The sequence below is a fragment of the Gossypium hirsutum genome, chromosome D11 (assembly GCF_007990345.1).
Source record: "Gossypium hirsutum isolate 1008001.06 chromosome D11, Gossypium_hirsutum_v2.1, whole genome shotgun sequence".
Lineage (NCBI taxonomy): Eukaryota > Viridiplantae > Streptophyta > Magnoliopsida > Malvales > Malvaceae > Gossypium > Gossypium hirsutum.
The window spans coordinates 15,144,880-15,196,261 of record NC_053447.1 but is presented as its reverse complement, the minus strand read 5'-3'; the positions used below and the strand labels follow the sequence as shown (position 1 = coordinate 15,196,261).

The 51,382-nt window shown below is 32.1% G+C and overlaps 3 protein-coding genes and 1 long non-coding RNA gene across 5 annotated transcripts; 2 read left to right on the top strand and 2 right to left on the bottom strand.

Moving 5' to 3' along the window:
• The first annotated feature begins 22,060 nt into the window (after positions 1-22,060).
• Positions 22,061-22,977, top strand: LOC121223788 (uncharacterized). The gene is made up of 2 exons (XM_041106236.1): positions 22,061-22,753; positions 22,839-22,977. Exons 1-2 carry the CDS (start codon positions 22,262-22,264, stop codon positions 22,899-22,901), a joined length of 555 nt encoding a protein of 184 aa, XP_040962170.1. The 5' UTR covers positions 22,061-22,261; the 3' UTR covers positions 22,902-22,977.
• A 3,592-nt stretch (positions 22,978-26,569) lies between these two features.
• On the top strand, positions 26,570-29,565 carry LOC107912514 (uncharacterized). Its single transcript, XR_001688194.2, has 2 exons — positions 26,570-26,868; positions 27,337-29,565. It is a non-coding gene; the product is annotated as an uncharacterized lncRNA (long non-coding RNA).
• Positions 29,566-34,200: 4,635 nt separating this feature from the next.
• On the bottom strand, positions 34,201-35,484 carry LOC107912515 (transcription factor IBH1). The gene has a single exon (XM_016840723.2). The coding sequence runs from the start codon at positions 35,000-35,002 to the stop codon at positions 34,466-34,468; it is 537 nt and encodes a 178-aa protein (XP_016696212.1). The 5' UTR covers positions 35,003-35,484; the 3' UTR covers positions 34,201-34,465.
• Positions 35,485-43,790: 8,306 nt separating this feature from the next.
• Positions 43,791-50,716, bottom strand: LOC107912516 (fimbrin-2). 2 transcript variants are annotated; one of them, XM_016840725.2, is made up of 15 exons: positions 50,420-50,711; positions 50,144-50,314; positions 49,493-49,734; positions 49,234-49,405; positions 48,696-48,734; positions 48,521-48,589; positions 48,180-48,296; positions 47,576-47,787; positions 46,651-46,806; positions 46,075-46,274; positions 45,784-45,941; positions 45,309-45,405; positions 44,824-44,915; positions 44,359-44,544; positions 43,791-43,956 (listed from the first exon to the last, which is right to left on the bottom strand). In XM_016840725.2, exons 1-14 carry the CDS (start codon positions 50,504-50,506, stop codon positions 44,374-44,376), a joined length of 1,983 nt encoding a protein of 660 aa, XP_016696214.1. In that variant the 5' UTR covers positions 50,507-50,711; the 3' UTR covers positions 43,791-43,956; positions 44,359-44,373. The 2 variants fall into 2 exon arrangements, with proteins under 2 accessions (XP_016696214.1, XP_016696213.1); XM_016840724.2 differs by lacking the exon at positions 43,791-43,956 and having other exon boundaries at positions 44,028-44,544; positions 50,420-50,716.
• Positions 50,717-51,382: the final 666 nt, after the last annotated feature.

The window sequence follows — 51,382 nt, the reverse complement described above, 5'->3', positions numbered from 1 at the left end:
GCCCGGCCCGGGAAAAAAATAATAAGCCCGAGCTTGGCCTGGCCCGATTTTTAATAAACACAAAAAAATATTTTAAAAATAAAAAATAAAAATATTTTAAAAGAATTTTAAAAATAAAAAATAAAAATATTTTAAAAGAATTTTAAAATTAAAAAATAAAAATAAAAAAATATATTTATTATATTCAGGCCAGGCCGGGCCGGGCTCGGGCCAAAAAAGTTGAGCCCGAACCCGGCCCATTTTTAAAACGGGCCTCGTTTTTTTGCCCAAGCCCATATTTCGGGCCTATATTTTTACCCGAACCCTCCCATATTTCGAACGGGCCGTCGGGCCGGGCTAGGCCGCCCTGCCCATGGACAGGTCTACCATTGAGCTTCATTTTTGTCAATCTCTACTATACTATTATATTATGCCCAACAATAATAACAAAATTCATGATTCTTAGAAAGTATATTTTGTTTCATTAAGTCCTCCTAATGGTATTTAAAAAAGGGTAAATACATTTTTATTAAGAAAAAAAGGGTAAATACAAAATATCATTTCTTATATTGATTTTCTTAAAATGAAAAAAGAAGAAGCTCTTTGTAGATCTTGGATTAGTGATCACATAATGTTCAACTTAACGATGTTTCTAGTGTTATTGAAATAAGATTGAATTAGACAAATCAAGAATTGATCAATATAACGGTCCAAACAAAGGAATTGAATTGATTAACCCATAAATTATTTGAAATTGATAAAAACAAAAAATCGGAACAAAAATCGTCAGTTGAACAAGTTGAATCGGTTTAATAAATTTTTTTATTTTTATAATTTTTTAACTATTTATTTAATTATTGTTGATATGACAGTTGAATCGATTGAACTAGTTGATCGGGAACTGGTGGTTTGACCTATTCAACCACCAATTTGATTATTAAAACAATGAATATGACACTCCAGATTGTACCACATCATTACCTAGAAAGTTATATATTTTTTTTAAACTTTCAAGTGATGATATGGCATGATCTCAATGTGTCACATCATCAAAATTTTACATTTTTCAAGTTCAGGGACCAAAACGGACCTAGTTGTCAAGTTCAAGTGTTAAATTGAACAATATATATATCTCTATATATATATTAAAACAAACCTAGTTGCCAAAATATATTATCCAATTAATACATGTAAGTTACAGTCACATTGCAATTACAAAAAATATATTCAAAAAAAATGAAATTAGAATCAATCATTATAAAACACAATTAAATTGATAATCAGGGGCTAAGGGTGAGTTTGGATGGGCAATTGGGTGCGGTGCGGTGTGTTTAGCTTACTTTTTGTCTCACGCTACAGTATCGCTACAGTATCGCTACAGTATCTAATCTTACCGCCACCACTACTTTTACACTAACCGCAAGTAAACGCACCGCCCATCCAAACTCACCCTAAAATAAATCTATACAATAACTAAATATGTAAAGTGTAGGATCTTAAAATTTTTAAAGTCTTAACCTTGCCATTAAGGGTAGTCCTCATTGATAATTATTTAAAAAAAAAAAGAGCTGTTATTAATGATATCTTTTTTTTTTTGTTTTTGTCTTCTCTTTTTACATGTTTGTTTACATTCTAATTCAATTATATATTAACTTTGAATTGATTTTTTCCTTTTATCTTTTTAGTTTAATATTTTAATCAATTTCTTTTCTATTAGAATATTCTAAATAATAGTAAATAATTTGATGAGTATATCTCAAGATTAATATATACCTGAATTAAATAATTAATTTTAATTGAAGTTAAATATATTTTTTTTGTAAAAATAAAATATATTTAATTTTATAACACTAAATAAATTTTTAGGGCTGAGTCAACTTTTTCGTGATCAAAATAAAAAAAATTATTTGTTTAAAGTTGGGTTTGACTAGTCAAATTCAAAAGATTTTTCTATATAAAGTTTAAATTTTATAAAATTATCTTATATTAATAAGTTAAATTTAGATAATTTTTCAGTGATAAAAAATTTTAACCCATTCATTTAAATTGAAAATAATGTATCTAAAATTTCCTACCTTTAATTATTATTTTGAAAGAAAATATTAATATAAAATGTGATGTCAGAGTTACTTATATAGGATGTCAAAAGCTGGCAGTGATGTAGTTTAAGAGTGTTGAGAGAGGTTTGGGAAGAGTATCAATAGTGGAGCAAGAAGCTTTGAGTCTTTTTAATAATAGATGAAGAGTGAATTTGGATAAACGATGCGTTTATCTGCGGTAAGTGTAAAAATAGAGGTGACGGTAATATTATATATTGTAATGACACTATAACATGAGACAAAAAAATAAGCTAAATGCACCGCACCGTACTTCACCGTCCATCTAAACCCACCCAAAATCTATCCATTGGACTTTGGTGTGATCTTCTCCATACAAGTGTCTTGTTGTATAAGGTTGATAGTCCTTTCTTGATCCAAGTTGACCTACCTAGACACTTCATCAATGTGATTATATATACCAAAAAGTTAATTATATATTTTTATATCATAATGTTAATTTTAGTATTTTAACACTTATATATATTTAATTTTATTCATATTTTTTTAAAGTTAAATTCGACTCTCAACTTTTAATAAAGAATCAAATTTGGTCGTCAACATTTTAAAAAAGAGTCCAAATGATATTTTTTTAATAAAAAATACGGACTAAAATGTTAAATTTTAAATGTGGCAGCTTGCATGATAATCTATTTGTACTTCATGCTAATTTTAATAAAGTTTTTATATTTTTGAATTTTGATTTACTTTTATTTAATTTTTAAATTATTTGTTGGTGTAACATATAAGATAAATAATATCATGTTAACATGAAGTGTACATGGAGTACAACGTGGGCTGTCAAGCCTACTTTATTAAAAAACTAATGTTTAATTTGATATTTCTATTAAAGAAAATCAATTTGACTTTTTTTGAAAAGTTAATAGTTAAATTTAACTTAAAATAAAATCAAATTAATAGAAAATATAAACATTGAGGGCTAAATTTATATTATACTTATTTTTATAAACCATTTAGGTTTTAAAATATATGTCGTTGATCAGATTCACATTTCAAGGTTTTATATTTATGAAAAAGAAAACGTTTAATATTAAAAAAATAACCAAAAAATAAGACATTATAACTATCGTTCAAAAAATATTAAATTCTTGTAATATAAAATTAAAAAATTGAAATCTAATTAATGACAGTTTTATATAGTTTACCGGATGTCAACAACACTGCTTTCGGGATTTGCTTAAGGTAAGGCGTTGAGGTTGATGATTCTCTCTTGAATTATATATATATCGGAATATTTTTATTTTTAAATAATTTTATCACATGTTCTGATTATATCTATTTTGTTTTTTTAGATAATATCTGTAAAACTCTTTCTTTAACTCATAAATAGGAGCACAATATGCTTCAATCAGAGGCGGGGGCTAAAAATAGAAAATTGCTATTTAAGCTTTTTAATTTTTTTAAAATTTTAAATTAATAAAAGTAAAATTACACTTTGCCCTCTTAAAATTATAAAGATTTGATTTAATCCTTTAAAAATTATAAATACATAGGCTATAAGAAATTAAAATTTTATTCGCCCCTAAAAAATTGTTCTGGCTTCGCCCCTGGCTTCAGCATACTTAAACTCACATATTCCTGCATTGACAAATACTCATGCTAATAGAACTAAAACCCAATTCAAAAAGATTTCTAAAATTTGAAAAATGTGTATTATTGAATAAAAAAATACGTGTATTATAAAATAAAACCTTAGCCATTACTCGATCACTTCTATTATACAAACCGTTTAATACTCCGGGAGACGAGGGGAAATAGGACAATATTTTTAGCAAAGCAAAGTGCATGTGGTATGTTTCGATTCTTGAAGCATATATATCAACTTTGATTTAGACCAGATATCAATAACACATGCGGTAATTAAAATTACCCATTAAATGTGGATAAATTACAACTATTTATAGTGAATGATCTGTCTTAATTCGAATGTTCACTAAAAAAAGAGAGGGTTTGGACAAAATACAAGACTCGAAAAATAAGTTTAGATAAGGTTTAATCTCATTTTCTATATAGGTTGAGCACTGAGCAAAATTTTTTGCCTAAGTCCGACCCAGTTTGAATATATTATGTTATAAAAATATTATATTAATTATAAATGTTAAATAATAATTATATATATTTATAATTATATTAAATCACTAATGCAGTAACAATTAAATCAATTACCCAAAACTTAAAAAAACACTTACCCAACTGAATAACTCAACCCCGAATATAAAATTTTAAAAATTAGGGTCTGTTTGATTGACGGAAAACATTTTCCATTTGGAAAATGAACTCCAAAACAAGGGAAAATGGGTTACAATTTAAGGAAAATGTCTTACCCTTTCAATTTCCGTAAGACATTTTCCGTGCTTTCCTCTCTATCGCCTCTTTCATTCCTTCCTTCATTTCCGGTAGAAAATTGCTTCTATTTATCGATTTTCCAGTAACTTGTTTTTTTAATTATTTAATACTTGTTTTTTTAACACAATTACAGATAATTTATTTGATATTAGTTTTTTTCAATTTATAACGATTAATATTGTAGCTTAATAATTGAGTATTATTATAAATAAATCATTGCAATATATGTAAAAATAATTTAAAATATAAAAATTTATTAATATATATTAATATATGTAAAAATAACTTTTCCGGAAAATATTTTTAGGAAATCTGCCAAACAGCAAAAAATATTTTCTAGTAAATTATTTTACAGAAAAGTAAAACATTTTCTAGAAATCATTTTATGGAAAATATTTTACTGGCAATCAAACAGACCCTTATATTTAACACAATAAAATATTTATTATATTTATTTGTGTTTTTAATATAATTATTTTTAATGTATTCTTAATGTGTTAGAAAACTTTTATTTTACTCTCTTTTTTAGTACATTTAGAGTATTATATTTAAATAATAATAAGTAACTTAAAAAAATCAAATATGGGTAGGTCAGGCTCGAGTTTACCACTCTTAAATTGGGACAGGCTTGGGCAAAAATGTAAGCCCATTTTTCGAGCTTGACTGGGCCGGAGCTTGAAAATTTGGTCCAGGTACCTTGCATGGGGTCGGCTCGGCCCATTAGCACATCTATTGTAACAACCCGTTTTTTAATGGTATCGAAAACAATGATTTCAAAATCTCAATTCCGATGTTTGAGTCTGTAAATATTATTATTTAATATCCATGAAGTTAGTTTTGTTGGGTTTTTTACCCAAATAGTATAGAAAAAAAATACTGAAATACGATGTCAGAAAAAAAATTTACCAAAATAGGTTACTTTTTCATTGGAGCCTATTAGATAGGCGCCAATGAATAAAATAATAATAATTTTTTTTAATAAAATATAATTTTATACTTTTACGGGTTAGTATATAACCCGTATAATACATAGTATTGGCGCCTATCTGGGAGGCGCCAATGGTGGTGCCTACCTGGGAGGCGCCAATGGTGGTGCCATTCTGAGAGGCGCCAATGCTGTTATTTTTCCCTATAAATACCCCCAACACAGACATAAATTTTACTCCAGAAACGAAAGAAATAAGAAGGAAGGAAGCAGAAGAAAAGAAGGAAGGAAAAGAAGAAAAAAATTAGGTATTTTGGTTTTTCTTTTTAAATAGAATGTAGAGTATTGTTAGTAATTTTATTATTTGAAAGTTATTTTGTCATGTTATTAATTTTGTTAGCTTTTGAATGAAAAATTTTGCATTAAAATTATTATGTAATTTGTTTACATTTTGAAACTGTTTAAAGAAATTTGAAATTCTTTTTTACAGATCTAGTATTGAAAATGGAGAATCAGTTTTTTGTATGTGTTTATTTCGATGGAGAAATTTTGACAACAACTGTGGGATGTATATTTGAATGTCGCAAACAAGTAGCAATGAGATTTGATAGAAATATCTCGTTTGATGATATGAAGGAAAAAATTAGTGAAAAAATTTATAGACGTTGTGGAGAAGGATATCAAAAGTTTTCTACAAGTTTCCAGTTTCAACAGATCCAATAAAATTTACCGAAATGGAACTTGTAAACGATGAAGACGTGGAGACAATGGTCGCTCTTTATTGTGGGACTGCGAGTAACAAAAATGCACCGATTCAGTTATTTGCTGAGTTAGCCAGTGTAGAGGCAACTGAAGATCCCACTCCATTAGGTGAAGAAGATGGAGTTGAAGCGCCGTGTATGGTGGTTCCGGTATCGTATGTTGATAGTCAATCACCTATACATGGGATAAATTTGATATTAATGCTGCAGCCGAGACTGATGTGGTTGGTGATGATCTATACTATAGTAGTGATCCTGTTGATTACGAAGTGGATAGTGAGAGTGATCCTGACGCAGACGAGGTCCCGGATGATATTGACGACGAAGGCGTGAATGAGGATAGAAACGTTAATGCGTATTCAGTCGGAAACCAGATTCGTCGTATTGTGATACACAATAATCTTGGGGCACACATGTCTCGGATAGACCCCGATGCAACACAGGCAGTTGAGTTTTCGGAGTACCCTGAAATACCATATGCTTACCGAATGGGCGTATATTCTGATCCAGATGAGTTACGCGTGGGCTAGAGATTTGAAAGTAAGGAAGAATGCATGTTTGCGATTAAGCGGTATAACATGAATATATTAGTAGATTACAAAGTCATCGAGTCTAAACCAACATTATATATTGGAGAGTGTTGGAGGTCGGCAAAAGGCTGCAATTGGCGCATACGAGCTGCATTTATGCAGAAGTCGCAGATGTGGGAGATACGAAAATTTGTTGGGCCCCACACATGCACTTCAACACGTATGACAGATGATCATCGAAAACTTGACTCCAAAACTATCTGTACATGCATCATGCCAATGGTGAAAGACATGCCGACCATTAAAGTTTCAGTACTGATTGCTGAAACACAAGCACGATTCCAGTATCGAGTATTATACCGGAAGGCATGGATAGCTAAAAGATTTTGTTAATTGTAAAATTCGTAAAAATTATTAATCGCTAAAGATTTTTAATTGCTGAAGGATTTATATAGGAATTAAACTAATTTTTAAATGGAAAATAGACAATTTTAATCATATAGTCGACAGTTAAGTGTGATGTTTTTTATAAAGAATATTATAATTATAATTAAACTATGATATGTGTGAAATATTACTAACAAAAGTGAAAAGAAAGAAACAGTTTTTTTTTCATATTTCTTTCTTCCACTGAAACCACAACTAAAAAAATTCAGAAGTTATTTTTAGGGTGAGTTTGGATGGGTGATTGGGTGCGGTGCGGTGCGTTTAGCTTACTTTTTGTCTCAAGCTACAGTATCTAATCTCACTGCTACCACTGTTTTTACACTAACCGCAGGTAAACGCACCGCCCATCCAAACTCACCCTTAAATCCTTCAACCTTTCCGCCTTTGCATGGTAAGTTTAATTTAGTACGATTTTTTTATTATAATTTTTACGTTTTTGAAATTGTGGAAATTTGATTTAGTTAATTTATTTATTATTTTTTAAAACTGTTAAAATTTTCACAAATTACCATAGTTGAATAAAGAAAATTGCAATGAAAGGGTATTTTTGAGTTCTTTCTCTTCCCAAAAACTTATTAGATATTTTTCTTTGGGTTTAATTAAACACTAATAGACGAATTATATATATATATTTATATTGAAAGTGTTAAAATACTAACAATAGCTTGAATTAGTGATTTATGAAAAGAGAAATAGCAAAGATTAAATTAACACTTTCAATATAAATACCTCAAAGCATGTCATCTAAAGTTACAGTCAGAAGACTATTTTACTAAGCTACCAATGACTAATTGATAACTTAACAAATTAACAATCTACTAACAATTAACCAACTATTTAACAACTAACTAACAACCTTTAACTCTCTGTACTCCCCCTTAAGGTGGAGGGTGGTCAATATCTTTCACCCCAACTTGGAATCTCTTCATGTTGTACATTCCAAGTGCTTTTCTCATAACATCTGCATGTTGCTCTTTAATAGATACATGCCTCGTTTGAACCAAACTGTCTTGTATGTTTTATCCTCTCATGGTAAATCAGATTAACAACAATTTGTAACGTAGCTTAACTGTCACAATATAACATTGCTGGTTTGATATTGTTAGCACAAATTTCTATCATTAACCCTAACAACCACACTAACTCAGCAATTGCGGATGCTATGCTCATGTATTCTGCTTTTGCCGATGATCTTGATTCTTGATATTGTAGTTTGTTTCTTTGATTTCCAAGAAATGAGTGACTTGCCTAGCTTGATGCACAAACAATTAACTGACTTTCTTGACATTGGACATGCCTAGTTTGAATCACAATAAGCAATCAGTTGTTAATGTTTGCTGCAGCAAAGAAAATGCTTCTTCCAGATCCTTTTCGATATATCTCACAACTCGAATTGCTGCTTCATAATGAGATCTTTTTGGTCTTTGCATAATTTGACTAAGATGCTGAACAACATAACATATGTTTGGTCTTGTATTACTTAAATATAACAACCTTCCCATGAGTATTTGATAGAATGTTATTTCCTCAATGAACTCATCATCACTTTATTGAAACACAAACTTATCATACTCTACTGAAGATAGCTTCAAAATTTGCTCCAAAAGAGTACAAGCTGGTTTGGCTCATACTAACCCAACATCAGCAATAAGCTTTAAAGCATATTTGCGTTGATTCAACACGATTCCACCTCTTGACCCCGCTACTTCTATCCCCCGGAAGAATTTAAGCTCCCCAAGGTCTTGTTGAAAAAAATTCAGTTTAAAAACGGTTTTCTATCACAGCAAAAAAATTTAAAATTTGAAAAATGAGTCGTTTTGTGATATTTATAGCAATAAAATTTTCCCAAAAAGTACTTGTGCTTTGTGCGAGACGGATTATTGATGTTCCCTACTTTCAACCGAATGGTTTTCTTCACTATTCTCATACCATGAATCATTTTGAGTGTGAGCTCAAACAATTACGAATCAAACACAAAACTATAAATAATTTTCTTACTTTCAGTAAGAAAGTAAAACACTCTCTAAATAGAAACTGGTAGAATTGTTATTCGTAAAAAATAGAATTTATACTTAGAAATAAATTCTGACTATTTTCAGGCAGAATAATAATATTGTAAGTTTATGTGGAAATAGCTCTACCAATGTCATCTATTTATAAAGAGAGAGAAGAATCCTAGTTGAATTAGTAGAATACAAATAATACTTATCTGATAGAAAAACTAGTCCTTTAGTTCTACTAGGATAGAGGGGCGGCAAACCCTAGCTAAATAAACTAGGGTTGTCGCCCATCATAATTATTTTGAGGGGTTTTGGGCCTCTTCTGTATTGAGTCCAAGTTGGTTAATAAAATTCTTTATGAATTACATTAATACATTTTTTTATATTTCCTCACGTGATTTTTGCATGCAAAGCAAAATAAAAGCAAATATTTGCTCACTGGTTGTCTGATGTTTAACTAATACTAAGCGATATTATGTGATTGGGTCGTAATACAAAAAGACATTTTATATTAGTAGACGAACCTAAATATGTCCTTAGTCTAATTGAAAATAAGCAAACCAATCAAAAGACTAATATGTCGTCTGTCAAGTCCAATTGGGGAAATGCTTTGTCTTGGGCATCAAAATGAATGACTCCCTGAAGATAGAGACATAGATGTGGCTGACTAGACTGGCAGTATATCAGATTGAACCCTAGTTGAAATAGATCTAGAATTTGTTTATGAATTTATTCACTTGTGACGTTCATGGTGTGTCGTACCTTAATCTTGAGTGAATAATGGACTATGTATGTGTGACTCGTATACTTTGATGTAAGTAAAAGCCTCAATTCAAATAGATAAGGAACCAAAAGTTAGTGCGTTTGGTATACGACTTCTGCAGTATGTAGCATCATTCACAATAGTTGAATTCATAACCCAAGAAATAAGTAGTCATTTGTCTTTGTGACGAATGACTTAATTATTATATGATAGTAATTGTTTTTCCATGAAGGAAATGTAATGGTTACCATGAGTTAAAATAGGATCATATTAGGAGAACAGATTTATCCTAAAGAGATTAAGGATATTCTACGAGGGTAACACATTTATGACAAAGTCATTAGACAAGTACTAATCGAGTTGATTTTGTAATAGTATCTCATTAGAGAGAGCTCAATCATGATACTATAGTGGAATGACTTTTGTGGCTAAATGATTTTATAATTAATAGGTGAAAAACTAGAAGTTAATTATAAATAGTTTAAAACCTAATCACATATGTCTAATTGGTCCCTCCGCTAGCTCGTTGAAATTGAAAATGAACTGCATGTTGAATAAAATCAACATAAATTGATAGAAATAGTAAAGTCGGAGAAATGGGAAACATTTGAAAATGAATGTGATTTTCTCACTAAATGGAAATGACCTAAAAAAATTAATTTATGGTTTTTTAAATTATTAATTAATTAATTGAAGTTCGAAAATGAAATTAAATTTATTGGTCATTGTGAATCCATTGAATATAGAAATATTAAATATATTTTTCTTATAGATTCTTTTACAGTAAAGTTGTAATGATTTTAACGAAATTAGAATTGGGTTGAAAAAATTTTTTTAATTGGAAAATTAATTAATTAAAATTAATTTATGATGTTTATTTTGGAAAATAAAAAAACAATTATTGGGTTGAATTGAATTATAAAATATTAGATTAAAAGTCAGGAAGCACTTATAAGTAAACTCAATATAGGAGAAGCCCGAATCTCCATCATAACACATATAAGGGGAAGCACACCCTATTAGCCCCTCTCTCTCCTAGTTCAACTATGAAGTTGTTTTTTTTATTAAATACACTTTTATTAATTCAAAAACGGTTTCATTTCTTCTCCATATAAATAGATAGCACCTGTAAGGCTAAAAATAAAATAAGTTATACACAACTTTGAGATGTTGTTGTTCTGTCCGAAAATAGTGAGAATTTACTTTCTAAGTATAAATTATATTTTTCGGAATAACAATTCTATTGTTTCTATTAAAGAGGAAAATTTACTTTCCCTCTGAAAGTAAAGTAAATAATTTATGATTCTATATTTGATTCGAATTTGTTCAAGCCCACATTCGAAGCAATTCGTGGTATGAGAATAGCGAAGAAGATCGTTCAGTTGAAAGTTAAGAATAATAATGATCCGTTTAGCCAAAAACACAGATACAATTTCGAAAAAGACTTATTATTATAAATATCATAAATTAACTTGATTTTCAAAATTTTAATTTTTCTCCATGAAAAAAAAAATCATTTTCGAATCAAATATTTTTCAACACCATTGCCTTGAAGCCTATTTTAAGTCGTAAAGAGACTTGAGCAATCGACACACCCTATGCTCCCGTGATTGCAAAAACCTTTAGGAAGTTCCATATAGACCTCCTCGTGTAAATCACCTTGAAGAAAGGCGTTATAGACATCACTATGAATTAAAGGCTAGTCAAACACTGAAACAAGAGAAGCTATTGCCCAAATAGTAACATGCTTGACAGTACCATAAAAAAATCAACCATTCATTTAGTTTTTATTTTTAAAAAAATATTTTTTTATTTTCAGAAAAAAAGTTCAGCTTTTTTTTAAATATATAAAAAATAAAACCCTCGTTTCATCTCAAACTATATCCTTCAACCCAATAGTGGGTTCTAGGATTAATTTTTAGGAGGTCTAGTAAAATTTTCAAAAATTTTAGGAGTTAATGGGAATTTTTTTAAAAAATTGAGGTCTAATTAAATTTTTAAAATTTTTTTGTGAGATTAATGAAAATTTTCAAATATTTTAAGTAAGTTTAATTATTTTTTTAAATTAAAAGGTATAATTAGAAATTTCAAAAATTTTGTTGGGTCACCCGATTTTAAAAAGTTATAAAAATGATCACCCGACTTATCGATTTATTTTTTCAATCCAAAACAGTTAAATATTAACAATTTATTGAGTTTGTAGTTAACTTAATGACAAGTATTTTTTTAACCATTTATTTTTCCACATAATTTTTATGTTATTTTAAAATTAAAAAAATTAAATCCAAAACTTAAAACTATACCATTTATGGTTATTTAAAACCTCATACAACTTCATTATTTGGGTATCTTTAGCATTTTTATTTCTCATGAATCTTTTGTTGGGTAGCTAGGATTCTCTGCAACAACAGCCAGGGGCTTCTGTAGGGAAGGAGCACCATTTCCAGTGGCCAATTCCTTCGATAATGCTTGTAATGGCTCTTTTCCTAGAGAGGTGTGCTACTACTGATATCTAATACCAAATTCATGTCAGACACTAGTTCTTCTTTTGAAGGTGTCAAGTTCTCTGAATCCAGAAAGAGTGGTTCTTCCTCTAGTACTTTTTGATAATCAGTTGCTTCCCAGTCTTCGCAAACAACAATCATATTCTCAGTTTCTAAGGATTTAAATATCCAATCATGGCCTGGTTGCCGTAAAATTTCTCGGTGGTTGGTTTCAGAATGAATCTAAACTAGACAGAGATTCTAACATATATATCTTGAGCAAGTACCAAAAAAAGAGATCATCAATTGTCAATAAAGCCTTGAACAAGAAAATTTCACATTCTTCATAAGTTGTTGCTTACTAGCTCTACTGCCCAAACATGTCCTTCTTGTTAACATCAATGGAAGACAATTAATAATGGTTGCCATTAACATTAATGGGAGACAATCAATAATGACAACCACCAACTTTGGAAAAGTGGCAAGGGATAATTTTTTTTTGGTCCTTGAGATAATGGGCTATTTATTGTTTGGTCCTTGAACCTCAACTATAAATAGGCCTTCTCATTTCTCATTTCAATTCATCCCAACCAATCTTTCTCTCTTAGTTTTCTTTTTCTCCCATTTGAGAATTCTTAAGGAATTCTATTTGTTTGTAATACTTTGAAGATAGTAAAGTTATCATCTGGTGTTAGTGCCCGAGGACGTAGGTATAATTTACCGAACCTCGTTAAAACTCTTGTGTTCTTTCTTGTCCTATTTTTCTTTCAATATTTGAGGGTATAATAGTAGTATTTAATTGTGCTATTAAATTACTATAGAAGGGATATTCTGTCTAAGGAAAGACTTGGTATTTAAGAGATCCATGTGATCCACCTCTCTTCCCTGGGAATTGAACTTTGTGTGATTTTTTAGTACAATAATTTACACGCTTCTTACCCTATTGGAACAACAAATGGTATCAGAGCCGAAGGTTAATCGTAGTATGCTCTGTGGTTGCAGTTTAAACTGATCTTCCACATCAGAAAAGATTTCCTTAGGTATATTAAAAAATTATGGAGAAAACGGTCGGTGTAGGAGCTTCAACATCGTCCATGTGGACAAGACCGACAATTGCAAATGCAAGATTGGCCGTGGAGATCTTTGATGGCACGGGCCATTTTGGTATGTGGCAAAGTGAGGTTCTAGATGCCCTTTTTCAGCAGGGTCTAGACATTGCCATTGATGAAGAGAAACCAGATGATGTACAGGAGAAAGATTGGAAGGCGATCAATCAGTTGGCATGTGGCACAATTCGATCATGCCTTTCTCGAGAGCAGAGGTATGCTTTTTCAAAGGAGACTTCTGCAAATAAGTTGTGGGTGGCACTTGAAGAAAATTTTTTGAAGAAAAACAGTCAAAATAAGCTCCACTTGAAGAAAAGACTGTTTCGCTTCACATACGTCCCAAGTACCACAATGAATGATCACATCACCAAATTTAATCAGTTAGTCACTGATTTGCTGAATATGGATGAGACATTCAAAGATGAAGATTTGGTTTTGATGTTGTTGGGGTCACTTCCTGAGGAGTTTGAGTTCCTAGAAACTACTCTACTTCATGGCAGGAGTGATATATCTCTGAGCGAAGTCTGTGCGGCCTTATACAGTTATGAACAGAGAAAGAAGGACAAACAGAAAAATTCAATCAGAGATACAGAAGCTTTAGTAGTCCGAGGTCGTTCATACACTCGGAAGAAAACTTAAAAGGGGAGATCAAAGTCAAAGTCCAGACTCGGGAAAGATGAATGTGCTTTTTGTCATGAGAAATGCCACTGGAAGAAAAATTGTCCAAAGCTGAAGAATAAGCGAAAAGCTGCTGTAGATGCTTGTGTTGCTAAGCATGATACTAGTGACTCTGAACTATCACTGGTTGCATCATCATCGTCGTTCCATTCAGATGAGTGGATATTAGATTCGGGTTGTACCTATCATATGTCCCCTAACCGGGAGTGGTTCTCTGATTTAGTAGAACTAAATGGAGGAGTTGTTTATATGGGCAATTACAATGCCTGTAAAACTGTTGGGATAGGTTCAATCCAATTAAAGAATAAAGATGGATCAACCAGAGTTCTGACTGATGTTCGGTACGTGCCCAGTTTGAAGAAAAATTTCATCTCATTGGGAGCCTTGGAATCCAATGGTTCAGTTGTTACTATGAGAGATGGGGTTTTGAAAGTGACATCTGGCGCACTTGTGATATTGAAGGGCATCAGGAAAAATAACTTGTATTACTACCAAGGTAGTACAGTTATTGGAGCAGTCGCTGCAGCTTCCGGCAACAAAGAATTGGACGCAATACAGTTGTGGCATATGAAGTTGGGACATGCCAGCGAAAAATCCTTGCAAATTTTGGCAAAGCAAGGATTGTTGAAAGGTGCAAAGGCTTGCAAATTAAAATTTTGCGAGCATTGTGTTCTGGGAAAGCAAAAGAGAGTGAAGTTCGGTACTGCTATCCATAATACAAAAGGTATTTTGGAATATGTTCACTCAGATGTGTGGGGGCCTTCCAAGACACCTTCATTGGGAGGAAAACACTACTTTGTTACTTTTGTTGATGACTTTTCCAGAAGAGTTTGGGTGTATACCATGAGAACTAAGGATGAAGTGCTTAGAGTTTTTCTTAAATGGAAAACTATGATCGAAAACTAGACTGGCAAGAAAATCAAGCGGCTTAGGACGGACAATGGAGGGGAATATAAAAGTGATCCGTTCTTCGATGTGTGCCAAGAGTATGGTATTGTTCGACACTTCACAGTTAGGGATACACCACAGCAGAATGGATTGGCAGAGCGTATGAATCGATCATTGCTGGAGAAAGTTCGATGTATGTTGTCCAATGCTGGGTTGGGCAAGCAATTTTGGGCTGAGGCTGTGACATACGCTGGCCATCTTGTTAATCGTTTGCCATCATCTGCATTAGAAAGAAAAACTCCTATGGAGGTATGGTCTGGAAAACCGGCTACAGATTATGATTCCTTACATGTGTTTGGAACCACTGCATATTACCATGTGAAGGAGTCAAAGTTAGATCCGAGGGCAAAGAAAGCTCTCTTTATGGGAATCACTTCTGGAGTGAAAGGATTTCGTCTTTGGTGCTTAAGCACAAAGAAAATGATCTGTAGCAGAGATGTTACCTTTGATGAATCTGCCACATTGAAAAAGGTAGCAGATAAAGATATTCAGACGAGCAATACTCCACAGCAGGTGGAGTGTACTCCAAAACAGGTGTAGTTTGGGCAGATGAGGATTTGCCCAGTTAATAAGTCTAATTCTCCAGCCACAATGGAGGAATTAGAGGTTGAAGAGGTTCTGACCCAAGAACCACTAAGTACACCAGAACCAGTTGCAGTTGCAAGGCCACGAAGAGAAATTCGTAAACCTGCTCGATTTACTGATATGGTGGCCTACGCCCTTCCCGTTGTTGATGATATTCCTATCACTTATCAAGAAGCAATGCAAAGCTTAGAAAGTGATAAATGGAAAAGCGCCATGGATGAAGAAATGCAGTCTCTCCGGAAGAACAATACTTGGGAGTTGGCGCAATTACCGAAAGGTAAAAGGGCAATCGGATACAAGTGGGTATTCGCAAAGAAAGATGGATATCCTAGCAAGAAGGATATTCGCTACAAGGCAAGATTGGTAGCTAAAGGCTACGCTCAAAAGGAGGGAATTGACTACAATGATGTATTTTCCCCTGTTGTGAAGCATTCCTCCATTAGAATTTTGTTGGCCTTGGTAGCACAGTTAAATTTGGAGCTAGCTCAACTTGATGTTAAGACGGCTTTCTTGCATGGTGAGTTAGAAGAGGAGATCTATATGACTCAGCCAGAAGGATACACAGATGCTGGTGGTAGAAATTGGGTTTGTAAGCTTAACAAATCGCTATATGGATTGAAGCAATCCCCGAGGCAGTGGTACAAGCGATTTGATAGCTTTATGAGAAGGCAAAAGTACACAAGAAGCAAATATGACAATTGTGTATATTTGCAGAAGCTGCATGACGGATCTTTCATTTATCTACTCTTGTATGTTGATGATATGTTAATCGCTTCGAAGAGCCAAAATGAGATAGATAAGCTGAAGGCTCAGTTGAATCAAGAGTTCGAGATGAAAGATCTAGGTGAGGCCAAGAAGATTCTCGGCATGGAGATAAGTAGAGATAGACCTAGAGGCAAGCTCTGTTTAAATCAGAAGCAATATCTGAAAAAGGTATTACAATGTTTTGGTGTAAATGAAAACACAAAACATGTAAGTACCCCACTTGCTTCTCATTTGAAACTTAGTGCTCAATTATCTCCGAAGACTGAAGATGAAAGAGAATATATGGCGAAAGTCCCATATGCTAATGCAGTTGGGAGTTTGATGTATGCGATGGTGTGTACGAGGCCTGACATTTCACAAGCTGTTGGAGTTGTGAGCAGGTATATGCATGATCCTGGAAAAGGACATTGGCAAGCTGTGAAATGGATTCTACGGTATCTTCGAAAAACCGTAGATGTTGGTTTAATTTTTGAACAGGATGAAGCACTTGGTCAGTTTGTAGTTGGATATGTTGATTCCGACTTTGCTGGTGATTTAGATAAACGTCGTTCAACTACGGGGTATTTGTTTACTCTTGCAAAAGCCCCAGTGAGTTGGAAGTCTACCTTATAGTCTACAGTAGCTGTGTCTACTACAGAGGCAGAATATATGGCAGTTACAGAAGCTGTTAAGGAGGCTATTTGGCTTAATGGATTGTTGAAAGACTTAGGAGTATTTCAAAGTCACATAAGTTTATATTGTGACAGTCAGAGCGCTATTCATTTAGCGAAAAATCAAGTCTATCATTCAAGAACCAAGCATATCGACGTAAGATATCACTTTGTGCGGGAAGTCTTTGAAAAAGGAAAAATTCTACTTCAGAAGATTCCGACAGCAGATAATCCCGCAGATATGATGACCAAGGTGGTAACAACAATCAAGTTTAATCATTGTTTGAACTTGATTAACATCCTGAGAATTTGAGCACCTTCAGGTGTATGGCGCTCGAGAGCGCATTTGTAGGCACTACAAAAGATAGCTTTATCGAATTTGGGGAGTTGAAGGAAGTGTGTGAAGATGTGATTATCCTAATCAAATCTTCAAGGTGGAGATTGTTAACATTAATGGAAGACAATTAATAATGGTTGCCATTAACATTAATGGGAGACAATCAATAATGACAACCACCAACTTTGGAAAAGTGGCAAGGGATAATTTTTTTTTTGGTCCTTGAGATAATGGGCTATTTATTGTTTGGTCCTTGAACCTCAACTATAAATAGGCCTTCTCATTTCTCATTTCAATTCATCCCAACCAATCTTTCTCTCTTAGTTTTCTTTTTCTCCCATTTGAGAATTCTTAAGGAATTCTATTTGTTTGTAATACTTTGAAGATAGTAAAGTCATCATCTGGTGTTAGTGCCCGAGGACGTAGGTATAATTTACCGAACCTCGTTAAAACTCTTGTGTTCTTTCTTGTCCTATTTTTCTTTCAATATTTGAGGGTATAATAGTAGTATTTAATTGTGCTATTAAATTACTATAGAAGGGATATTCTGTCTAAGGAAAGACTTGGTATTTAAGAGATCCATGTGATCCACCTCTCTTCCCTGGGAATTGAACTTTGTGTGATTTTTTAGTACAATAATTTACACGCTTCCGACCCTATTGGAACAACACTTCTGACCAAGACAACGGGATAGAACTCTCAGGGTCCCATGAGCCTAACATAGCATGATCCCCTACTATGAAAAATTGCTCCTCAAATGAGCACTCTTTCTTCAACTAAAATTTGACATTAGTAGTCTTTCATGGACCTGTTCATCAAAGTGTTGAAATAAGATTTAGAATTTAAAGAACTCAATAATAGACAAATAGTTAAAGGGCCACAAGATCTTACTTTCTTCTTTAGGTTGAGTTTCTACTCTCTCCAACTCCCCCTACATGAAGAAAATTTACCAAATGAATCTCAACTTTAATACGAGTAAATCTTTTCCTTGAATTGGAAAGGAATTGTAAACGGAACATCTTTTGTTCCAAAGTCCATTCAAGTTCAAAAGACTCAAATTGTAAAAGATGGATAAAAGCTGACATAACACGCCTGTGAGTCAAGTGACAATGAAGAAGATGAAAATGAAGATGTATAAGATTTTTAGGGTTTTAAAGAACCATAAATAGTTTAGTTTTAAGTTTTAGGTTTTTTTAAAAAATTATAAAATGACATGGAAATTATGTGGAAAAAAATAAATGGTTAAACATACATGTCATTAAGTTAATTTTCAACGGTTTTGGACAGGAAAAAAATAAAATTATAAATCAAGTGACCAATTTGTAACTCTTAAAAGTTAACTGACCCAAAAAAAAGACTAATAATTAGGTGACCGTTTATATAATTTACCCTTTTATTTTTTATTAACATATTGTCATTTTTGGAAGTGTAATTTTAAAATGTTCAACAACATACATTTTAAAGTATTTTCCACTAAAAACCCGAAAATCACCTCCTCTGCCTAAGCCTTCTTAAACCAAAAAGGAAATCGTAACTCTGAGGCTGATCCCTATAGAAAATTAGAAAAACCTACAACAAAAGACGAGGGGTTTCCCAATTGTGTATATATTTATTTTTGGCAGAACTCATTATTTAACTTTCCCTTCAGTAGAATAATGAGGTTTTTTTTTAATACACGAATAATGAGATTGTTGTATAGGACAAAGAGAAATTCTGGAGAAATTCTCCATATTTAGTATCTTCAAATGGAGAATAAGATCATGTAAGTTTCATTTTCTATAATCTATCAACAATGAAGAAACACAAACATTTCTAGACTTCCCACCATTGTCTTAACTAGTCTCACAAGGGATATAAACAAATTTATTTGTATCATTAATCAAGGGAATAAAAATCTATACTCTTCTGTTTAACATCAATTTGATAGGTGGAATATTAAAATCTAAAAATGTCCATGAACCAGAATTTCATAAGCAAAATATGGCAAACTGCGCAAAACATTTAAACAACGTTGAATAATTCAGAATCTTAACTACAGTACAATTTATTAGCGGAAACCCCATATTATCAAAATAAGAGATTCCACGATATTAAGCTGAGAATTAAACATAAAACTCATATTTATAACATATGTTTTTCTCCTGAAAATTGTGGGATCTAAACGCAGGTAATACTTGTTTGGTAATTTAAATGTGTGTATGTGTGGACATGTGAGCTTGAGATCTTGTTGTATGAAACAAAAATATACAATTTTCATCTAAGCTTTAACCAAGCTATATATATATATATAACTCCCTCAAAAGTTTAAACAAAAAAGAAAAAAAACAAAAACTCGATTGATTAAATAAGTACATGAATCAAAATATTGCGACTCAAAATCTCATGAAAAGTTCTCACTTTTCAATGAATTTAATCAATTGGAAGATAATTCAAAAATTATTTTTCACTCATATAATATGTTACTCTCAAAGTAAAAATGAAATTATTAATTTTTATTTTAATTTAGAGGATTAATTTTTATGTATTTTTTAGAGAAACACTATTCACTGTAAGCATTTGAAAGCTCTTATTGTCAATATAAATTATAAATAAAAATGAACATTTTAAAATTTATCGATTAAAATATTATAAAATATTTCCCATAGCATCCTCATGAAGAGCAGAAATCAAGGCATTAGGTGGAAGCGAGCAGACATGCATTCCTAGAGGTAAACCAGCAGCATACAAATATTTGTTCCAAGGCTCATCCGTATATATTGCTCTGTTTTCTTCTCTTCTAATAAAAAAAGTATTTAATGCGCATATTTGTTAATAAAAAAATTATGAAAATATTAAAATACAACAACATTATATTTTAATTAATAACGTTAATGTCGATTGAGACTTAACTCGATTGGCATCAGCATTGTTATCAATATAAGAGGACATAGATTCGAGTGCATTAAAACACATTATCTTTCTATTTATAGATTGAGAGGGATTATGACTAATTTTAAGCATTATGTCAAAATGAGTTTTTTTTTAATTCGAAATAACTCAGGATTTAATCCCATAGAGATGATAAATTTTTCGCTTGTAAATTCAATGCAATGACTTGCATTTCAATGACATCAAATCGAATCAATATCATGAATAACAATATTTAGGCTATCAAATCGATTCACCGTCAAGAATTGAATAGTATAATATAGGAGATCTTTTATCCACACCGAATACAAAAAGTAATGCTTGGTCCAATCAAAAGAATTCATTTACTTTATATATATATTCTTTTCCACCATTTCTTTTCGATAATTTACCGCCTTCTTTGTACAATATTCTAATCATGTATCATCTGATTGCTTTTCCACTTTCATCATTTATAAATAGTTTTCAAATAAACCTCAACAAAAAAAGAGAAAGGAAAAAAAAAAGAAAGATAAAAAATATCGTTAGGAATGAAGTTATGTCATTTGTATCCCCTTTGATAGAAAACGAAGAGATCAATCAATGTATTTTAAAAATTTTATCCGTCGAGACTGACGGGCTCGAATCCACAGCTTTCTGCCTTGACAGGGCGGTGATTTTAATTAATATAAAATAGTTATATCAGTGAAGGCAAAAAGCAAAAAAAGCAATGGATTACCGAATTTGACAGCTGCTGCTACAGTTATGGGCCCAAATCTGGTTGAAAATGAAGATTACATTTACAGCTCAAATAATATCAGGTTAGTCCAAAATGCTGAAATTCCATTAGCTTTATTCCACTATCCCCTCTCATCCACAAAACGCTGGTGCCCATCATTTAGTTTGAAAAAGAAAAAACATTTATCCTCATAATTTCAAAATGGATAAATTTAGGAATCACATCTAAAATTTAGGCATTGCATCTCAATTTTAAAGGGTTAATTTCACCAAACATCTTCATATTATGCTTCAATTTTTAAAATTGATCTCTAAACTGTAAAATTTTCTAATTAAGTCCTAAAATATCAATATTATATTAATTAAATCCTTTAATCAACATGACCCCCCAATTTAAGCGTTTAAATGAAACATCTGTAGACGATTTGGATTGGATCCAAAGAATGTTAGGAAAATTTAAAAAGATTATATTTTTTAAGGTAAAGTACAACTTTAGTCACTCAATTTTTGCGTAAATTTTCATTTTAGTCACCAACAAAAAAGAGTTAAGAAAAATATGATACCTCGTCACAGAAAATCATTTTTGCTAATGACCAATTTGTAAATTTAAAAAAATTGTAACTTTTGATAACTAATTGATGGAAATGAAAATTTTAAACACAATTAAGTGACCAACAATATAGTTTAGGCAACAAACTCAAACTATTCATACAATAGGCGCATATGTTTCTATAATTTAATATACGCATCCGACATTTGATGCCCAACTAGGCTGGTGGAAGGGCATTATTGATAATTTGAATCAATAGGCTACAAGTTGGAGTTGGACATGATTGATACTTTTAGAACTCAATTAGAAGATTTTGAAATTTAAGAATTGATTTAGAAATTAAACCGTAGTTTGAGGATTTTTCTTAATGAACCCCAATTTTAAATAAAAAACAATCGAATAATATATTTGGGGGACCCATTTCGCGACCAATAATTTATCGTTCTCCTAATCCTGTATGTACTAGAGCTGGCAACATTGTCTTCTTCCGCTTCTTCTCTCTTCTCCTCTCTTTCTCCCAATCAATTGTTCCTTAAACCCTAACCCTCAGTTTCCCCTTCTTTCTCTTTGTAATATACCCTTGAAAAGCATTGCTCAATCTCCATGTGCTGACACAAAATTCCTCCAAGAAAGGACAACAGGAAGAAAAAAAAAGAGAGAAAAAATTATGCTTCCTTTAGTCCCTTCCATATTTCTTCATTTTATTTTCATCTTCTTCGTGGATGTCCACGGCAGCAAGAACGATTCCATTTACGAGATACTAAAGCTTCATGGGCTTCCCACGGGGCTGCTTCCCAAGGGGATAACCCGATTTGAATACGACGATACGGGCCGGTTCGAGGTTCACTTGGATCAGGCCTGTAATGCCAAGTTTGAAAGCGAGTTTCATTATGACATTAACGTGTCGGGGACTTTGAGTTACGGGAAGATCATGGAATTGTCAGGGATTTTGGCTCAAGATTTGTTCCTTTGGTTCCCGGTTAAAGGGATTTGGGTCGATGTCCCCAGCTCGGGTCTTATTTATTTTGACATCCTTTTCGTTTATAAGCAGTATCCGTTATCGTTCTTTGAAACGCCGAAGGATTGTCTGGCGATTAGTAATTCTGAGTCCGGTGATTCGATTCGAGATGGCAAGTTATTAGCTGAAGCAATCTCCAAGGTTCAATTTGCGTACTTCCTTTACTTTTAATTGCTTAATTATTTCTGAAATATAAGCTAACAATGTTTGTTATGCAATTTTTTAGAGTCAATCTGCGATACTTGGATATGAACCCGGTGAAGAAAATTTTGGGAGGAACGAGATGTAGAAAGGTGGACAAAACAAGTTGTGCATGTTGCGGAAGCGACGATAATATTAATAACAATATTATCAGAAATATTTAGATAATTATTATGCCAACAATTATACTAAGAAAATTCCCAGTTAAATTGGAGGGGTCATAATGGTCCCGCTTAAAACCCAACAACTAGACAGAACTCACTTAGATATTTATAGCAATAATAACTAAATAAATATAACCAACATAAAGCTATTAAATAAAAGCAAACAAATAAGAAATAAAATACCAGAGTTTTAACGAGGTTCGGCCAATTTAGCTTACGTCCTCGGACACTACCAAATTAATATTTCCTCTAGAAATATTACAAAAGAGAAGATTTTGGGATGATACAACCAAAGGGGGAGGGGTTCTATATATAACAAACCAAACCCCCTCCATTTCTATCTTTTCCTAATGTGGGATATTGCCAATATTCAACAAATCTCCACCTTGGCGATATTCCACATCTTCGAACATCTTCTCATAACACAAACTTCAATAGTGTCTTCAAATTTTGCAACCAATCACCTTCTTCCCTTTTGGTAGTTGTGCCAGCTTCCACATCTTGTTTTTCTCTAGAGATTGCATCTCCTCTTCCATTGCACCTAACCATCTATAATTCTCTAAACTCTGAATGGCTTCGGTGTAAGTGGATGGAATATTATCAACAACTGGAAGTGCATAAGCTACCATGTCAGTGAAACGAGCAGGTTTCTGAATTTCTCGTCTCTGCCTTCTGACTGCAATTGGCTCTGATTGCTGTTGAGGTTCTTGGGTAGAAACCTCTTCCTCATCTGACTCTGCATCTGCCAATGAAGAATCACTAGTGGTACCTTTTGCTGGAATTACCACACTCTGCTCAAACTCCACCTGCTGCGGAGTACACTCCACCTGCTGCGAAGTACTACTCACTCCTTCTGGATTTACCTTATTCACCATGGCAGATTCATGAAAGGTAACATCCCTACTGATTATCGTCTTCTTTGCCTCTAGACACCACAAACGATATCCCTTAACACCAGCATTGAAGCCCATGAATAGAGCCTTCTTTGCTCTTGGATCTAACTTTGATTCTTTCACATGATAATATGCAATAGAACCAAAAATGCGCAAGGTGTCATAATCAGTAGCAGGTTTTCCATACCATTTCTCCAAAGGAGTCTTGCCATTTATAGCAGATGATGGCAAATGATTGATGAGATGTTGAGCGTACGTCACAGCCTCAGTCCAAAACTTTCTATCTAATCTAGCATTAGATAACATACATCGAACTTTCTCCACAAGCGTTCGATTCATACGCTCTGCCACCCCATTGTGTTGCGGTGTTCCACCTACGGTGAAGTGCCTTACTATGCCACAATCTTGGCATATCTTCAGGAAAGGATCGCTTTTATATTCTCCACCGTTGTCTGATCGGAGAACCTTAATCTTCCTTCCTGTCTGATTTTCAACTTTAGTTTTCCACTTAAGGAAAACTTCAAGCACCTCATCTTTGTTCTTCATAGGAAACACCCAAACTCGTCTGGAAAAATCATCAATAAAGGTGACAAAATAACGTCTTCCTCCAAGTGATGGAGTCTTGGACGGTCCCCATACATCAGAATGCACATAATCCAGAATACCTTTAGTATTGTGAATCCCAGTGCCAAATTTCACCCTTCGTTGTTTTCCCAGAACACAATGCTCGCAAAATTCAAGTTTGCAAGTCTTTGTACCTTTCAATAATCCTTGCTTGGCTAGAGTTTGCAAGGATTTTTCACCAGCATGGCCCAAACGCATATGCCACAGCTGTGTTGCCTCAGCGTCCTTCTTGGTACTCGTAATTGCTGCTGCTGTTGTCCCGACCACTGTACTACCTTGGTAGTAATACAGATTGTTCTTTCTTATGCCTTTCAACATCACCAATGCTCCTGAAGTTGCTTTAAGAACTCCATCTCGTATTGTCACAACTAGGCCTTTAGATTCTAACGACCCCAAAGAGATGAGATTCTTCTTCAACTTTGGGACATATCGTACATCCCGCAAAATTCTAGTAGATCCATCATGACTCCTCAGTTTAATTGAACCTATCCCGGCTATTTTACACGTGTTATCATTACCCATGTAAACAACCCCTTCATCTAGTTTTTGAAATTCAAAGAACCATTCCCGAATGGGACACATATGATAGGAACAACCAGAATCCATGATCCACTCATCTGCATATAATGTTGAAGATGTCATACTAAGAGAAAAGTCTGACTCTGCTTCACTATTGCATTCTGCAACATTTGCATCTTGCGGAGTCTTCCCTTTTTTCTTCAATTTTGGACAATCTTTCTTCCAATGTCCTTTTTCTTTGCAAAAAGAACATTCATCTTTGGCAACAGCTCGACCTTTGGACTTTCTTCTCTTCCCCTTAGACTGACTTTGCTGACGATCTCTTGTTACCAATGCTTCCACTGCTGCTTCACTTGAACCTTTCAACTTATCCTTTCGGCGTAGTTCATAGCTATACAATGCAGCAGTTACTTCATTGAAAGTTACTTCCGACTTTCCATGAAGTAAAGTAGTTTCAAGGTACTCAAACTCCTCTGGAAGCGATCCCAACAACATTAACGCCAAGTCTTCGTCTTCAAAAGTCACATCCAAATTCAACAAATCAGCCACCAGCTGATTAAAATTGGTAATGTGCTCGTTCATCGTGGTACCAGGAACATAACTGAAACGAAACAGTCTTTTCTTCATATGTAACTTATTTTGACTGTTCTTCTTCAGAAATTTCTCCTCCAATGCTTTCCACAATTTACTTGCAGAAGTCTCTTTACTGAATGTATACTTCTGCTCTCTGGAAAGACATGATCGAATTGTACCACATGCCAATCGGTTGATGGTCTTCCATTCTTTATCATCAACCCCTTCTGGTTTTTCTTCCTCAATGGCAATATCTAGACCCTGTTGAAAGAGGGCATCTAGAAGCTCACTTTGCCACATGCCGAAATGACCTGTTCCATCAAAAATTTCCACTACAAATCTCGTATTTGCAGTTCCAATCCTCGGCAAAATGTACGAAGTGGAAGTTGTTGATATGGATGGTTTTTCTTCTGTCATTTTTGCCATAGCTTCTACTTAATAGCCACCAAATGCAGAATACCCACAAGCTTTCGGAAATGTTTCTGATGTGTAAGATCAGACTAAGCTGCAAACACAGAGCATACTACAAAACCTTGGCTCTGATACCAATTGTTGCGGAAGCGACGATAATATTAATAACAATATTATCAGAAATATTTAGATAATTATTATGCCAACAATTATACTAAGAAAATTCCCAGTTAAATTGGAGGGGTCATAATGGTCCCGCTTAAAACCCAACAACTAGACAGAACTCACTTAGATATTTATAGCAATAATAACTAAATAAATATAACCAACATAAAGCTATTAAATAAAAGCAAACAAATAAGAAATAAAATACCAGAGTTTTAACGAGGTTCGGCCAATTTAGCTTACGTCCTCGGACACTACCAAATTAATATTTCCTCTAGAAATATTACAAAAGAGAAGATTTTGGGATGATACAACCAAAGGGGGAGGGGTTCTATATATAACAAACCAAACCCCCTCCATTTCTATCTTTTCCTAATGTGGGATATTGCCAATATTCAACAGTGCAATAGCTCAATCAGTTTACATTCAAGCTCATTTCGGGGGCCCGTTTCCTCCTCCGTTGTAAATTTTGGTGGAGGGAGTCTGCTCTAGGTGGTCTTTACTGTTTAGCTTCCATCATGTGTGTTTTGCTTGTCTATTTTCCCCCTTTATTCTGTTTACCACAGAGTAGTGTACATGCCAACTCCAGTTGGCTCCTGTCCGTACGGTGATGGCCAATGGGGAGAAATTGGAAGATTGGGAAAATATTTTTTTTGATGATAGTCATTGTTGGCTTGCCTTATGGAGATGGGAGCATTTGCTTCAGGTGATAAAATCTACGAAATTTTATTCATGTCTTAAATTTTCATTGTATTATGAATATAAGCATTGTTGTTAAATTGAGTCTCGTTTTTGTTGTAATAAAATTTTTTTAGATTGATGAGACAAGAACGCCTTCATGAATTGATCATGATGCAAGGTTGAATAATAAAAGTGTCTCTTGCTTCATTTCCATTATTTATAGCTTGCTTGGTTAACATTGAAAGGCCGTGGTAAGCTTGAATATCATGTTTCGCTTTTTTTGTTGATTATTTTCTAATAATTTGGTTTCCAGCTGCCTGAATTGTGTACCATGAATACTATAGTATATAATTATACATTATTTCTGCGGTGCTGGCGAGTGAAACGGAGGGAAAATGGGTGTGCATACTGAGGAATTGTTATCTGATTGTCTTTTATTTATTTATTTTTGAACTTTTCTTTAAGGGACTTATACTTACATTGTTCTCCTCAGGTCTAAACCTCGATGGAATCTGTTTTCATTATCAGAGTTTGAACAGGGGTTTTTGACTCTGTGTAGTGAGTATATTTCTCCCCAGGATATTTGAACTGGCACTATCTTCTCCCTATAAACTTTGAGTTTCCTTTTTGTTATATCCTTGGTAAGGGTTGTTATTGCAACATTAGTGAACTTTTGGGTGCCTTCTAGATGGGCTGTGGGGCCATATGCATATTTCCTTGGCATGTTATAAAGTAATGAGAAGCTTTAGAAAATAGTTTATTTTAGCATCTATGTTTTTCAATCCAGAGTTTGAGAATCACTGGGTATTGAGTACACTCCGGTACAACTTTTTGAATCATGGAGCTTGGTGAGATATTCTGAATTTTTTTAAGTGTATAATATGTCTCTTTTTCATCGTTAGTTATCCATCTCCCCACACCCGTGATGTAAAGGCATGTAGATTTTCATCTGTGTCCAGATACATACCAATCTTGTAAAGGAATTTTTTCTTTGCCTTGGATCACTTGGTAGTGAAATGTTGATTAAGAATTGGATATACTTGTTCTAACAAGCAGGCAAACAGCAAACCCGTGTATAAAAATTGGATCTACCTGGCCTGGTTCCTCATGTAAAATTTGCAGTTTGCCTGTACTGGGTGTATAGGCTTTTAGCTGATCCTTATCAAATGGCTTTCAACTACTCCACAATGGACCATCATTATATTTGTTTGGTAAGTTGAATTATCCCTTCACTCCCCCACTTCTACCTAGAACACTCTTTCTTCTGCAGGTTAGTTCTATATTTCTCCTTTCCTTTCTCACTTTGAAATGGACACTCCAAAAATCATCCAAAGGACTTCTTGTTGTCTGTTTACTTCTCTTACTAGAGGCATTGTTGTAAATAAGTAGAAGAAACAGGGGAATTGAATGAATTATGGTTTCAAACAGCTCATCTGGATTGAGATACTGATAATGAACTAGCAAACTTGGAAATCCATACTTTCTGGCTCGGTACAGACTGTAGAACACTTCATTGTTTATTTTGGAAACAATTTCTTAGTTATTGTTGATATGATGATCATGAAACTTTTGCTTGTGTTGGCAATACAAATCAGTTGAGAAGATTCAACTGGGTAGAAGAATGGATTGGTGGGGTTGACCGCCAAGCTGTGCAGTTTGTACGGCATAGTATGACTAATGTTTGACTGTTAGCATTATTGACAGTGTTTAATAGGATTAAAAAGGCCTAGCATTTTATTGGGTGTTACAGTGTGGGAGAACAAGAACATGCATTGTCTTTGAAATACTATGTTTTAGGTAAAGATAGGGTTTCAAAATATTCTGTAGAATGTTTTATTTAATCAGTGAGCATCATCTTTGCGTTGAATTCATCTTTAAAATGAGATGCTTGTGTAAAAATCTAACCCTGTAATAAAGGCATTTCGTTTATTACCGTTGACTCTCTCGTTCTGTGGTCTCTGGTGTTTGTTTTTGTTTTGCTTGGTTGGGTGGAAAAGTGGAGGAAGGGAAGAGAGAGTGAAAAAGTGGAAAGAAAATGAATTTTGAACATGCTTGGTTGGGAAAAAAAGTGAGACGAAAGAAAATAGGAGGGTTGATCATTTTCCATCTTGATGCATAAAAACAATCCTTCCAAATTGGAATGATGAGAGGAGAGAAAATGAGAGAGAAATGTATATTAGTTCAAATTATACATTGTTCAATTGTTTTGTTTTGTTTTCTTTCACTTTTCAACTTTACCAAGTAACGGAGGGAAAGAAAATTGTTTTTTCTTTCTATTTTTTCATCTTTCTTACTAAGCATACCTATGGGAAAAAAATTTATACTTTCCTTTCTTCTAGTTTTCCACCCGTCAAATTTTCATCTTTTTAATTTTCTTTTTTTCTTGCCAAGCCTTTTTAAGTTGCACTTATAGATTTTAAATTTATACAATGATGATTCCGGACTTAAAATTCAATGAATGCATATGACATTTATCACGTTTGAGTTAAAATCTCAGATAGTTTTTTTTTGTTTTGAAGCTTCTGTGTGTATGTATATGTGTTAAAACATTTACAAGGATGATCCTCGTGCCCATTGCCTTTGGTTATTGAATGCTGTGCACGAGCTAATATTCCGCCTAATTATGAGATATGAACCATTTCACTTCTAGTATTTGTAAATGTGACATAGTGAATAATGTTAGTATTTGTAAATGTGACACAGTGAATAATGTTATTCTGAATCCGGTGTGTTGACGTGACGGTTTGGGTGCTCATTGTTCTAAGTGTGATCTAGGTTATAATCGTGTTACTGTTAGGATTTTACCATCCTCTTATAATTCATAAGAAAAAAGAAAAAGAAATTCTTGTCTAAAACTGTTCGTAGGTAACGTGTAAATACCAGGCATGCAAACCGATTGAAAATAACGCAAATGGAGGAACGTAGGTTTTTATTTTTAAAATAGTCAACGGTTGGGTGAGTCGAAATTGATTGAAGATTGGAACCAATATCTTTCAATTAACCGGATTAAGATTAATTAGTATGCGAATGGATATTCATATATTAAATTTAATTTAATTTTTTGAATTTAAATATTAAAATTACCATATATGATGGACTGAGAGTGGATTTGAATAAAAATCTGGATATTCAAATCTATTTTAGTTTAGATAATATGAAATAATTGAATTCATTATCTAAAATGATTATAAAAAAATGGTTTTTTTTAAAATATTCAAAACCTAAATAATTATAAATGTTGAACGAATAATAAATAAATGTAAATCATTTACCCAAAAAAATGGAAATTGAATAAATATTATTGTTCAATTAATAAACATAAATGAATCAAAATTAAGATACTCTTGATCCGAAGTTAACTTGAATTAAAATGACTTGATACAAAATCACATGTATAAATAATCCTAAATGATACTACACCCACAATAATTTTATTTGAAAATTTTTAAAATTTCGAATCTAAAATAGTACAAATAAAAGATAAACTCAAATTCAAAAAAAATTAAATTTTTTTTATAGAATCAAAACTTAGAGAAGGGATGTTAACACCAAAACTAGAAACCTTCAACTTTGAAGTTTTAACTAGTTTGTTTAAATTATTGAGCATTTAAATATTTTAGAAATTTGAAAACTTTCAATTAAACTGAAATGACACAAGGTCAACTCCACTTTAGTTGATATGTTTAGACATATTTAAAGAATGAAGGGAGGCCCTGATTACATTTCATTTCAATTCTTTCGGAGTCAAAGGAGAAAACGGTGGGCCGTACCCTCCCTGAGATCAATTTCCCAATTTGGTACCGCAATTAATGGGCTATACTAAAGCCGTTTCACCCATATTTCTAATATCTGAACGGTTATTACTTCTTAGTGATCGACAACAAAACCCTTTTTCCATAACTTAAATCTGGACTTTTGTCCTCTTTATTTCCTTTTTCTTTTTCATGGACATTGGATTTTTCTTCTTAGATCTTCAAACCTTTCCTACAGCAGTTGGATTCTCTCAAATTATCTTTTTGTTTAATCCGAGAGGTATATCATCCGCTTTATCATTTACCTACTGTTTTAGAATGGATCGTATTCGTATCATGCATCTTCATTGATTTGAATCTTATTACTGTTTTCACTTATTTATTTAAGCTGCATTATTTGTTTTCTTCTAGGTTTGATTCTCACACTCATCCATCTCAGGCTAAATATTGAATCGGAAGCCTTTGGAAATGGAAAGTCGGCAATCGTTGGCCTGTCGGTAAGTTGTTTGAATATATGTTGCACTCTCACAAACTAGCTATTTGGCTTATTCCTTTTATTCCCTTGTTTTATTTGACGTCATTTTTTAGTTATTTAGTTTCATATATATGTGAATCTATCTCAAGTAATATTTGTTATATATATATATATTCAAAATCATCTTTATTTTGCAGTTTTTCAACAATGCTATTTGGTTTTGTAGGTATAATATAGAATTAAAATTGTTGCCTTAAACTTTTTTAAAATAATTTTTAGTTTAATAGTAACCTTAGTTTTGTATCAGTGAAATTATGCCAAATAAAATGGAAGAAATTGAGGTCATATCGAACTTAGAAAAATACCTTTTTCCATCTTGAAGCATCTTCGAATTATATGAAAAATAAATCACGTATATACAAGTTAATTTTAATGCAACTGCTAGGCAAGATGTGAAAAGGATTTCCAGGAAAATCTCACCGTTTCCTTGTTTGGATGGAAAATGCAATATATAAATTAACCAGGGGAGAAGAAGGGAAAAAAGTATTTTCCCTGGAATTAGTTTTTGATTATAATTATATGGTTTTTATGTATATAACTCAAATTATAACTATTTGGTAGGTTGTGAGATATATACATATATATATCTCTGTATGTTTATAAAGAAAGAAATAAACCACGACTAGCTATTATAACTATTTTGTAGCTTGTGAGAAGCTGACTGCTTTTTCCTTAGAGTACTTTAGACTCACTAATTTCCTCAATTTCGAAACAAAAAAAGTATTTATTATTTCTTTTTTTGTCTTCTTAAAGCTTTTAATTTCTTACTTAACAAATTAAGTAACGTGTTATTTAATAAATTGAAAAATTAATAGTCAAAACTAAGTGCTAATTAATTTTATGAGTACTGATGAATTTATATTATAAAATTATTTGGTATATTAGTATTTAAAATATATATATATTTCTACTATTATTCAGCTTATAAAGCTCATAACTAAAGAATATATATATTTTTTAAAAATAACTTCAAATTTTTAGCATCGATTTGATGAATAGCTATCTAGTTATTTATCATATTCAATAACTTTTTGTTGAAAATTTAATATCATTATCAAAACATTTACAATTTAAATGTTAATTTTTTTTGTCAATGAAATGAAAATTTTGAAGGTTTATAAAAAACACCCTAAATTATAATTCTAGAAACTTCAATTTGCTATTCCCCATCTTACATAGCACTGAGAAGTCAAAACCATGCTTGATTGTAAATAGTGTTTTATATTTTTCTTATAAGTTCAAACATAAATAGAAAGGAGATTGTTTCTAATAAAATTTATTTCTTCAAGAGATTAAAGAAAATAAGTTGGGCATAATTTTAAAGAGCTTCAAATTATACCATTAATATATATAAAGTACTTTCTAAGATTATTATTATTCTTTGCTACTGTTTGGTTAAGCGCATGATATTAAAACAAATAACATTAGGCTTTCAATATTTACATATTAATACTATGGTTTTTATTTTATTTTTCAACAGGAAGAACAATAGGGTTGATATGAATTAGGGTTTAGATTCGTTTTAATGCAGACTTCCAGTATAGTATTAGTATACACAACTTAGAAATCAAACTATGTCAACAATCAAAGTTTATCACAGATGTGTTGGGCAAATGAGACCTTGGCTCAATGGTAAGGTTGAGGTCTTACAAATTTTAAGATTTAAGGATCGTGTGGATTCTCTTTTATATTTATTCTAGTTAATTAGTTAGTTAGAGTTTAGTTAATAGTTAAATTAGTTATTTAATGTTTGATTGAAAATGATGTAACTTTAAAAAAAATGGAGATATGTGTTCTGCAATACTTAGAATAAAATGGGTCAAAGCTGGTTCAAAGGTGAAAAAATGAGAGAAATATTGGATTCATGTAAGATAATAAGTAGTTAATGGTTAGAAAAGGAAAGAGTAGAAAAATGGGAAAGAAACAAAGAAATGATGGTAAAAAAATAATCTTATGTACAATTGCTAGAGGTATTCAAGGATAAGTGATTGTAGGATTAACATTCTTGACGTTGCTCGTAAAAGTAATACAGATTTCCACTATTTTTTTTGAACTTTCGAAGTAAATTTTATATATTGTATGAAATTTATGAAATTGTTACGTGTTCATATATATTATAAGTAATACTTGGAAAAAAGACAATTATTTATCACATATATATGTAATAATTAAATTGTTAATAATGATTTCAACAATTCATTATTAATTCTACTGAAAAAATCACTTAAATAAAAAAATTGTATATTAAGTTCTTAACAAGAAACAGATGTTTCATATAATAATGAACAAAAAAATTTGTTTCATATAATAATCTCCCATTCTTTTGTCTTGAAGATTTTTCCTTTATTAAGTTGACAGAAAAAGTTCACAAAGGGACGCAAATCTAAGAATGGCAAGAAAGCATGTGAGAGGATAAAGGAATGATTCCATATAAGGTCTTTTAGAGCAAATTGGTAGACAACACCCTAAAAAAAGTTAAAAGAAAAAACCCTGGAAAAATATATATAAAAAAGGATCTTGTTTTTCATGAAAACCAATATAATAATAATTATAATTATTACACTAATACTTAATATAAATAAATAAATAAATAAATAAATAAAGGAGCATAATAATGGATTACATGGACCCATACACCTCTACTAGTATAGATTCTTTTATAGTTTATTTTAGCATTATTGAAAGAAAACATTCTACATTTGAGTTTAGTTTAATTTAATTTAGTTTTTGAGTTTTCAATTTGTTAATTGTTGTGTGGTTGATAATTGACTTAAGGTACAATTAAAATTACATTTGTCTCACCTTAAAATCATATAGCTATCTTGATGTACACTCCTGCCAAACTAAGAAAACAAGTTCATTTTCTTTTCAATATTGAAAATATTTCTATGAGTGAAAGGAAAAGGTAGAAAATGGTAATTGATCAACCAAAAACAATAGAAACCCAGAAACAAGAACAAAATACCAAAGAAATTAACTAGTAGGATTAAATCTATCTATCTTATAGCAGAGGAATGACTCCAAATTATATGTAAAATACAGGCTTATAGGGAAAAAAAAGATGCAAACATTAACTAAAGAAACAGTTTATAGAAATGATAAAAAGAAAATCCCAATATCTCACAAAGATTATGCAAGTTCCTCGGATTGAAAACTATTTCATCTCAATTACCTATATATCTGCTCTCTACAGAAAATAAAAATACTTACCATCTTAGACAAATCATCTCTGTATGAATCATTTCCCTTTCAACAATATGTTCCTCTGATTTATGCATATTTATTCTATATATAACATTGATGTAATAAGTATATATATGTATGTATATATGGAATTACTCAAGGGAGTAGAGATTGGCGATTTTTTTCATCACCTGTACCTGTGTGGTGAGGCACTTAATGTAATGCGCAGTTTCATCCAACAAGTTGCATAAATCCATGGATTCACCACCTGGAACAAGCTCTCTTAGCGCCTCAGCTTGGACAGCAAGCCCAACATGATCTTCCTTGTTTTCTTTTTCATGGCTTGTTTTTTCCACGATGGCAGCTCGATGATTAGTGGATGTAGTTGTTGTTGTAGTAGTAGTGGTAGTACGAGTCTTGATCGATGATCTTCGGCTTGATGAGGCTAAACGACGACGGGACCGGCTTCGGAGCTTCCAAAGCGTTGCCCTACTCCAAGTTCTCCTCGACCTAACCGAGTAAGCCATGGACTTGTCAGCTGCAACCTTAATTCTTCGATAACGTTGGAAAATCTCTCTGGGAGAAGATGATGATATAGGTTTTTGAGCATTTATTTTAATCAGAGCCCTAAGGAACCTTGCGGTGAACCTGGATTTAAGAGAACTAGGGTTCAAGTGCTGAGAATCCATGATGGGTTTTTCTAGAGTATTAACTATCTAGGGTTTTCTTTTATATGAAGGTGGATAAGAAGATATATATAATAACTAACTGTCGTACAGGGTTTTCCTTTTTTGGATGGATCAGAGGGTCAAATGAAAAATTAGTTGAGCAGGGGGGAGAAGGAATTGAAGAGAGATGTGATTTTCTGACACAGAGGGGGGGCCAGTTGCCCAGAAATGATCTCAAGGACAAAAATCTCAACTTTTTAGTTTTTTCTGACAAATTCTGACACAGTATCTATATAGACCAACCAGACAACAAGAAAGACATGGATGTTTGGCAAAGGGAAATTTCAGAGAACTAAACTCATGTGAGTGAGAGGAGATTGGAAATGGGAGGTGTAAAGAGGAAGGAGACTTTAGGAATCAACCTTTGATAAGCACTGGTTATAAACACCAGTTAAAAAAATATTATTATTTATTCTATATAAACATCGTTTTAAACCGATTTCACTAGACAGGGATTAATAATATGATATACTATATATTTGAATTACACGTTTCAGCTTTCGTTTTCAGTTTGGGGTTTTGGAGATGAGAGTTAAAGTGAGTGTATGTGGGGCTGAAATAGCCAACCACCATATGATCGCACATGGTTCCATTCTCCCACTTGGATTAATGTGGGGTCTCTTTGTTTTTTTTTTTTGGTGGGGGGTCTTCAATCTTTCGTCTTGCTTTCTCTCCCCTCACATTTTGTTTTGTTTTGCCGTGAATCATTATTATTTCCTTGGTAAACTTTGAATGCCTTAACCTTTTGCCTGTCGACTGGTATCAATGTTGGGTGTGTTTTGATCATTAATCTCGCCCTAATTTTCCTCTCAGTGTTGGCCATTTCGGACAAATGATATTGATCGATGGTATATATAGATAGATAGTCGACATGGAGTGATGTTTTGAGCAGTGGAGGTTTAGGATGTCGGCACTCGGCCACCGAATGGGCCAAATCACATAGAATGTACGGAAGGGGGAGAAATCAGTCATGTGGTCATCAGTTTCTTCACTATATCCATTAACCTTAACCGGTCCTACTCCTATGAAAATCCTCAAAATTTTGTCCGCGTTCAACCCTCCAAAAAAGGGTGTTGTTTTATTTTTATTTTTTTATCGTCAGAAAATTGTTTGACCACTCAATTGAGCGGATTTTATTTGCATTGGAGGAACAGCTAGAAAGGACCTAGTCAAAATGTCTCCCATATATTGGCTTGTTTTTTCTTATCCAATTTTATTTGAATGAGTTTGTTTCTAATATCTGACTGCTTTTTTGCTGATTCAATTATATAATCATCATTTGTTTTTCACCAATCATCCTAGTATTAGAGCCATGTTTCATTGGGAAATAGCCCTACAAAATTTGTTCTTTGTTATAGTTGTAATGCAGCTCTTGTAGATTTTCAAGTTAGAAAGCTAGTTAGTATTTGCATGCCCTTTCTTCCTGCCTCTCCTCCTGCTGATAAGCTTGGAACAAATATATATATGGGATCATTTTCACTCAACAAGCGGGTATAAATGATGTCATTTATATTTAGGATAAAGTAAAATAATCATAAAATAATTAGAAAGAATGTTTAGTATTATTTAGACCTATTTCTGGAGTTTTTAAATTTCACCATAAAATAATTGTCCTATAAGTATATGTTGAAATATTGGAGTATAATTAAAAAAGAGAAAGGATAGAGAGAATGAAGAAATAAGGGAAGTGAGGGAATTCTCATAATCTCATAAATGTAAAAGAAATATATAGAAAGAAAGAGGAGTGAAGGTTTGAGGACCACAATCAAGTGGGCGCATGCATGTGTGAAGGGAGGAAAATGACAAGCTAGGTTCAAGCTAAGCAAAGGAAGGGATTGGTACTTTAGGGTCATCACAACTTGGAACTGATTATAACCTCCATCTTTGTCTTCGTCTTTCTTTGCTTTGCTTTTAATAATTATCATCATCACCAGCTCCTTCTATTTATATTAATATCGTTAACCTTACTCAACACAACTCTAAGGTAAATATATATATATATATAGAGAGAGAGAGAGGTAGGGGTTCTTGCACTGCCACGTCTATGGTAATTAAGGAGGAGGCTTTGTAGCTCCAACGGAGGTGGTGGGCGGTAGATACCTGAGGCGGTGGTTGATGTTTATTTAGTTAGTTATTTATTTATAGGGTTCGGTTCAACTCCCTATAAGGAAAAAGAAAAGGTGGGTGAGGGGAGTTTGTCTAAGTGTTAACACATAGATAGGAGTTTCGTCATAAAATTAATAAACTTTGAAAGCGGAAAGATGAAGCAAATTAACCACTTAATTTTATTCGATGCCATTTGTACCCTCCCTTGTTTTTTTTCTTCGACAACCGTATTTCCAATGAGGTGACAGAATCATTAGGTTTGCCATCACATTAGTATTATATTATAAAATGATATGCTTGTTTAATGATATTAATTAAGATGGCTTTTAAAAAATATATAATTAATATTTTTTAAAGATTAATATAATACTTATAAATATTGTACCTATTATAATGTTTGAGCTCATGATATGATATCACAAAAATTACATTTCAAGGAAAGTCTCTTCCAATTACACTATAGATTTGGTTGATAATATTGATCTATCCTAATACATCACCATTTGTACCAAATGATAAAATAACCTTTTTCTTTAAAATTAAATGTTCTTTTTTCTCATCATAACATTTTCAAATTATAAAATATTTTCTTAGGATATTATTCCTAATTAATAATTTACTGTATATATGAATTTATTCTAGCCTTATTTTATTAAATTTTTTATTCATTATTATTTTAATCATTATTTAAAAATTGATTTTACATTTAACAAATATGTCTTATACATTTAAATGATGATAATTAAAATATATTAAATACTAATGGATGAAAATAAATTAAATAATAATGATTAATAAAAAGTAATAAATTGACACCTACCCATATATATAAAGTGTCATTAAAAGTTTTGAAAAGTAAATTATATAAAGAAATTCTAAAAGTATTAGTAAATTTGATTCAAGCGTGTTAGACCTTTTGTAACGTAAAATAATAGACTTGTGAAGCTCCTCAATCAAAGAAAGCATAAATTCATTCATTAGAGGAAATTAGTTGGTGGATATAGATACATCTAGTCAAATCAATTCTTAATTGCTCATGGTAGGTTAACTATGTTGACTTTTTTAAATAATTTTTTAAATCTTAAATTAATTAATTTAAAAGATGAGTAATTATCCGTTGAAGTTGTGATCGGTGTTATTTATATAATTAAAATATTATATATTTAAGGGATAATTTTTAAATTTACACATGAATTTTGTAGTTGTGAAAGTTTTCATACGGTAACACTCTTTGCCTGACCCGACCGCTGGGTCTGAGCTAAAAAATGCTACACTAGTTATCGAAGCAACGACGATCAAATAAATATCTAATTCATGTCATTATACATTTAAATATAAGCAAAACACGCACATGATATAATATACAATCAATTTCGAGACTTACACGAGCTTATGAGTACTCTTATACTAGTAAACACTCGAATTAGGACCAAACTGTAAAATTTTAAAAATTCTTGGATCGGCGTCATGATTTCATCATTTTCTCGCCGTGACCTGGCCATCTCAATATGTCATGTTGCGACGACATGCATATGCTCATCACAATGCCACTTTTTGAGATGATGACGTTGCGACATCATAAGTCTGAGGTTGCAATTGACACATATTTTTGGCTACTTAACTCATTTTAGTAACTAAATTACATGTTTTCAACCAAAACATATTATTACCAACATTCATTTGACCATTTCACTTATGCCAAACCTAATAAAACATGTTAAAATGAACTTGTAACAATTTGAAATTAACCATTTAACTTAACATACAATCCATGTCATTCATTCAAGTTTCATTTCACCATTTACTTATCTAACCATGACAATTTTACTTACCTTAGATCAATATGTACATAACCATTAATTTTGAGTATCTAGTATCCAAATGAAAATGGAAATAATCAAATCAACCATACACATAACCTATATTTCCAGCATGACTATCATTTCTACCATTTTACATGCCATTAAGTAAACAAACCATTCAAACTATCATACTTATAATCTTTATCATGCCAAAACCTATCAATTGAGATCATTATTCATGCAAGTATCACACAAGACCAAAACATGTATCAGTTTGATCACATAGCAAGTCAACTACATAAGTTCCAACAATTATCAACTTATCACATAACATTAACACCAAATTGACCATTTACACAACAAAGGTCCCTATGTACATGCCACAAAGTCTAGATTTAAAATGAATTTATAATTATTGTCTCGAGATAGTGTGTGTTCTTTTGCTAACTTGGCTTTGTAGTTTCGCAAGATGAACATCTACAAGGAAGGAAAAACAACTAGAGTAACCATTAAGAATGCTTAGTAAATTCAAATGGGGTTACTAAACTTACCTTGATCCATTAAAGCATAAAGAAAAAATATCATGCATTTTGGCATTCAAATGTGGCTATTCTTAGCACATATTAGCACATCTAAGTACATGTCAACATTATCAAGTAAATAGGTTAGTCACATTTACAAATAATGAGGAAGATTTAAGACATTAAGGTAATCCAATACTTATCACATATCAAATATCAAATATATACCATCACATATCCAATTTGCATCTAAATTTTCATTTCCGTTTATTTGAACATCGCTTGACGGAACTATAGTAAAAGAGACTCAGATACACAGGAATAAGTTACTCACACGAGCTAATATTATAATAGAATTGCTCACATAAGCTGATATTATATCAAGGTTACTTGTCCGAGCTAAACCTACATATAACCCGAGAATCTATAAAAATGCTAGATCTCATAATAACATGTAAAATCTTTGATCAAACACACGTATAACCCTAATAGCATGTCATACGTATCTTAATATTTTACTAAGTTCACACATGCATCATTTCCGTATACATATATCATTACCAATATCTGAATATAATTACGTATTTCATTTACTAGACCAATAATCAACTAACATTTACAATTGTACTATGTACTACCTCACAATATCTAGTGTTTATGTAACTTTTCAATTCAATCCAATTTAAATCATATGTGCCAAATTCACTGAATTCTACTTAAATCTAACTCATAGATAAATTTAAGCATAATTAAAACATAAAATAAAATAGGGTGGTAAGTTCCATATAAAGTTCTCTGTTCAAAATATGTAAAGTGGATACTTTAGGGGGCTAATCCACAATTCTAGCCTTTCTTCGATCAACTCTACTTCGATTCGATTCTTAATCTAAGCAATCATTTTATATCATCAATCAGTACCAAATATCTCCTTACAATTTGTGATATGCATTAGTCTATATAAACTCGATTTTTTTATATCTCAAAATTTTTACATTTTATTCAATTTAGTCTCTGAACTCAAAATAGTTATAACTTTCAAATTCCTATCTTCGAATTAAAATTTGATTCCATATATTCTAATTAGGGATCTTATACTTTTATTTTTAACATGATTTCATTACAAGTTTTACATTTATTCAATTTGGTTACTAATGTAACAAAGTTAACAAACAAACTAAATTAACATTACAATCTAGTCCTTTGCATATACTAAGCTTAAAATCTATCAATTTCAAGCCTAATCCTTCAAGAAATCAACAATGACAACTTTCAAAAACTTTAACAGTTTTACAAATTGGTACACGAGCTAGTTAAATCAAGCTCCCATGACCTCAAATATATAAAAGTTACAAGAAAAAAGACTTGAATTTTCTTACCAATCAATGGTCGAATGTTTTAGATTATCTTATATTTTCTTCTCCATTTTTGGGAAAAAATGGAGAGTTGACGAAGAAGATGACTTTGTCATCCACAAATTTGACTTATATAGATGGATTAGTATGCAATTAATTTGATTTAATTAACTTAAACATACATTTATTAACTTAAGCTAATCACCAAGCTTAATTAGTGGAAAATGTCATGATCATCCACTAATTCATATTGCAAAATGGTTTATTTACCATTTCAGATCTTTGGCTAATTGCTATTTAAGCCCCCAAGCATTTGGCCAATTAAAAACCTATAGCGATTGAAATTTTACAATTTAGACCCTAAGCCTTAATTAACTATTAATTTGACGAAATTTCTTGACCAAACTTTGATGTAACAATATATTAGATGCGCAAATATTAATATTTAATATTTACATCCTCGATTTACGGAAATGAAGTTCCAAAACTAAATTTTCTGGTACCACTAAAAACCGAACTATTACACATACCATGCATTTAAAAAAATTGTTATAGCTTATTAATGATATATAGAACATTTATTGATTACTTGCATCATACATCCTTGGACTATATCGATCTTTTAAAGTGGTTCTCAAATTTCAAAGTGATTTAATTGAATCCTTAAAATGTCAATATCGTATCAATCAAGTCCTATCGACCTAACGTTAGTTGAAGTGTTGTATATCAAACTTGATATGATGTAGAGCATATTCAAAATACATAAACCAAGTTTTAAATGTGTACATCTACTAAAATTACAATTTAGATTTGACGAGTTAAAAAGAACATACAAAGCCATTAAAATTTATCATGACTATTTTTTTAAACATTAAATATGTAATATGTCATATCTAAGTTATCCATACAATAAGTACTTAAAATTCGATCCACATATTTTAAATACTATCTATATTATATCCAAGTTAACTTTTGATGCCCAAAATGATGACTAAATCAAATGAAAGTCTTGATTAATACAATACTAATACGTTAGAAACTAAATTAAAATATTTTAAATTTGAAGATTAATTTAAAATCTAAACTATAATTTGGAGACCTCTACTAAAACAAACTTAACATTTATTATATTCAATTAGAAATCTCATCACATGCTTATGCATGTGGAAACCCCAACCTTAGAACACAAATGTGTGTTTAAAGATAACATACAATAAACAATGAAACTTATGATGTGAAACTAACAAATAATAACATATGAAGTATTTACGTTATTAAAATGGAAAAAAAATAGATTAAATTGTTTATCATGATGTTGTCATCAATACATTAACTCATTGAAATATATTATTAATCTAATAAAGTGTGCAAAATAAAATTAAAATGTATACAAATTTCAAAATGTAATTGGCATAGGTTCAAATCCCATAATAGACATATTTTTATTGGTTTTTTTAAAGTGAAAAGACTAAAATACCCTCAAACAATTTTACTTGTTTTAATTACATAAAGGCATTCCCGTAATTTTCTAACCGAGTTGGTGCCTAGTTGACTCGTGAGTCGTGACACCAACTCAGTCAAGAGTTTAAATAATAGTACATGTACAATTGATGGAGATAATAAATTGTGCATATTAAAATAGAAATGTATAAAACATTTTAAAATGAAGTTTCGGTTAGTGGTAAATTTTAGATTTTACTAATCTAATTGGTATGAGTTCAAATATTGTATATGCATATTTTTCTTAAAATAAAAAGACTGAAATACTCTGAATAATAAGACTTATTTTAATTACAGAATGACATTTTTATAATTTTCTAGCTGAATTGGTATTTGATTAACTCGTGACACCAAATAAGAGATTTCATTAATATTATAGATTCTAAGTTGGGTAAACTATAGTAGAGTTACCCTTTGAAAGAATAATATCTAATTTATTGTAGTGTATATAACCTTTTTCCTGTATACCTTTTACTAATTGAAAACTTCTTCTCCAATACATATAGTTTACATATTTTTATATTTTTTAATTATATTAAATTTAGAATAAAAAATTACTTTTTGAAAATATCTACTAATAAGGATTACAATATAATATATAGTTAAACATTTAATTAAACTTACTACTATCATATTTTCATCATAAAATTAAATTGAAAAAAAAAAGAATAAAGTGACAGACAAACATTCAAAAAAAAATGAAAATGGAAGCTCAGCTGGCAGCCATAGCCCATATAGGATAGGGGAAGCTCTGTTTCTTTTTTTATCCATTAGGGTTAGCCTACAAATGGGAAACTAAACAAGAACATGGGTGGGGCTAAGCTTTTTGCCTTGCCTACTGTTTGATTTTAAAAAAAAAAGTTATTTACAATAACTAAAAGCTCTTAGGATTAGACTCTTTAACCACCTAATAATTATGCTTAGTTTCAGATTATCACCATCCTTCCACATGCTTCCTAGGTTTGCTTAATTTAATTCCTCTTTTTCTTTTTTGTTAGGGCCACTTCTATTCTTGCTATCATTACTATTATTAATTTATTTATTATTGATTTTGGGTTATGATTCCAATTCCCAAAACAGGTGTTATTCTTATTACTTTGAAACTCTTTTAATCAATGTCCTTCCATTCATTTTCTAGTAATTCTTTTTTAATATATATTGATGACATGACAGCTATCCATTAGACTTAAAATAAGTTTACTTACTTTCCCTTTCTGTACTACTTGTATTTAATAATCGTTGCGCTCAAATAAGTTATGCATACCAAATTTAGTGTAACGTAATTTATGTAAAATAAAAGAAAATTAATTTTTAAATAATGAAAATATCAAAAATCCTTTGAAAAGTTTACGCACGTAATTAAAAGTTATGAATATTTCTGGCTATAGAGTAGGGAAAATTAATAAATATTAGCAATTTTATATAACAAATGTATAATGTTAATTGGGTAAAAGTTAAGTGATGTCAATAGAGCGCACTAAGAATATATATTTTTAAAATTCATGAAAGTCAAGAAGAAAGTCAATCGTAAATAAAATAATAATATAAAATTAAATTGAGCTGAAGAAGGTCTAAAGCTACTTTGAGAAATTTGGTAGGGGACCACCGTTGTTTTCCTCGCTTCTTTTTGGAGCCTGGCATGAAAAGTCAAATGAGGAGCGGATTAGCTGTCCCCCAGTCAAGATATTTTCTACGCTCATCCGCGTTTCAATAACATAGCTCCACAAACACTGCTCTATTTAGTTAATACATAGTTACAATAAGGAGATGGCATTGCCTTACAATCACTTTATATGAGAACCACATAGTTACAGATTGTCAGAAGAGCAGAAAAGGAGATTAAAAAAAGAAGGGAAATTCGCTATTCACATAGGCATTTGCATTTTTTTTTTTTTTGCAAGATTTGCATGAACACCCCGATTTCTGTAATGTCATACAACAATCTTTGCAATCAAATTCGAATCCATAACGGGAGTGCTATGAAGAGAAAACATAAAAAAAGAAAAGAAAAGGAAAACAATGTTTTCAGCACTTACTTATACATTCTTATTCTACTCTACTGATGACTCGGATGCTGAGTCGTCGGTTGTTGAATTAGAGATCGTTTCCACTTGGCTTCCGTTTTCACTATCTGATGTTGCAGATGGTTTCTCTTCAACAGGTTGTTTCAAGAACCAGTACATGATACTTGCAGTCAATGTGAGGATCATCTTTTGGTTTACCTGCAACGATGTCCCCATCATGTTAAAAAAACAAGCGAAAAGATAATGGTCGAGTTCAGGTTTGGCATTACAGGTGATGGTAGTGACTGGTTCATGTTTCGGGTTTCAACAGCTTGATTGTATCATTTTGTTAACTTCCATAGGTTTTTCACGGATCATTGTAGTTGTTATAGTAATAAGCATGCAATTTCACCTCTCTGGGGGATATATAACAATGTCTAATTTTTGTGCCATGGAGTGAAAAAAGAGGAAGAAGTTTGCATCTACAAGAAAAGATACCTCAGTTATGTCTTCAGGAAGCAAAAATATTGAGCATCCAAGCTTCCTCGCAATACTAATTATGTAGGTAGCATTCATCTTTTTCTGCTCATCTGCAATGCTCACACGTAGGAGGAAACATGAGTAAAATTATAAGTTGAGTAAAAGTGTACGTGTAATTTATACAGGATTTACAAACTTCAATTAGGTAAAATAAGGCGTCTAAGGGATAATGAGCCTCTTCACAGTAGCTAGATTCATTGAAACTAATGTTGAAGATATAAAAACAAATTAGCAACAATAAAATCGAGCAAGATTGTTTCTGTAAATAAAGTACAGAAGGATTGAAGGGTGTAAACTTGAATAAACTAGAATAGCTGAAGTTCGAAGAATACCACCGTGTTGAATAATGGACAACTTTTCACAGGTCAAAAAGAAGGGAGAAGAGAAGGGGAAAATTTTAAAGAAAACCTAATGAATTTCGTCAAAGAACGATAAGAACATACCTGTTACTCCTTTAGTAACAAGACTCCAATTTACAGATCTAGGCTGAACAGCACTAAGAAGCTCAAGGAAAAATATACCATCTGACAAACTCTTGTCCTGTAAAACCGAAATCAATGAGATATATAATAGACTGCCTTTTACAAGAAATTTGGTATATCCTAGAACCATTTCACTGAGTCCAGTTTAAGTCATTCGCGCCCCACTTGATTGAATGCAATTCTACTATGCCTAGAAAGGCGCCCTTCCACTCAAGTCATTTTGAATTAAAGGACAAGAATGACCGTGAGGAAATCCAAAAAGAGTTGTTTAAATTAATACAAACTGATTTGTAAACAGTTTACAATGTCATGTGCAGCAAGGGCTCAAAAAGACGCATCAAAAGCGTTGTGTTAATTTCACAAGGCATGAATAGAACTGAGAGGCTCACATATAACCAAAGAAACTAGCACTTAAAGTCATCTATAGAGAGAATACCTTGAAACTGTCCATGCGACTTTGGCTTCCTGAATCGCTTACTTTGGTATTAGCCCACCTGAGGATATCAACATCAGTAATTTCTTTTCCATGAGAATGGAATCTTAGGTTCTTCAGAAGTTGAAGAATGTTGTATCTCATCAATTGCCACAAATAAGCTGAACACAAAAACCAACATTCGATCCGTCAAGACAGGACTAAACTAGTTCCAATTTGAGTTCAAGAATGCTAAAATGGTAATTGAATTGCTTTCAAAACAGCAAATATTAGTTCTCATGGTAGATCACATACCCAATATTAGTTTTTTATTTCCTTGCACAATGTCATTTCCAGCAATATTAACCAGGGAAAATTTTAATTGTTTCCCTATTTTAACCACCTGGTTACAGTTTTCTACTTTCTTAAATGGCAACTTAATAGGAGGCCTGTTAGCAATCTTCCAATTAACAATCCCAGGCGACACCTTGTCAAGGGTCTCCAAAAGTATCCACCTGCAGAGGAACAAATTAACCACTTCATTTTGAGAATCAAGAACAAAATGAAAGTTCAAAAAGGCAAGATTTACTAATTTCGCATACAGGATACAAACATATTTGTAACTATCATAAGATTTTAAATAGAGTGCTTATAGATATTTCAATCACGCTGAGCTATATCTCACATAGTTTATTAAAATGCTGGAATTTGAAACAGAAACAGAAATAACAGTCCAAATTTCCCTATTGAGTTAAAAGCAAAAGGATAAGAAATGCAGATCGCAAAAGCACCAACACAAAGGAGCCTTTCTCTTATCAACAGCTCAGGATAAGACACCATGATGGAATTTAATATGATTTATGCACTTACGATCATGGGAACAATACTTACCCATTTCTGAGATCTTCAAAGACATTGTCAATGTAAGTTGAATTTCCGAGACTATTGATCCAGAAGCGAAATACTCTTTCCTCTCTAGAAACTTGGGCATCATCTGGTAGAGTTTCAAGAAAAGATATTTGTTTTGTTTGAGTTGAAAGGCCGTTCCTGCAGTTACAATATACCAGTATTTAGTTTTTATATCTTGAACTCATTACAATTTACATTAATTGAAGAAAACATCATAAGCCATCAATTTGGATTCCACTACGTATGTGAAATATTGAAATTGTTTTTTGGACAGTTCATATTCCTTTTATACTAATTGAAGAAACGTCATAAGCCGTCAATTTGTATTCTTTTGCATATGTGAAATATTCAAATGATTTTTTGACAGTTCAATTCCTATCAATTGATGCCCCATAACACAGTAACACTCTACAGAATTATATAGAGGAAAAGATGAATGTATAGACACAGAAAAAAAACTAGCTTTCTAAGCTTTAGAAAATGAAAGACCTGTTAAGTGTCAAATCAAACCTCAACTTTAATTGTTGTAGATGTGTATGGAAATACCATATAGCACACTATAATTGTTGCATAAAAGTCTTGATGTGTTTGAAATTTTATAGTACGAACTATTGAAATGCTCCAAATCACAGAACTTGTATTAGAAAATCTCTTGTAAGAAAGATTTAATATGCTGTCAGATTGAACAGACAATATATGTAAAGGATGATAAATTAACACAGAACAGTAAATATTAAAAGCACAAAAAAGAATCACTTTATATTTAAACTAAAAGTCGTTGCTAGAAAAAACATCCGTAAATTTGAAGGACATTAGGTCCAGGGTTCAAATATGATCAACACAATCCCCGTCTTATAAAAAATAAAAAATAAAAAACCATTGCTAGAAAATGGGTATCAAGTCTGACCTGTGCTGGAAAATATGGGCGACAAAAGCAAGATTAAGATTCGGGGAACCATCCACAATATCCTTTGCAGTTAAGTATCTTTTACATCCCATCCTATCTGCATGTTCAAGAACCAACTTTGCTCTCTGAAATGGGTCTTTGACAGCCAATGTAGAAGGATTACTATGCTCAGGTGCAAGCACATTTAATAGATGCGCATAAGCCTCTGCATCCTGCAGGTTATATATATATAAATCACAGGTGGATAGAAAAATAAGTCTATAGCTTATTGAAGGTTGCAGCTTAACCCAAGTCACTGCTTTCATTTACCGTTAGTATAGACAAATTGAGGAAGCAAAAGCACTATATACGGTTATATCTCATTTTAAGAATTTAGTTTCACATTAGACTTTTTATGTTGGTTTCAAGAAGTTTGAATTTATATTAGATGCTAACAAATGAAGAACATAGGAAAAATAGATGGGATTAAAAGTTAAGCAAACATCTAGTTACAATATTTATGCCAGATTTAGGAGTAGGACATTCTAAGATACGAGGATAACAAGCATAAGAGAAGATATTTGATGGAAAATTTAAAAAGCTAAAAAACGAATTTCTTGTTTACCTTTACATCGGTGGAGAAATTTGAGACTATTTTCTTGTATGGAGATTTCTTCAGTTGAAAATTCATCCACCTCAATAAGATCTTCTCTGGTGGTAAACTCATCAATTCTTCCACATCCTGTTGATTTAAGAACAGGCAAATATATTCAGAAGACTACAGAAACCTAGAAAAGGCATCATAGGTCTGTCTAGTTTGTTAAAACCTAGAAGGGGAGTGTAAATGAAATACAAATTTCTAAAACAGTGGGCATATTAATTTAACCGTAATTCATCACACAACAAAATCAGATAGTTCATTTTCCTACAAATTGTACTTTTTCTTAAAATGTTATACAAACCAACCTTACTGTCATCAACAAGCTCCACCAACTGGGGTGTTTTCTTCAAGTTGAGGTCTGCCAATAGTTGAATCTGAAATAGCATAACCATTAGCAAGATTGACCAATGTTTTTAGAAGAAGCAAGGTTGCAAATAACTTATTACTTTTGATAGCCAATTATTTGATAGATCAAGTTACCTTGATAATTTGAGAAATCAACCCAAGCACAAGATGTCTCTGTAACAGGAACCAGAGAGATGATATTATTATCAACAATCACTAGAAAAATCTGAATTTTAAATAATAACAGTCATAAGTGATGCTTTTTAGGTTTTACCCATAATTCAGCCTGATGGAGCATAAATAGGTTTTAAGATCACCACATTAAAATTATTACAATAGACAACCAAAAATGAAGGGCTACAAGAAAATAGAAGGTGACCATTGAAGAATGAGCTTATAACCAGGGTATTAGATGAATCCTCTACCTAGTCCAAGCCACTTATGAGAAACAATGAGCTTTCCAACTCCCATTATCATGTGGAAAAGCAGTTTAGAAACACAAGAGTAGCTTTTAAGGCAGCCACATTGGCTCAAGCATACAACAACTAGAATGAAGCACGCTTTAAAATAGACTGCTGATACCAAAAGTCTTTCTTAAACTCAAGTGGAAGTCCAACCATCAAATACACTATATTTCAATAATGGAACAATCAACAGTATAATATGTTCATACCCTTCCTTCAATGAAATCTTGCGTCCCTATATTGACTACAGTGCAGCCAATAGCCTTGGCAGAGTTGAGACATAGCGTGTGGTTTTCATTTCTTTCCCACGGATTGAGCAATCTCTTGGTATTAATAGCCCTTTCATCAATTGTGCCCGGAACTGCTACATTTATAAGCTTGCTGCATTTACATTGTTTACAAGCTTCAAAATTTTTGCATCACATAAGCACAAACTCAACAGCTTTAAAAGTTGAAAGAATCATTTACCAAAGAAGAACCCCATCTTTAACAATCTCAAAGAGATCATTGGAGGAAGGATTAATAGGTAAGTATTTGTTTAAGAACCCATCTTGAGCAAGATAATTATTGATATGGGCAACGTAGGATGCCTTTTCGGATTCACTAATGGTGTGAAGCAGAGTAGTTGTAGCTGCCTTTAGGAATGCTGAAGAGTTCTTTGCTGGACTTCCTGTTCTTGCGCTCGCATGTGCATGAAGTTTCAAGTAAACCTATCCAAATAAAATCAAAATCCAAGTAGTTCAAAATAAATATTTATATATCTAACTTAACTCTCATTTGCTTTTCTCTCCTAAGTCTTAGTCAATCCTCAAAGCATATTAAAAGTTCCTTCTTTTCTGTTTAGATCACCAAAAAATGCGATATATGTTAAGAAAGATATACATTAAAAGAAAGGATTGGTTTAATGCTATTTTCCTGGCCAATAAAATAAAACGGGAAAAGAGAATATAACTTTTTCTGAAAAAGTTAATTTGAAATATTGCTACGATAAAAAAACAGAGCAACACTCAAAATTCAAAATTTTCATAAGCCAAAACTTTCAGGAGAAAAGAAAAAGAATCAAACAAACTTTAACAAGAAAAAAGATCTTAAACTCGAGGTAAAGAAACATCAAGTGACCTTCAAAAAGAACTCGAAATCGACTTCATCGTTCAAGTTAGGATACAAATCAGCAATGAAATCAGCTCGTTCTTGTTCGCTCAGATTCTCTCCCACAACTTTCAATCTCGACATTCTGGATGCTAAGTCTTCCACCGTTAGCTTCCCGCTCTCTCTTCTCATACTTGTAAACTGCAAAACAAAGCAGGAAAAAAAAAGGTGTTCAGTTGCGAGCAAAATAGATTCATAACTAAAAAGAAAAAGATAAAAAAAAAATCGAATGATCCATTCACGTACGTGAGTTTTCAAGCTACGAAGCTCGACTTGAGTGAACTGGTTTTGCAGCCATGGATCTGAGACCAAAATGCCAACATAACCAGCCATTGGATCAAAATCCAACAAATGTTAATTGATATGTTAAAAACTTGGGAGTAGTTGTATTTGTGTTGTATATATTAGAGGATTTGCTTCCCTTTTGAGCTAAGAGATTTAAAATCTATGAAGAAGGGAAGGGGAAGTGAACTGTGGGAATGGGACGGATTGCAGCTGTCAGAGTTCAAAGTTGTTCACTTGAAAATTCAAATTTTATGACCATTTTGTCCTCTCCTTTATTTATTTATTTTAAAAAACGAGTGGTGGGAGTGGGCCTTAGCCCTATGGGCCCTTTTTGCTTCAACTTAGGAATATTGCTTTTCAGAATTCAAATTGATTGCCTCATTTCTGTTTTAAAAACTTATAATTATTTCATATTTATATAAAATTGATATATTAATAGTTAGGAAAACTATTTTATATTTACGTCGATATTAATATTTCTATAATATCTACTTAAAACTACTAACTGATTAATTTATTATAATATCATTGGTGCATGAAATTATAAAAGCCTATAAACTCTTACACCAATTTAAAATTCAAGTGTTAGTGATATTTGTAGTTTATTAGTTTTTTATAAGGGCATGGCGTCACGATTTTCAAATTTATTTTCTTCATTTTAAACTATGATTTTGTTTTTAATTTTTTTATTAAAATATGTTAAATAAATTTACATTTTTTGGGGCAAGTAGGGATATTTTTTTGGACGAGATAATTTTTTTTCTGATTTATAAAGACAAAGACGTTATCGTTCAGAGTGGGAAAAAAGAAGAATAAAAAGAACGCAGAAGAAAATAATGTAGACTGATAGAAGAAGATTGAGGAAATTACGTCCACATGGATGTTACATGGAAACCATGAGAAATGTTGGGGTTGCTCCCTTTG

What these genes read in the sequence shown, in the direction of transcription:
- LOC107912515 (XM_016840723.2), bottom strand. Translation starts at nt 35,002, where the DNA reads ATGGATTCTCAGCACTTGAACCCTAGTTCTCTTAAATCCAGGTTCACC.
- LOC121223788 (XM_041106236.1), top strand. Translation starts at nt 22,262, where the DNA reads ATGCTTCCTTTAGTCCCTTCCATATTTCTTCATTTTATTTTCATCTTC. An exon ending in TAGCTGAAGCAATCTCCAAG is followed by an intron (nt 22,754 to 22,838) that starts GTTCAATTTGCG and finishes GCAATTTTTTAG; the next exon opens with AGTCAATCTGCGATACTTGG.
- LOC107912516 (XM_016840724.2), bottom strand. Translation starts at nt 50,506, where the DNA reads ATGGCTGGTTATGTTGGCATTTTGGTCTCAGATCCATGGCTGCAAAAC. An exon ending in AAATAAAAAACTAATATTGG is followed by an intron (nt 45,942 to 46,074) that starts GTATGTGATCTA and finishes TTTTGTGTTCAG; the next exon opens with CTTATTTGTGGCAATTGATG. An exon ending in GTCGCATGGACAGTTTCAAG is followed by an intron (nt 45,406 to 45,783) that starts GTATTCTCTCTA and finishes TCGGTTTTACAG; the next exon opens with GACAAGAGTTTGTCAGATGG.